Source organism: Tamandua tetradactyla, chromosome X (assembly GCF_023851605.1).
Source record: "Tamandua tetradactyla isolate mTamTet1 chromosome X, mTamTet1.pri, whole genome shotgun sequence".
NCBI lineage: Eukaryota > Metazoa > Chordata > Mammalia > Pilosa > Myrmecophagidae > Tamandua > Tamandua tetradactyla.
This window is the reverse complement of record NC_135353.1, coordinates 146865619-146937707: the sequence shown is the minus strand read 5'-3', so window position 1 is coordinate 146937707 and position 72089 is coordinate 146865619. Positions and strand designations below refer to the sequence as shown.

At 36.0% G+C, this 72089-nt stretch overlaps 1 pseudogene; it reads left to right on the top strand.

The window, feature by feature from the left end:
• The first annotated feature begins 46348 nt into the window (after nucleotides 1–46348).
• LOC143671245 (multiple coagulation factor deficiency protein 2 homolog pseudogene) lies at nucleotides 46349–47866 on the top strand (annotated as a pseudogene).
• The last annotated feature ends 24223 nt before the right edge of the window (nucleotides 47867–72089 follow it).

Here is a 72089-nt window from a genome sequence, read left to right as displayed (position 1 = left end):
AATTTAAAAATGTTTTTGCACAAGGACGAACAAAGGTAATGTCAATATTGCAGGATGTTGAAAACAGACGGCAATTCATATTTTAAAACCTTAACTTATGTGAAAGACTAAAGCAAAAATGTTTATTTGGCAGAAAATTTATATTTTGACTAGTGCATCTCCTAATGTAACTTATGTGGAGAGTTTAATTGAACACCATAAGTACATGGAACCTTGAGTAGGGGATGAGATTTTGTAGGTTTATCCAGAGTGATGCCCAATAAATCCCAGAGTGATTTGAACAGTGAATAAAAAACTATTTGCAAAGTCCTCTTGAGGGAATGGCGAGAAAGGGGAAACTTCAGCTTCCCCATGTGGAGAATTTCTGATATTCACACAAGCAGTGGGGACAACCAAAGCAATAGGCCAAGCCCTCTATCTTGGGGTGTGTTCATATGAAACTTATCCCTGCAAAGGATAGGCTAAGCCTACGTAAAATTAGGCCTAAGAGTCACCCCCAGAGAACCCCTTCTGTTGCTCAGATGTGGCCTCTCTCTCAGCCAGCACGACAAGCAAACTCACTGCTCTCTCCCTCTCTACATGGGACATGACTTCCAGGAGTGCAAGCCTTCTTGACAATATGGAACAGAAATCCTTGAATAAGCTGGGACTCAGCATCAAGGGATTCAGAAAACCTTCTCGATCAAAAGGGGGAAAAGAAAAATGAGACAAAATAAAGTGTTAGAGGTTGAGAGATTTCAAATAGAATCAAGAGGTTACCCTGGAGGTTATTCTTACATATTATATAGAAAAAACCTTTTTAGTTAAGTTATATTAGAGAGGCTGGAGGGAAGTTCCTGAAAATATAAAGCTGTGTTCAAGTAACCATGTTTCTTGAAGATGATTGTATAATGATACAGTTTTTGCAATGTGACTGTGTGATTGTGAAAACCTTGCTCTGATGCTTCTTTTATCTATGGAATGGATGGATGAATAAAACATATGGATTAAAAATAAATAATAGGGGGAACAAATGTTAAAATAAATTTTATAGATTGAAATGCTAGTGATCAATGAAAGGGAGTGGTAAGAGGCATAGAAAAATAGGGGAAATAAAGGCTAAAATATATTGGGTAGATGGAAATACTAGCAGTCAATGAGAGGGAGGGGTGAAGGGGTATGGTATGCATGTATGAGTTTTTATTTTTTCTTTTTATTTCTTTTGCTGAATTGATGCAAATGCTCTAAGAAATAATCATGGTGGTGAATATACAACTAGGTGATGATACTGTGAGTTACTGATTATATACCAAGAATGGGATGATCATATGGTAAGAATGTTCGTGTTTGTATGCTGTTATATTAAAAAATGAAAAAAAAAACAGAAAAACAATATAAGGGACCTAGAGATACACAGTTACTAGAGATAGGTGAACAGTTGTCCAATGAGGTTGAACTCAAATGTAAGGGAATAGATAGAAGTGAAGGTGGTTCCCTAGTGGGTCTATAAGCAATATTACCATATTGAAGGTGAACATGATTGAATGGGGTTCTATAGACTCATGTGTTCCATTGATTAATACAACAAATATATATAAGTTCTTGCATGAACTACTTCAAAGGTACGAATCTTGTACAAAGAGTGAATAAATTCAGGGTATAGGGGGAAGACTGCTATTGCATGCTATAGGCTATGTTGAACAGGAAAACATCAACAGTACCACAGCAATAGCAGGAGTAAATAATGGTGGGAATGGATAAGAGTTAAGAGGAGGTTTAGATTTTCTATTTGGTGAAGGTATGTTTATTGGTTATCTTTCTCTTGGAAACAATGAAATTATCTATAATTGAGAGTTGATAGACTGTTGACTTTGAATATTATGCATGATGCCTAATGAAGGGAGGTGGTTGAAGGATGCACTCACTGAGAAGTAGATTGGTGAATGATGGTGTATACATATGATCAAATATTGTCCTGCTACAAAAAAGACCAAAGCTGTGAGGCATGCAACATTGTGAATAAACCTGTGGGACATTTTATCAGGCAAAATAAGACAGAAACAAAAGAAAAATTATCGTATGGTCTTATTTAGTAAATACTTATAAGAAAGCAGGGGCCCATATTGTAAGCCTTATAACAGTCATATTTAGATCAGAGTGGTAGTTGTTATTTCTGGATTTTGAGAGGCTGTTATATATATATATATAACCTGGTATTTAGAGATATGAATGAAGCTGATCAGTTCAGGATTAAGGTAATTCAGAAAACAGGGGTAAGGAAGATAAAGACTGTATTTTAGAACCTCGCCTACTCTTTGAGAACAAAGGAAGAAAGGTTTATTTTTCCAGAACCTAAATTTTCAGTAAAACATAATCAAACTCAACCTATCTGGATAGATCATTTAAACAATCCAAACACAGGGAGCCTAGAATACAAATAAGGGCCTTTAATCCTGTACTGCTTAATTTAATGCCTGGATATATCCCAGAGTATATTAAGCAAATAATCAAAAAGTCCCTTGAGGGATGAGAGAAAAAAGTATGGAACTATTAAACTTTATCACCAGGGAAACCCCTGATACTGTGTCAAACATTAGGGACACCCAAATCAATAGGCCAAGCTCTTGATCTTGAGGCTTGCTATTGTGAAACTTATGTATGTAGTGGAGAAACTTAGCCTACCTATAGGTATGCCTTAGAGTCATCTCTGGTGGACCTCTTTTGTTGCTCAGATGTTGCCTCTCTCTCTCGCTAAGCCCAATTCTGCAAGAGAAATCATTGCCCTCCCCCCTACATGGGACATGACATCCAGAGGTAAAAGTTTCCTTGGCAGCATGGTAGGTGTCACCCAAGGATGTGTCTGACCCTAGAACTGTGGTATCAACAATGCCATCCTGACCAAAAGGGGTAAAGGAGTACAATAAATAAGGTATCAGTGGCTGAGTGAGTGCAAACAGAGTTGGGAGGCTACTCTGGAGGTTCTCTTATGCAAGCTTCAGTTAGACATTGCTACCTACCATAACTTACCAAACTCCAACAAAAACTATTCCTGCCAATTCTAAAGAACATCTAAGTCATTATAAAAGATTCTACAAAGGTTCCATGCACTAGGGTAAGTTTCCAGAAACATACAACCTCCAGATGGGTCCCTGGACCAGCGAAGTCCTGAAATGCAGAGAACATCCTCCAGAACACCAACTAGTTCCATCCCCCCAATCCATATTATTGACAGCCCCTTCCAACCTGAAAAAGTTAGAATGGGCATAGCTCAAATACTTCTAAAGAGTGGGAGAAACATTGAAAGTGATGGTAGAGTTATACAGAGAAGTTAAGGTTTAACAAAACGAGTAGGATAGCTGAATCATTATATTGATATTTCCTTTAGTTTCCAGTATCTTAGGGCAGCTATTAGTAAAAACCTAAAATTGTAGAATTGTAACCCATTCCAAACTCTGAAATCTGTACTACAACTAATTGTTGTGCTGTGCTTTGAAATTTATTGCTTTTTTGTATATATGTTATTTTTCACAAAAAAAGAAAAAGAATTCTTCTAGCCTCCAGTGCTTTGGAGCAGCTAGAAGATAAATCTGAAATAATTTAATGGTAAACCACAACAATCTCTGAATTCTGTTTTGTAACTACTTGTTGAAGTGTATTTTGAAAATCATTTTTTTCTTTCTTTTCTATGTATATATGCCATATTTAACAATAAATTTTAAAAAATCCAAGCATTCTCTTTTGTAGAAATGGATAAGCTGATCCTAAGATTCATATGTAATCACCAGTGATCCTTAATAGTCAAATCAACATTGCAAAGGAAGAACAAAGCTGGTGGCCTCAAACTTTCCGATTTTAAAACTTATCACAAAATAGTGTGTTACTGACATAAAGATAGACAAGTACCCCAAAGGAATAGAACTGATAGTTCAAAAATAAAACAATACATTTATGAAAAACTGAATTTTGACAAGGGTACCAAATACATTATTTGGGGAAATAATGGTCTTCACAAATGGTACTGGGAAAATTGGATATGCATTTGCAAAAGAATGAATTTGGACCCCTACCTCACACCATAAACAAAATTTTACTTGAAATGCATCACAGACATTAACGTAACAGCTAAAATCATAAAATTCTCAGAAGAAAACATAGGGGTGTTTTAGTTTGAAAGCTGCTAGAATGCAATATACCAGAAATGGAATGGCTTTTAAAAAGGGAATTTTTTAAATTGCAAGTTTACAATTCTAAGGCTGTGCAAATGTTCAAATTAAGGCAAGCCTATAAAATGTCCAAACTAAGGCATCCAGTAAAAGTTATCTTGGCTCAAGAAGGCTGATGACAACTTCCTAGGGAAGAGGAGACATTCGCATCCTTGGAAAACTGAGAACTTCAAGGGCCATGCACATGTCCAAGACAAGATACTTGCCAAGAATGGGTTGGGGAGACCCCTATGCTTTGGCCTTCAACTATACTCTGAGTAATTGTAGAGATAAACTCTGAAGGACAGAACTCACACAGATCTCCTTTTCTTTTCATTAGGCCCTGGCATTCAAGGAAAGTTTGGTCATAACACTATCTGGATACAAGCTTAAGGAACAGATACTTCAGAGTCTAAAGTCTAGGGATAGCATATTAAAATATCAAAATCCTCAGGTTTCAGCAAAAGATTACAAAACCTTCAAAGGAAAAGGAAGTGATGGCCCAGGCAAAGAAAAATATTAAAGTATTAGAAAACACCTTTGAGGAAAACCAGAGCTAGGACATCCAAAGATTTTTTTTAATGGCCTTAAATATGCTCAAAGCAGTAAAGGAACAAATAAACAAAGAACTAGAGGAAATCAGGAAATTGATAAATGAGCCCAAAGAGAATACTAATAGACAAATGAAAATTATAAAAAGGAACTATATTGTGCTGAAGACAGAAATTAAAAGTTCCCTGGAGAGGTCTGTTTTAGTTTGCAAGCTGCTGGAATGTTGTATACTAGAAACAGAACAGCTTTAAAAAAGGAAATTTTATTTAGTTGCAAGTTTACAGTTCTAAGCCTGTGAAAATGTCCAAGACTATGAAAATGTCCAACTTAAGGCACCAACAAGAGGTTATCTTCACTCAAAAAAGGCAGTTGAAATTCAGGGTTTCTCTCTCTGCTGGAAGAGCACATGGCAAAGTCTGTTAGCTTTCTCTCCTGACTTCTTATTTCATGAAGTTCCCCCAGGGACATTTCCTTCTTCATCTCCAAAGGTCTCTGGCTGCATGGACTCTAAAGCTTTTACCAAAATGGTTTCCTATAAAAGGGCTCCAGTAAGCAACCCTACCTTGAGTGGGTGGAGACAAATCTCCATGGAAACCATCTAATCAAATGTTACCACCCACTATTGGGTGGGTCATATCTTGATGGACACAATCAAAAAGCTCCCACCCAGCAATATTTAATTAGGATTAAAGAACTTTGGTTTTCTGGGGTACACAACAGATTCAAATTGGCACAGGGTTCAACATCAACTTGGAACTGGCAGAAGAAAGAGTCAATGAACTTGTAGATAAGACCATTGAAATTATGCTGTCTGAGGAGCAAAAAGTGAAAAGAGCCACAGGAACATGCGGGACACCTTCAGGGACTTATACAAATATGCATTGTGTAAGTTCCAGAAGGAGAAGAGAGGAAGAGGCAGAGAGAATATTCAAAGAAATAATTGCTGAGAATTTCCAAAATTTAACAAAATACATGAGTATAACATATTCAAGACACTCAACAAACTCCCACAGGATAAACCTAAATAGACCCACCTCGTGATATATTATAATCAAAATGTTGAATGCCAAAGAGAATGAATCCTGAAAGCTGTAAGAGAGAAGCAATGTGTCATGTACAAGGGATCCTCTGCTGATTTCTCAGTGGAAACCATGGAGGCAAGAAGGCAATGGTATAACATATTTTAAGGGGAAGAAAGAAAAGAAAGCTGTCAAAAAACAATTCTGCATTTGGCAAAACTGTCTTTCAAAGATGAGGGAGAGATTAAGACATTTCCAAATAAACAGAAACTGAGGGAGTTCATCACCACTAGTATAGCCCTACAAGAAATTCTAAAGGAATTCTGAAGGTTGAAATAACAGATTGAAGCCTCATGAGGAAATAAAGCTCTCTGGAAGAAGAAGAATTACATGGATGAATATAAACGTCAGTACTAAGGTATTATTTGTTGTAACTCAACTTTTTACTCCTAAAAGATAAGAAAGAGAAATGAATAAATTGCAATGATAAATCAGTGGTTTTGGAGAAATAATGCATAAGTATGTAATTTGTGACAAGAAAGATAAAGTTGGGTGGATGGAAGCTTATAGGAAGAGTTGGGTATACAAGTGAAGTTGGCATCAAGCAAATGACATTTAATAGATTTAGGATATTAAATTTAATCCCCATGGTAACTATGATAAAAATATTGGATTATATGCTCATAAAGACAGAAAGAATAGTATATGTTTCCAGGGTCAAAGGGCAAAGGAAATGAGGGAGTTAATACATTATGGATTATGGGCATAGGGAGAAAGGAATGTTTTAATAAAAGAAGGTGGTGAGGTTACCATAACATTGTGAAGATTTTTAATTCCAAAGAATGGTATGCTTGGGAGTGGTTGAAGTGGGAAGGTTTTCATTGTATGTATGGTCCCCCCGTTTAAAAAAAAGAGCAACTAAAGAGATGACAATTAAATGCAATATGTGATTCTGGAAAAGATTAATAAGGGAGGAGAAAAGGCTCAAAAGGATATTATTGAGATTATCAAAGATTTGTAATACAGACTGTAAGCTTTATAGAAATGTTAAATATCTTGAACTTGATAACTGCACTTAAGGTGGTTACATAAGTGAATATCCTTGCTCTTAGGAAATGTGTATGGCAGTTTTAAATGTTCAAGGAACATGATGCATACAACCTGCATTTTAGTGTTCAGAAAAGCGATTGATAAATAAATAGCCAGACAGTCAGACAAATAGAGATGGATAGATTAATAGAGTGACTGATAGAATAGCATGGCAATATGCTAAAATGTTAAAATTGTTGAATCTGGGTATCTGGGGGATAGGGGATATCAGAGTTCTGTGAATAGGATTTGTATTATTTCTGTAACTGTCCTGTAAGTTTGAAAGTATTTTAAAAGTTTTTTAAACTTTTAAAAGACAAAGGACTTAAACAGACATTTCTCCAAAAGAGATATACAAGCGACCAATAACCACATGCAAAGATGTTCAACATTACAGCGTATCAGAGAAATGCAAATGAAAACCACAATGAGATATTGCTTTACACCCACTAGAATGTCTATTATTAAAAAACGAGAAAATAATAAGTGTTGGCAAGAGTACAGAGAAATAGAAACACTTACACACTACTACTATTGGCATTGTAACATGGTGTGGTCATTGTGAAAAATTAACCAACTAAGTTGCTTCCAAATTCCTGACCCACGGAAACTATATGAAATAATAAATGTTTATTGTTTGTTGTTGTTGTTGTTGTTGTTTGCATGTGCAGGCACCAGGAATCGAACCCGGGTCTCTAGCATGGCAGGTAAGCATTCTGTCACTGAGCCACCCGTCGCACCACCCTGTCTGTTTTCTTTTAATTAATTATTCAGTCCCTGTGGCATAAGAGCACTTTTCCATTATTACTTTATTTGTGCTCTTTACTCTTTGGTGATATTGTGTGGGTGGTTTTCTTTTTTTGGGGGGGGTGCATGGTCTGGGAAACGAAGTAGCTTTTCTTTTGAGACTTGCGTGTAATTGAAAAAATATTTAGAGATAATGTGAATATATTTCATCAAACATTTCTATATGCCTGTAATTGCTAGTGGTGGAGGGGGGTGGGGATTGAAGGAGGTTTGCATTAATTTAATCTGTTTTGAGGTAAACTGTTTCAAATCCTTTTTGTAATAAGGCAACACATACTCAAATCAATTACCTCTTGCCATTTTTTAAAAATTTCATTAAGATATATTCACATATCACACAAACTACCCAAAGTATACAATCACTGGCTCACAGTATAATCACAGTTATACATATATCCTCATGATCAATTTTAGAACATTTCAAATCAATTACTTTTGATAGAGAAATATATAGTTTGGAAAAGATTTCACACTACAAAAATATGAGGTAGAAATAGGGTAGTTTTTTTTTTTTTTTTTTTGATTGTCAATTTTACGGAGTAGTAGACAACAAAGATATTTGGGTAATTTTTTTGGAGGGATGGATAATTTTGATTAGGAATTTTATTAGGATGTGAAAACCCAAAATGTAACACAGGCCTTATGCTTCATACTCCATATTTTTTTGCTTCATTTAACTTCTGAATAAAATACAACTTTGCCATATTAATCTTTGCAAACCATGCATAAAAGTAGATATGTAAAATTTTAATATAAAAAAGAACAAAGGAAGTTTAATTGGGCTGGAATACAATAGCTAGCTAGTTGAAATCTCTATTAAAATACTGTTGAAGATGTATGTTATTATATTTTACTTAATAATTTTACTTATTACAAATTCTATAACTGTACTGTACAATCAGCTTCATATTAATGTTATTTTTTGCAAGGATGCATATTCCTCTTGGAACAGCTTTAGCCTTTATATTCAAGACTTTCTGCTATGTAAACAACCTTGGAAAAGAATTTGTAAAATAGGGCAGATAGGGTCTCACTTGCCAAATAGGCATAAATGCATGAGATCCCCAGAGAACTAGCTCCCGACAATTAACAAATCTAGTATGGAAATGTAGTTCTCAGGGTTCCAACGCTAACAGTACACAATATAGAATGAAATGTCAATAAGGCAACTATAAGACAACAGTCATTCTCTTGTCACAGTTGGAAGAATGAAGACAATTTGTGAATGTTAGTTTGTTCAGTTATATAGAAAATAGACTGGCAATAATAGCTTTCCATTAAAACCTGTGTCACATCACATACTAGTATTTGAGCTATTTTAAATAGAAAGATGACTATTGCTAATATACCCACATCCTGATGCTTCCATTTGGATATTCTAATGAAATAGAGTTGGCCTACACTCAACATCCACATTTGGAAGAACTCAGTTTGTTAAGCCAAATAGTTCTGTTATTTTCCAGGTATTTGTTCAGAAAGAAGATAAAATAAATGTGCATATTTCAAAAGCAACATCTTCGGCGTGTGGTTTGGAAACATGTCTATATTTTTGGCCCATTAAATTAAACAGTATATGCAAAGTGCTTAGCATGGTGCTTTTTCCTATAAAATATTTTGATGAGAATAATCCTATGAGAATAGCGACTGATCTATTTAGTTCAACCTATTTTTTCCTAAGAGCTATCTTAGGTTTTGAATAAGAATGTTTCAAGTAACCATGTTTCCAGGACAATGTTCTGGAATTCTCTAATCACTGATTACCAAAATGACTCTCAAGGCAAGGCGTGAAGTTGGCAGCGTGGGAAATACATGAGTTAGAGTTCCAGGAATCTGGTGTATAACTCTCAAGAGTAAAAAGAAGAATAAAAAGAAGGAGGAGGAAGTGTATTAAATAAAGAGGAGGGGACTGGCATACTAAGACATTGTGAATAGCTGTATTAGTCATTAATATGGTTGTCTCTATACAGCTACAATATCTAAAGCCCTGGGATACATATTCAAAAATTTTCTACGTGCTAGAAAGTTTCAGAAATTACTTTCTTACCAAGTTTTTTAGCCAAGAACAGCTATTTCATATCATGACCTAATTCTTAAAAGTTAGGTTAGCAATTCTCAATTTTATATCCAGGCCCAGAGCAGGTGGTTTTGGTAAAATAGTTTCCCACTGAAAATACCCAGACAGTCTACATTTGCTCATCTTTACCAGGAGAAACTTTTTAAAAACTATTTTATTATTTACAAAAGCCCGGTAGGATCATACACAGTGAAATAATTTGTCATCACATGTACATGCACACACACACATCAGAGGATGAAGAGACAATAAAATCCTACTAAAAATTATTCTATTACAAAGTATTTATATTTTCCACATTTTTGTTCCCTTCATGAGTTAATCAGTGTTCTCTAGAGAAAACAGAACCATCGGGAGATCTGTAAATATGAGATTTATAAAGGTGTCTCACAACCATGGGAATGGAAAAGTCCAAAATCCAATGGCAGTCTGTGAAGCTGGTGGTTCTGATGAAAGTCTGGATCAACTCCAGAGGAAAGGCTCACTGCCTGAAGAAAAACAGTGAAAAGTCTCTCTTCTTCCTTAAAAGCCTACAACATGATTGGATTATCGCATTGTGCGAGGCGTGCCTTAGTTAACTGCCACAGATACAATCAATTGATTGATAATTTAGTACACCAGCCTTCCAGTTTATCAACAAGCCATGAAATATCCTTGCAGCAACAGCCAAGCCAGTGCTTGACTGACCAGACAACTGGGCATCATCACTTGGCCAAGTTGACACCAGAACCTAACCATCACAGTCCACCCTTGTCAACTTGGCAGCTATGCAATCATTGTGAAACATGCTTAATTTTCAAATAGAACACAAGAACAGACATATATTTTATCTAACTATACTTAACTGTTCTGTGTACAACTGGAAATGCACTACATCTCTTCAGAAAAGGGTGCAAGTCCTTAGGTAACATTCACTCTCAAACTTTGTATCCCACGACTTAAGTACTATAATATGAACAATACAACTTATGTCATATAAAAGGAAAACAAGATTTTTGCTTATGTATAAATGCAAACATACTCATTAACAAGACAGTCCTCATTTCTGTAAGTGGTAACATGGTCGTAGTTCATATTTATCACTACCTTCTACTCCCCATTCCATGTGCCCTTTATTCTCATCAAGCGCTTCAGCTAGCCATGGTTCTATACCAATACTGAGCACATGCACCTTGTAAGGTGAAGGATATGTGGCCCCTTTTATGATCAGGAAAGAGGCACAATGTCTATTTGGCTTCTTTGGATTTTCAATGAGGTGGAAGGCCCTTATATTTTTGTTGGATTTATCTCCCATCCTCTGATACACAAATGCCTTACCAATAAGACTACAGTAGTTGCTACTTCTTGCTCACTAGGTCCAACCAGCATGATATCATCAATATAATGGACCAGTGTGAGGTCTTGTGGGCGGGAGAAATGATCGAGGTTCCTACGGAGAAGATTGTGATATAGGGCTGGAGAGTTGATACACCCCTGAGGCAGGACAGTGAAGGTATACTGCTAGTCTTTCCAGCTGAATGCAAACTGTTCCTGGTGTCTTTACTGACAGCTAAGGAGAAAAAATCATCTGCCAGATCAATAGCTGCATACCAGCTACCAGGCTATGTGTTTATTTGTTCAAGCAATGATACCACATCTGGAACAGCAGCTGTAATTGGAGTCACCAACTGGTTAAGTTTACGATAATCTACTGTCATCCTTCAAGACCTGTTTTCTGCACAGCCCAAACAGGACTGTCGATTGGGGATGTGGTGGGAATCACCACCCCTGCATCCTTCGAGTCCTTAAGAGTGACACTAACTCTGCATCCCCTCCAGGAATATGATATTGCTTCTGAATTACTATTTTGCTAGGTAGGGGCAGTTATAGTGGCTTCCACTTGGCCTTTCCTGCCATAATAGCCCTCACTCCATGAGTCAGAGAACCAGCATGGGGATTCTGCCAGTTGCTGAGTATGTCAATACCAATTATGCATTCTGGAACTGGGGAAATGACCACAGCATGGGTGTGAGGACCCACTGGACCCAGTGGACTCACTGTGAGACGAACCTGAGCTAAAACCCCACTGATCACCTGACCTCTATTAGCCCCTACTCTGACTGGTGGACAAAAGTGATGTTCTGGGACTCCTGGAATTACTGTTATTTCTGAGTCAATGTCCAATAATCTCTGAAATATCTGACCAGTTCCTTTTCTCAGTACACAGACACCCTGCTAAAAGGCCACAGGTCTCCTTGGGGAAGGTTGAGAGGAAGGTTAACTGTAAATTTTAGGCAGTGTATTAGGGTCCTTTCCCAAGGGTACCCAGCCTTCCCCTCAATAGAGGGGTTTTGGGTCTGTAAACTGTCTCAACTCTGGAATTGATTAAGGGACTGTGACTCTCTGTTTTTCTAATTCAAGTTAGACTTCTGCTCACTTGACCTAGAATTATTCTGCTTATACTGCTCAAACAAGAATTTAGTGGACTTTCCATCTATTTTACTTTTAGGTATCCCATGATCTACAAGTCTCTGTGGGTCAAGAGTATTTTGACTGCTGCTTTGAATCTGCTGTCCATTATGGTAGCTATGTCCACCTTGTCTATGGTGATTAACTGTGGCCACATGGCTTCTGCCAACTCAGGATCTGATCCTTCCCATTCTGTTTAAGGATTCCATCTCACTGACAACAGTTTCCACAGTAGTACCTGACATACAGACAAAGGTGACACAGAGTTCTCCAGGGATGATCGAGCTAGTCTCACGAATTTATTTCTCAAGGTTCCTGGGGTGTGTGAGCAGGTCTTTCATGATAAATCCACTCTAACATTCCCATCTCTCTAAGCCTCTGGATCCCCTCATCTACATTATACCAGGGCAGTTCTGGTGTTTCGACTTCAGGTAATGCTGACCACCTTTTGATCCACATTTCAGCCAACCATCCAACAAACCGTTAATGCTCTTTTTAACTCCTTGAGCTACAACCCTGTATGCAGAATCTCTACTTAGTGGGCCCGTATCAATAAATTCAACTTGATCCAACTTTATATTCCTTCCACCATTATCCCACACCCTTAATATCCATTCCCACACATATTCCCCTGAATTCTGTCTATATAGATTGGAAAACTCATGCAGTTCTTTTGGACTATAGCAGACCTCCTCATGGGTCACACTTTGTACCTCAGCTTTCAGGGCCTGTTGGGACTTTAGTCTAGTTTGAGGTCTTGAAGAAAAGAGTGGTGGTGGGTGTGCATCCTGAAAAGAAACAGAAGTGTCTTTCAAACCAATTGCCTCAGGCATTCTTTTGCAGTTTCATTTGGTGGAACAGGATTATTTGTTCCAGACAGACAAGTGGGAGTTGTTTTACCTGGGAAAGTGTTTACAGGGTTCGTAGGCACTGAAGGGTAATCTCTTAGGTGGAGGTGAGATGGCTAAGACTCTTCTGGGAAGACTGGAGGCGGGGAAGCTGTTTCCTCAAAGCAGGCTGGATGTCAGGAAGCCCCTTCCCCAGAGCAGTCTATTACATGGCTATCTAGCAAAGACAAAGCAGATTCCAGGGATCCCGTCTCCCCATCGCCATTGTTATCAAGCCATATATCACCATCCCAGGTTTTAGGATCCCATTCTTTTCCAATTAAAGTCCTTAGTTTAACAGCAGACACCCTGCAAGGTTGAAATTTTAGTTTAAGTTGAATCTGCTACTCACACAATGAAGCTCTGTGTCTGGTTTCCAGAGATCTCAAGTCTGAGACCACAGGAAATAAGATTTTCTTTCAGAGAACACATGGAAACTTTTACATTGTTCATACAGTGCTTAAGGTGCAAATTTGAAGCCTTTAGCTCATCCCTTTCCCTCATCATTGTATCCATCGTATCTAACAACAACCAGCCAACATTATTATACCCCTTAATTCCACAAAACTCCATAAAGGTATCAAAAACATTCTCACCCAGAGCCTTGCCTCATATGAGTGTACAGTCAGCAGAATCTAATGGTGATTTTTTGTTTTGTTTTGTTTTGTTGTTGCATGGGCAGGCACCAGGAAGCAAACCCAATGGTGATATTTTGAGTATCACTTTTGCCAATTCACCCCATGGACTTGATTACTGGAAACATAGTCATTAGTGCCTCTCAGTATAGTCAGAGTAAAAAAAACAACTGTAAAAACCCATTCTAAAGATTCTGTTTCTACTCCTGGAACCAAGATGTTAGTCTGCATTCTGTAGAGAAACAGAACCAACAGGAGAGATCTGTAAATATGAGATTTATAAAGGTCTGTCACGCAACCATGAGAATGGAAGAGTCCAAAATCCGTAGGGCAGGCTGTGAAGCTGGTGGCTCCGATGAAGGATCTGGATGAACTTCACAGGAGGGGTTTGCTGGCTGAAGAAAAGAGTCTCTCTTCTCCCTTAAAAGCCTTCACCTGATTGGATTGTCTCATTGCGGGAGGCATGCCTTAGTTGATTGCAGATGTAATCAGCTACAGATGCAATAACTGCTTGATGATTTAATATACCAGCCTTTTGGTTTACCAACCAGCCACAAAATATCCTTGGAGCAACGGTCAGGCCAGTGCTTGCCTGACCAGACAATTGGGCCTAATTACTTGGCCAAGCTGGCACTGGAATGTAACCATCAACATTTTGTGAAAGCAATACAAGAATTGTAGTAAATGGAATATTTTTCATCTATGTTATGAAATAGCTATTTTAATTATACATTATATGAATTAATAGGTATTGGGGATATTTTGCAAAACATTTAACTTACTGTTATGACATTGATTCTACTGATCATTTTTCTTCCTCTCTACTATTACTCATGATCACTGTGCTATGCACTGATCTCCTATAGAAAATTTATTATCCCAGTTAAATGTCACTTCATTTATTATGATTTGGGGATCTATTCCGTAAGAATATAACACTCATTCCTCTGTTTCCACAGTAATTTCTTCTTACTGCTCTTGAAATTATTGATTTTCTCATTGGTTCTTCTAAACTAGGTCATAAACTGCCCACTGGTAGGGTTGATTTCACCTTTATATCTTCAGAACCTAACACACTGCCCCATATACACTAGGTGTTCATTAAATGCTTTCTCAATCTACGTTAATCCATACATCAATATTAATGCAAATTTTAAAATGCTAACATGCATACAGCCATTGTTTATGATTAGAAAAAAAATAAAGCCTCCTATTTTATCCTCCCCAGTTCTTGACAAGCAGCTTATGTCTGAATGAGGATAATTTTCCTAGACTTCTAAAGCTCATGACAGTTTTTAGTTTTTTTTAAATTGATGACATGGTAGAAGACTATTATATGAAGGAATGTTCATTTCAGTGATTTTATTCTTTATCTTAATTTTTTTTTTTTTTTTGCATGGGCATGCACTGGGAATCAAACCTGGGTCTCCAGCATGGAGTTTAGGCGAGAACTCTGCCTGCTGAGCCACCATGGCCCTACCCTCTTTCCTTATCTTAGTAGGATATTTTTAAAAATTTATTTTCCCTTTACCTATGCCTAAAACGCCATTTTTAAACATTCTATTAGCTCTACCTCACAAATTTGGATGTATAAAAGTGAATTACGATTATACTTTCAGATTGTACAAATTAGAAATATACTTTTAGAACATTCATATAAACCTGACACTAAGATATTCTAAGTTTTTTATGAATATCTAAGAAAATTTAATTCTAAGTTTTCAATTTTATATCAAATTATAATTTATAAAGTAGATGAAAGCAAGGAAATTAAACATCTAATGGTCAGATAATAATGTTTATCTTCCTTATAATAGTGCTCACAGTTGAAAAATAACTTTTTTAAGTTGTACATTCACGTAATATTTTTAAATGAAAAATACCACATATTAAGAAATTATTTTGCAAACATTATACTAGATGTTTCATACAATCAACTTCTATCCTCACTATTCTGTAATGCAGATAACATTTTACAAATGAAGAAACAAGTCAGAAAGATTAAATCGCTGAATATCCATGTCATAGGACATCTTAATTCTAAATTCTCTTGACATTTCAACTCCCTTGATAGTTTTTCATTAATAGTTTAACAATCTGACGCTTTCTCAATAAACAATAGTTAATTTAATAAGTAGGAATAGTTATTGTTCAATTTGCTGTGGTTAATAGCACGAAAACAATGATCAAAAAACAGATCCTTCTATAGTACAAAATGAATCAAGGAAAATATAGTATATTAGATGCTTTTGAGACAAGGCAGGGAAGACTATAGCTAAAGTTATAAAACCGTTAACAATTGCCATAATCTCACTAACTAAATTCTGAAAACTATGGAACTAGTTTAAGCAGAGAGAGGAAATAGAACATCATGTTTAAGAGCAGAGATACTAGATGGAGCCAAACTATTTGGTAAAAATACCAGCTCCCAGGGGAAAAAAAAGTCCCTGTTCTAACTCTCACTAGCTTGGCAAGTTAGTTTATCTTTATCATCCAGGTTTTTTTTAAGGACTAAATGATAGTAAGCACTATATAAAAGCTATTGGCTATCATTTCCATCTTTCTTTCATTAGTTTGAGTCATTCACCCTCACTTCTTGTCTGTTATAGCTTTTATAGCACTCTGTACTTCTCTTTGCCAGCACTTTTTCTCATTGTAAAAAATCAGCAGATTCTGCAGTGGAGAGTAAGCTAATTTTCCCCTACAACTGGTATAAATGGAAAATAGAAATATATTCAAGAATCTCTGGTTTCATCTTTTTCCCACTATTTCTCTCTATATATACATCTTCCTAGGGGTAACTTTCCAACCTTCACTATTCACCACCATTTATGTACTGATCACATCCAAGTTTCTTTCCCATCAACAAGCCATCTCTTTAGTTTCAACTGAAAAATCCAACTCCTAATGGCCATTTCTAACCAGATATACTCAATGTGTCCAAAACATGTTCTTGTTACTTCTGTCTTGTTTATGGGATGATATCCAAAATTCTTAGTATACCATGTAAGACATGTCATGATCTAGTTCTTGTCTTGTCTGGCCCTCCCTACCTTGTACTGGATTACTGTGGTGCATCAGTAATTCAGTATAAGGCATAAGATATGCAGATATGCTAGTTCTTGATCCTATTGTCCTTCAATCCTAACACCATCTGCATTCTATAACTTCTAATTTCAGACTTAATTGGGCCATCAACTTTTCCTGATATTTTCATTGGACATTATTAGTCTGAACTTCCATTTCCCAAGAACCTGTACATATTTATAGCATTGTACTTATTCCATTAAATTGTCATTATCTGGTTTTGTAACTGTCCACATAGACCATAAACTGTGAAGCACTTAAAAGTAAAGCTGTCCCTGACTTGACTTTTTATTTTCAGTATTTTACAGGCTTCCACGCACAGTTTAAAAATAAATACTTGTTATATGAGTAAATTTGGCTTGCTTAGATATTTGGACCCTTTAGGGGATTTAGCCTTACTCATTTCTGTTTTCTACAGATTTTTTACTGTAATTTATATTTTTTCCTGACATATGATAACATCCAATGTTACACTCCAATGATCAACAAAATGTTTTCTTTCTTAATGTGTTAAATAATTAAAAGAATGTATTTATATCATTTAATTTTTTTTCTTCCAGGAGCACAGAAATGTTTTATTTTCCTCTGTCAATCATCATTACCCTACCACCAGAGTCCAAAGGATAAATATGCAAGAAAGATGATTACTTACTACATGAAAGTTCTAATATACAATATAGAACCAAGAATAAAACATGATCTCTTCTTCCAGAATTTAAATCTTAGCATCCTCATTATAAGATGTGCCTGTGGAGAAAGATAAGTCTCCACTTATCTACCCATTCTCAAGGACCCAGAAAGAGAAACTTAAAAATAGTACACCATGGGCACGCCATGGTGGTTCATGGTGGGCCATGGTGGCTCAGCAGGCAGCATTCTCATCTGCCATGTCAGAAACCCGGGTTCAATCCCCGGTGCGTGCCCATGCAAAAATAAATAAATAAATACATAAAAACCAAAAAAGTAATACATTGTATGTCACAGACATGTAGAAAGGCACATAAAGGAAAGAAGAACCCACGGTTTTTGAGGCACAATGACACGAACTACTAATTATTACTGTTTGATTAATATGATGGCCCACTAGACTAAAAACTTTGCTCAGTTAGTGAGGATATGGGAAGCTGAGAAAGTATGAACAATGGAACTTACTTGCCATAATGAAAGTGGTGAAAGAAAACCTCCACCTAACAAACATAAGCACACTGTTTTCAGTGGTGATGCAAACTTCCAGCTATAAATGTAGAAAATGAAAAAAAATTAAAAAACCCAGGCCTTCCCAAAACCAGTTTATCATCAACTGTCAAGAATACAAAAGTGGTCATTGAGGCTGTTTACATTCTGCTTCTCTTCTCCTTTAAGGTACATGGCATGTTTGCGTTTCTCTGAAACTTTAAAATTGGGTGTGGCTACATGGCTTGCTTTAGCCAATTAAAGCAGAGGGGAAGAGATGTGTCTCAACTTTAAGTGGAATCTTTATAAGCCAATAAATGATTCACCACATTTCCATGTTCCGAAAGATCATGGAAATATTTCGATTTGGAACTTCCATCAGCTTGTGCCCCTGAGTGATCATGAAATGCAGAGACTACTAAACTACACTGGACCAATGCATAAGTGAGAAATAAACTTTTGTTATGCGGAACCTCTGAGATTTCAATCTGTCCTTCCTTATTTAATGTAAATACTGTCTGTAGATAATCCGTCATGTACTGTTCATCTCATGAAATATTTTTGACAGATTTTTAAAAATTATTATTTCTATAACAGTTTAGCTTGATTTGGGGAGGTTTATCTGCCAGTTGTATCAATATGATTTTACAAAATAGCTGATATTTTGTTGTGAAACTCACATGCGTTGTACTTCATCAACTTTTACAAGAATCTCTCAAAACTGGGTAGTTTTTATTGTCAGTTGAATTGAGGAAATTTCCTGAGAGATAAGATGTTTGGAGACTTGTATTCAATCTTTTGCTCGTTGTTTGTTACCCAATCTTTTGTTGATTCCTTAAATACAGTTAACTGTAATTGTTAGTATGACGGGGAATGTATCTTTCCCTATTTTCTTCTTGAATTTGTGTAGATGTAATGTATGAGGTAGAATAATGGAGCAAAGTATTCAAATTCAATGAAAGGAAAATGAGGAATATATATTTTTAGTATATTAAATTGATATTAGAGTTTCTATATATAACCAATTCATCATGGTCTCTTAAAAAACCTTTTTATCTTGCTTAGAAAGAAATAGCTCAATTATATATTCTAAAAAGCAATCTACAGCATCTCAAATATGCAGGATGCTTTCTAATTTTCTTTAATTTGTAAGGAAAAATTAGCATGTAAATAGGTAATTAAGAAAAGGCATAAAAGACGATGATAGAAACTAATATATATTTAGAATAAGAATAATATTTCTTGCAGCACAGAGCAGTAACTAGGGTAGAACATTGATATTTCAGAGGAATAAATCCTGAGGCTGTGAATCCTGTAAATTGTGTTTCCTTATAGCTTAGAACTTCCCCTTTAAAATGCTGTGAAAAATTAAGTGGAACTTTCAAAATCTTAGTGAGACTGAATGCATGTTTGAAGTGAAATAAATTCCATCACATTGAGGGGCAGGTGCATGTGGTTGGCTGTGCTCATTCACTCACTGTAGGAGAAGCTTCTGTAGGCTAGTTTTGCAGGACTTGTGATTCAAATCTGCCATTCAACTGTTTTTAAATCACTATGTAACATGAATGCTCATACACTCAAAACTATATAAATGCAAGTGTGTGGCAAAAATGACAGCATATTTATGGTTTATTCATGCGATAAGATAGTTCAATGTGAATAGAAAATTGATGGGATTATGGTGGGGTGCCAAATTCGATGCTAGAAACGAAATTCAGGGTTAAACTGTGATCGAATTGGAATATTACAATGTTCCCATTGTTTAACAGTTAGTCAATTATTTATACTTTATATTGTTTTGTTTGCTTATTTGCTGGTTTTTCCTATGAAAGTAGTATGATATCCCAGTAAAGTGGGAAGAATTTCTTGTGTGTGGAAAACTGGGACCAGAGACATTAGGTTAAGCCCCAAACTATACTACACTAAAAACCAGAACAGGTATTACCTCTGAAGAAATGACTGGGAAACAGCATAGGATAACTCACTGGGATGATGTAAGTTGTTTCAGATCTTCAACAGGGACATGCACTTGTTGCATAGCTTGAGGGATTACAGAAGTACATGCATTTGTCATGACTCATGGCATAGTACATTTAATATCTGTACAGTTCACTGTGTATGAATTTTATCTCTAATAATATATGGTCTGAAAACAAATATTGAACTTTAAATAAAGATATGCATTCTGATATGTTTAGGGGTAAAAAAGCATCAAAAACTATGATGGATTGATGGATAGATAAGGCAATGGATAGATACGTGAAATATGATAAAACAAATATAACAAAATGTTAACAATTATAGAATCTAAGCGCTGGTTATCTGGGTGGTTATCTGCTTTACAAGTATTTAAAATTCTCTATATGTGTGGAAATTTTCATACTCAAATGAGAAACTGTAAATCAGATCAAATTGTGCAAAATACTTTACAAGTGGTAAAAAAGGTCCACACCTTCAACTGAAAACCATTTTATAAAATCATGGAGCTACCTTAGAGTAGTTAGAAATAAAAACCTAAAATTGTGGAATTGTAACCCATACCAAACTCTGAAATCTGTTCTACAACTAACTGTTGCAATGTACTTTGACATTTATTGCTTTTACGTATATATGTTATTTTAAGAGAAGGAGGAGTATAACAGAGAAGATAGGATTTAACATATGACTGCTGAATCATTATATTGATATTTTTGTTGGTCTCCAATGTCTTGGAGCAACTAGAAGAAAAAAATGAAGACTAGTGGAACTGTAACCCATACCAAACTTTAAAATCTGTTCTATAACTACTTTTTAAAATGTACTTGGAAATTTATTGCTTTTTTGTATATATGCTATATCTCACAATAAAAAAAAGTTAACATATCATGGAGTCTGCTTCAATTACGATGGCAGAGTAAGCTGCTTCAGAGCTCTGTCCTACTGTAGAAGAGCTGGCAGAAATATACACAGAAAGCATCTGGGCGGTCCCTATGCTTTGGCTTGAAGCTATTCTCTAAACTAATTACATGTATAAGCCCTGAAGGAGAGCACTGGCACAAGTCAATCTGCAAAGGCTGGAAAGGCATTTTCTTTTTTCTTTCCTGTTTTATGTTGTTGTTAGCTCCTGGCATTCAAGGAAATATCTGTCATAACACTAGCTAGATATAAGCATAAGGGAGAAACAAGTCAAGTCTTAATTACAGTGATAGCATTAAAACATAAAAATGTTCAGGTTTCAACAAAATATTACAAAACATACAAAGAAAGAGGAAGTGATGACTCAGAAAAAGAGAAAATTAAAGCAACAGAAATCATCAATAAGAAGGACAAAATATAGGTACCAGAAAAAAAGACTTTTAGAAAATGGTCCTTAATAGGCTGATAGAGCTAAAGGAAAACATGTACAAAGAACTACTGGGTATCAGGGAAACAACAGATGAGTGAATAAAGTGAATATCAAAAGAGAGACAGAAATTAAAAGAGCTGAAGACCATATAAACAGAACATAAAAATTCTCTAGCAGGGTTCAATAGAAAATTGGAACTGGAAGAGTCGTCAAATGAACATGAAGATTAGAATACTGAAATCATCCAATCTGAGGAGAAGAAAGAATGAAGAAAAGTGAAAGAGCCTGAGAAACCTGTGGGACACCACGATTTGGGGGACTCCTACAAGGAGAACAGAGAAAGGGGTAGAAAGTATATTCAAAGAAATTTAATAAAAGACATGAATATACACATCTAATCCTCAATGAACTCCTAACAAGATAAACCTAAATAGATCTACACCATCACATATTATAATTAATCTGTTGAATGCCAAAGATAGAGAATACTAAGTCACAAGAGAGGAGCAATGTGACACAAACAAGAGAGCCTCAATAAATTAAGTGTTAATTATTTCTTACTGGAAATCATGAAAGAAAGGCAGCAGTGGATGATCTATTTAAAGTGCTGAAAGCAAAACAATGCCAAATGAATTCTACATCTGGCAAAATTGTCTTTCAACAATGAGGAAGAGATTGAGGCATTCCCAGATACAAAAAATTCAGGAAGTTAGTCAGCATTAGACCAGCCCTATAAGAGATTATAAAGAGTATAATGTGTTGAAAGTACAACAGATAATAGTTGAAAACTGAATGAAGAAATAAAGATTTCCAATAAGGGTAATGGCATGGGTAAATATAATTCCCAGTACTATTGTATTTCTGGTTTTTAAGTCCACTTTTCACTTACTTATAGGGTCTAAAGGCAAATGTATAAAATAATAGTGAGAAATCAGTGGCTTTAGACTCATAATATTAACCATGTAATTTGTGACAACAGCTGCATAAGGGTGTGGAGACAAAGGGTTATCACAATATAGTTGGCACATACAACTGAAGTTAAATTGGTATGAAAGCAAACGAGATTGTTACAGATGTAGGATGTTACCTTTAATTCTCATGGTATCGACAAAGAAAATGATGGACAATATGCAAGCTTTTAGAGACAGAAATAAGTGTACAGGTGCCAGGAGCAAAGAGCAAGGGAATGGGGAGTTAATGCAAAACAGGTGTAGGGTTTCTCTTTAGACAGATGGAAATACTTTAGTAATGGAGGGTACTGAGGTACCACAACATAGTGAATGCAATTAGTCTCACTCAATTGTATGCTTGGGGGTGGTTGTGATAGGAAAGTTTGTGGTATATATATGTTGCTAACACTGGAAAAGAGAAGGCTCAAAAGGACATTATTGAGACAATGAAAAAATTGCAATATAGGTGGTAAGCTTTATAACAATGTTACATTTCTTGAACTTGCTAACTGCACTTAAGGTGGTTATCTAGGTTAATATCTCCATCCTTAGGAAATGCACATGGCAATATGAAGTGTTCAAAGGAGCATGATACATACAACCTACACTCAAATGTTCAGAAATATGTATTGATAAAACAGAGACAGACAGACAGATGGACAGATAGACAGATATGACAGATGTGGCAAAATCTTAAAAGCAGAGGATCTAGGTATACTAGTTTCTTGGCTGTTAAAAGAAATATCATACAATGTGTTGGCTTAAGCAATGGGAATTTATTGGCTCACACTTTTGAAGCTAGAAGTCCAAAACTGAGGCATCAGCAGACTGATCTTTCTCCCCAAATGTTTTTCCATTCTCTGACTTGGTCTTAGGCTTTTCTGTCACTTGGTGTGGAAGTTAGATTCAGTTGTCAACTTGGCCAGGTAAAGGCACCTAGTTCTCTTGCTGTGGACACGAGCCAATGGTACGTGAACCTCATCTGTTGCTCATTACATCTGCAGTCGGCTAGGAGGCGTGCCTGCTGCAATGAATGATGTTTGACTTAAGTGGCTGGTGTTTAAATGAGAGAGTTCAACATAGCACAGCCCAAGCAGCTCAGCATACCTCGTCTCAGCACTCACAGCTCAGCCCAGGCTTTTGGGGATGCAGAAAGGAATCATCCCAGAGAAAGACGTTGGAACCCAGAGACCTGGAGAGAAAGCCAGCACAGATTGCTTTCTGCCTTCCCATGTAAGAAAGAACCTCAGTCGAAAGTTAGCTGCCTTTCCTCTGAAGAACTATACTTTAACTAAATAAATCCCCTTTTATTGAAAGCCAGTCTGCCTGTGGTGGTTTGCATTCCAGCAGCTAGCAAACTGGAACACATGGTGATAGAAAAAGATGTGGACATGGCCACACCTTATTCTCTCTCTCCCAGTTTCGGCTGGCTTCTAGCTTCTACCTGCTCTCTATGGCTTCTTCTTCTAGGTCCAATTTTCATTGCTTATAAGGAACTGAGCCATACTGGATGAAGGTCACTATCATGCAGTTTGGGCCCACCTTGACTAATAACATCTTCAGAGGCACTATTTACAAATAGGGTCACGACCATAGGAACAGATGTTGAGACCTGAAAATGTCTTTTGTGGGGGGCATGATTCAATCTCCAACACTGTATATTAGAAATCCTGAATTCTCTGTATGGGGTTTTCATCATTTTTGTAACTGACGTGTAAGTCTGAAAGTATTTCAAATTAAGAAGTTTAAATTTAAATAAAATCATGGAGATGCAAATTTGAAAAAACACTAAAACAGTTTTGTAATAATAATAATAAAGACACTTCCATTTCAATTTTTCATGCAGAAGTTACTGTGATGGGAAATATATGTTTGCTGACAAGGATATAGCTATTATAACACAACAAGAAATATAACATTTCTATATTAGATTTCATACAAAAGTAGAAATATTTTGCAGTTGAATAGGACTGAAAATTAATTTATGCTCTTGGAGATGAGGAACGGGACATAGTTGTTTCTGATCCTTCTAGAAGAACAAAAGTAGCCCAGTGCAAATTTTGAATGGCATAGACAGGTTGCTTATAGGTGAAATAAGTTTAACCTTGTCAGAAAAATAAAAGGAAAGGAATGAAGTATGAGTTTTTTTTGTTTTAAGCAGTTCCTTTGGAATAGTCTATCGTTATTTTTACACTGGCAGGATAAATGGAATACCTTTTAAAATGTCTCCATGCCTTATAAAATATAATTCCTGAACATATGGTGGCTCATCAGCATAGTCCTATATTTGTTTTCTAAATAAATGCATATATATGTTCTTGCCTTTCTTAAAAGAATATTGTTAAAAGCCAAACTGACTTCAAATGTGAAAACTAGGTTCCTTTAGGGTTCATGCTCATTTTATGCAAACATTATGAAAGACTAAATATTAAGCAAATCCTAGCCGCAGACTGTCATCCTGAATGAATTTACTTGGTAAGTATTACTGCCATGATTATTAAATGTTAATTATTTTTAAAACGGTACATTCATAAATTGAATATCCTGCGTTAGGTTTTTTAGACCAGGCACTTAACACTTTAAACTATTGCATCATGCAGGTATTTGGGAAATAAATTAAGAGGTCATCTTCTCCTAATGTTGAACATGTAGACTGTATATGAATTATATCTTACATGCTTTGTATTATATTGCTGCAGTCCTAATATAAGTATTACTACCACTGTACTTGGGTTTATTTGGAATGGATTCAGACATTTCAGGTAGAATTTCAGAAAACATTGGCTTTGACCTTCCTCATTCTAGTCTCTGAAATGCTGAAATATTTTATCTGGTGATTTTAAGCCGTTGATCTTCTTTCAAAACTCCCAAAAGAAACATATGGGAACATTACATTGTACAAGATTTCCACTTCATCACCTCATCAGAAATTGAAACAGAACATTAGGAATTCAGCCAAGAGTTGCCATCCAAAGGCTACACTTTCTGTATGCTGACTCAACTCCAGCATTAATTATGGGAGCATATGACGGTTACTGATATATCTTTGGAACATCCAGAAATTGCTTGAGAAAATATAGTAAATTATCCTTGTCAAATTTAGAACAGGTACACAACTCTTTTCGAAAAGGAAAGTGAAAGTAACTTAAGGATCAGATTCAGATTTAACTTTCAAGTATGTAGTGTAGCTATGTACTTAAAAAAAATTAACGTTGAATGATACCTGATGATTCTGTTTCATTGGAACGTCAACAAATACATAATTTGCATTTATTTAGGAAATACTGTAATGCATTTTCCTACTTTTAAATGTCTAGTGGTTCTTTTAAAATAACACCAGCAGTTATTAATTGCATTAAGTAGGAGTTTTATAGGTTAAAATAATCTCCAGTAAAAGTGACTATAAAGAATATTTCACTTAAATATGATGCTCAGTGAAGTAAAATTAGCAGCAAAGAATTAGCTATAATTATTTTCTTATTACGGACACATCAAGTACAATTGGACTAAGGACAGATAGGATAAAGGTAGCCACATACAACTCAGTACCACTTGACAATGTAAGTTTCAGGTCTACAAGTTCCTTTCTGTTCTTCATTTTTTAACAGTTTCCATTTTCCCTGGCATTACATTTATGTGTTAACTCCTTACATATTTATAATAACTTTTTAAAATTCCTTGTTAACTTTATCATCTAAGTCATCCATCTTTTTAATGAAGTTTTTTTTGCCCCTGACTATGAGTCATATTTCCCTCATACATGTATGTTCAATAATTGTTGATTAGATACTGGACATTATGAATGATCTGCTGTCAGGTATCTAGATTTTGTTGTGTTCCTTCCAAGAAACCTGAGTTTCATTTTCACTGACAATTTATGTACTTGCATGGACATTTTCCTGTGGAAACTTTTTTTCGAAATATTGTTAAGATGGGTGCATATTATAGCCTTCCTCCTATAATACGGCCTTTCTGGGCTCTACTAAATTCCCAGGGTGATCAATGGTCATGTTTGGCTGTGTCCCAGAACCATCTAAACTTGGGGAATTGTTCAACGTATATAGTTCCAAGATAGTTGTTCTTTGCTTGTCCTTGTGGAGTCTCACCTTATCCACTGATACTTTTAATTCAGCCAAACATTTGAGAAGACCTCTATTCAGATTTACATGATTCCTTCGGTATAAAACTCCCTCTGCTCTGGTACTCTGCCCCACAAATTTCAGCCCCCTCAGCCTTCCAAACTTTTACCTGTTTCCTAAACTTCTTCCAATATTTCTCATGTCAACTACACTTCCTCATCTGTGGGACAGAGCTAGTATTTTACAAGCGAATACACAAATACTACATTACATTATATTAATTATATAGAAAGAGATATTGTTTGTAAACTTCCTCAAAATCAAGTTCAAATACAACAAAAAGAGCATACATTAATAAAATGACAATAACCAAAGCCTAAAATGATGATGTACAATCCAGGAATTTCATCTACTGATTGCAAGTAGGATTTATTTGCTAAGAGAGCTTCTTTAATTTGTTAACCCCTCAACAAGTGCTGAATAAACCACATTTAAGGACTCTTAAGCAAAGTCACAAATATAAAAAGCAGTTATTGCCTTCAATGTGTGCATTATATCGTCTAGGTTTTATTTTCTCTTTTTTGCCTAGGTTACCCTATAACAAATACTGCAATAATAAAAAAATTTAAACAAAGCATTTAGTCTAAAGTCAGTTTAAAGTAAAACCCAATTTTGTTCAGCATTTTAAAACTTCTAATAACTTTCTATATTTTCTCTTCTTCCTGCTGGTATTTTTAAAAAATCAAATTTCTACCTTCAGTAGTATTAAAATGAAAATACATATAACTCATAGCAAATTAAATCATATGATAATAGGCTTTAAAGTAATCCTGTGATAACGAGCCTAATGAAGTAACCAGGTCACTACTATAAATCTAAAATTAAAATTCATATTAAGAAACTGCAAATACATGTTCAACGTACTTTTGCATTTAATATAGTTACTTATTACTGCATTCCTTTTACTTTAGTTGTTAGAGGGATTTCAATGTACCAGGAAACTCCTCTTTTTAGGTGTGGTCTTATAACAATTCATTATTTTTGATCTATGCTTTATTTCAGGTCTCAGTGCAACTGATGTGGACACCCAGTGGTTGATGGAATCTACTGTGTGCTTGGCAAAGGGGTCAATGAAGATATATCATTTAGCAAGACATATGTGGGGGCTTAAATTCATGGACTTAAGGTCTACAGTTTCATTGATTTCAAGGAAATGTACACTTTCATGCTCACTGTTCACAAAACTTTCAAAGGGTCCTGTTTGGAAGGGAAGTGGAGTTGTTACTAGAGAGCACTTCTCTCCTATCATATGTCATTGTCGGTCTCTCTTTTTCATGATTGGTTTCATGATGCTGAGAAATGGAAAAAAAGGTCCTGTTTTCAATATAGACTCAAGACTTCTCTGAGTCAATAAAAGGGTAATTTTCCATCAGTTTTACATCGCCATGCCTTAATCATAAACCTTAGACTACGAAGTGTAATGTAGGAAAGAGTGTGAAGTTATTTTTATAACATGAAGTAATGAAAATAAATTAGCAATTATGTCCTATAAACTTCAATTTTCACTGAAATTATATACATATAACTATGAACTGTTCACATATCAATTCTCTCAGACAAAGAGCATTATTTTCTGCAAACATATCCTCATTGTAAAATATCTCTGAAGTTTCTCTAACATTTAAATGAAAGGATGACCAGGTGTCAGAAATCACTATCTCTCTGGGAAGCCCAACAATCAAAGAAAAACGACAATGGAATTTTCTCAATAAATAAGATAAATCAATCCATTCTGACTTCTTTCATATTTAAAAATATTTCTATTAGACATATACTCTGTTTCTTGAAAATTTGCTTTTGATCAATGCACCTCATATTATGACAGTCAAACATAGGTGCATACTTTTTGTTACCTAACATTACAGGATTCTGAGCAAGAAAAACATTGGGCTGAAAATAACACGTGCACAACTGTTGCTACCTTCAAGTGAAGGTGAGGTACTTGGGGCTCAATTTCGGCTGAAGGACTCACTAGTGACCTACAAAACATTCATATAAGCATTATTTCAATGACTACCTCCATTTTAGGAAAATAGAAGTTTCATAATCTTTTATGAGATATCTATAAAAGGATTTTCCTTGAAAAGTTTTCCACCGTATGTCCTTCCAAGGCAGACAATTGGGAAAAAAGATAACTACTTGGGAATTTCTTTTTAATATAATGCATGCCTGGACTTTCATCCTAGTATGACAGATACAAGAGCAACTGTCCAATGACATATCTAAATTAAGAAGACACTTCTCCTTAGCGAAAAATAACATTACATTTGCAAATAATCTAAGTTGAGGGGCTATGTTGTCACTAGAGATAAACAGAAAATTGAACTTACTTTGCAGTTCAATTCATTGCTTACTGCCTGCTGCAAACGTACAAAATTAATTAAAAATAGAGTGTAACATTTTTTGATAGGGAACAACAGGAAAAAGGAAAATGACTTATGATTTTCAAAAAACTTTGTTCTGATTCATGGTAAGGGTTCGTAAATGATTAAATGTCGGGCTAATACTGTCAGCCATAATTTATAAAATTATATTCTACATGAAGCATACAATCCTTAAATTAACATTATTTTTCTATTCATCAGAAGGTGCTCCATCCAGTTTTATAATCCCTCTTTCACAACACTCCCTGACAAAATAATTTTTTAAATTGTCTTTTATACAATGAAGTACTGCTTATTGCTCCATTTTTCTCCATATTTTAATATTTCTTTCCCTCACAGAGTTTAGAAAGGTGGTATTTTGTATTTTCAGATTTTATCTCTGTCACGTTAAATTCAATTCAAAGAAGTTTTGTAGAAGAATGAGATTATAATTCTGTTTCTTTAACTCTGCATATTTGGAATATAGATAATAAGATGAATTACACATCTGATTTATGACAAATATACTTGTCAGGTAGGCTATCTTACAAACACCATTTCCCAGAAAACATTATAAACTACCTGTGTGAAAATTTAAAAAAGAAAAATATTACAAATAAAAGGACTATCAAAATACAGAAATAAAAGAAATGTAAATAGAGGATAAGATTCTTAAATCAAACACAATCATGTTAAATCTCTTCCCGAACATTAATTTATGACAAATCCAAACAACATTACCTCTAAAAACATTTAAATCATATTATTTATGTAATTTCTTGAAGAAATGAATTTTCATATTTTAACTCTACATATGATGACAATTTCAGCAATTTTTTACATAGTGTTATAAAGCAGACCTGACTGTATACCTCATTACTTTATCAAATTAATAAAATGAAAACTAAGAAATCTTTAGTACTTTATTTGACTAAAAAACAATATAAAAAAGACTTTCAAAAGGAATAATGACCAGCACCTATTCAGTAAAACACTCAAACAAAAGATAGTAATGACTATTGGGTTTGTTCTAACATCGGTTTAGAGGAGAAAAGTTTGTTTTATATTTCTGGTACATTAAACAGGACTTCCCTTGAGAGAAAGAGTGTAATTGTTTGCCTTAAAACGTTTTCTGGAAAAAAAAACAAAACATTTCTTTCCTTCTCCTCTTATTGTGATGGAAAAATCAAAGACATTTCGATAGTTAAAAAAAAAATGCTTCTTCATTTATAAAGCATGGGAACAAGAGAGATGAAAACAAAAACAATGATTACTTCTTTCAACATATTACAAGCTAATTTGTATTCATATAGAACACTGAAATAAAGAACAACCATTAAATTCAATAGAGTCAAACAAAAGACATCAAGGAATACTATTAGTAAACAAACTCAACATCTGATTTTCAACGTCATCTCTGTAAAACAAAATACTACTATACGAACAACAAAACAATTAAAATCAAAAGACGGAGGCATTAAAAAATAAAAGCATTTTAAAATACTGTCTAAATAAATAAAAACGTAAAATATTTAAACATAAAAAAAATCCATAAAGCATCCTTCATTTCAACAATCAAAAGTAATTTTTAAGCACCTTCAGAAATGTCCAAGGAGCCTAAGAGAATATGAATGTTTCTGGCAAGTGAGAATCGCATGAACCACAGAACTAAGCTTGTGAACCACTGATCTACCACACTTGGTGACCTGGCCAGAAATTCTAGGAAGAGTTAATTGACGAAACGTTCGGTTTTAGCTACAGATGGGGAAAGGAGGGGGTGCGGTTCAGATGATAACCCATCCATTCAAGCAGGGACTGGCACCTCAATCATCCTACTGCAGGGATCATCCATTTGGCTCCATGTTCCCATCTTAAAGCACGTGCTATCGCACATGCTGGATGGAGCAGGAAGCCAAGGGAGACTAACAGGTGTTAAACAGGGAGGGAGCACCTTAGGGGTTACCGAAGTGATGGCAGCTGTCCACTGGACAGGAAGTGCCATCAAAACAGTGGCACCTAGCGGTTTTGGCACAGAAGCCCCACAGAATTCAGCAGACCTTCTGGGCATGGCACTTTCATTGTTAATTGACTCGAGTGTCCCTTTTGCAAGCATGCACATTTTGGTACAACAGTACAAATGGACAGCTACCATCAGCAGCCAGCAGAACATGAACCCAGAGTGAACATCGCATGATGCTAAAAGGTCCCAACAGTCTGTAAGAAAGGTGTACACAAGGAGAGTAAGTCTGTTGGCCACCAGTCCAACAGATCCGAAGTCTGGCAACTCACTAGTGTCAGGTTGAAGGCAGGGATGGGAACTTAAGAGAGGAGCTGCCTATTCCCATCTTCAGAAAAACAGCAAGAGACTTAGGAGCGCAAAACTCTACCATGCTTTGCAGCAGACCCTTGAAACAGAAATGAACATGTATCCTTCCCCATGGCATGACTTCACACCCGGGAGGTGAGTGCAGGAAATGGCAGCAGGTACATGCCCGGCAGAAGGTGAAAGTGGTATGATTCTGAGGCTGAGCAGACCATGACCCCATGATTGTTACATTAGATTTCCTGACCCAAAGCACATCATATTGATTCAGATTTACAAACCGACATAGCGCAGGATGGAGAGAGACTGCAACTGAACAAGACCTGGGGAGATTCGGGGACTTTAATTCCGTGGACACCAGACTGCCTGCAAACTCACACAGGCAACGTGATAGCATCTGAGCAATGACATCGCCTGGGACACACATGTTTCAAGCACCATTCACTGTAACACTGCCACAAGGGAGGAAGATACTGGTCAGTACAAAAAAAGGAAAATCAGAGGGAAGGACTGCTTGGCATGCTGGGGCAGGCATCTCAATGTCCAACTCATTTGGGCAGCAAACACTGGGGCATATATCTAAACTCCAGAGCCGAAGTACACAATGGACATACCTTCCCAAAGGGACTAACTTCCAGACAAAATGATCGGAAGCCAGGACTCTTGGTTGACTTCATGTCCCCTGGCATGCAACGTGGGCTTAAGAGAGTACAGGCTGTGGACTGTGAGGAAATTACCATCCACTATCAATGACACACGTTCGGGACCGGGAAGAACCACTGGCATGCCCACCAAGTGTAAACACAGAAAAATAAATAATAGCTATAAAATCCACCCTGGCCTTGTGATAGCTCTGGACCCAGATTCAAAAACATGGTTAAGAACCCATCTAAGGGAACCCACACAAGTTAACTTTCTTTTCCCGGCAGCGAGGTGTCTGACGAAAGACACTTGCAGGACTGACTAAGGCACCTTGAGGAGAGGATGAGCCCCACGGACCTATACCCCTTTTATGCCTCCCAGGAATGCCCTCAGGACCAAAACAATGACCACATAGACTTGTCTCTCATTCACAGGGTTGAAAGACACAAGAAATCAGAGCCAACTCAGGCTAAGGTCTGAACACCCCTCAAAGGGGACATGCACAGGATGAAACACATGGCAGTGACACCACACTGCACTAAGACACTGGCATCTGCATTATCCTTACAACAGGATAAAACCAGCTGGGGCCCAGGTAAATTCATAAATCAGACTGGGCATAGACACTGCAGCTGGACCTGAATGGGTGATCCCACAGCTAAGAAGTCTGGTGAAATGCCAGCCATGGCATACGAACCCTGGTAAAGAACTGGCATCAAAACTAGGGCCATGCAAAGGGGATTTTTCAGTGCGGTCCCGATATACCTTCAGAAGTGTGCAAAGAGCCTCAAGAGAATACACGTTTAGAGCAAAGTGACAATCAGGTGGAACTCAGAGTTAACTAAGACGTGGAACCACAGACGCGCCACTCTCGGTGACCTGGGCAGAAAGTCTAGAAAGAGTCAATTGATGAAACATCCGGTGTTGGCTACAGAAGGGGAAAGCAGGGGGTGAGGTTCAGAGGATAATCATCCAATCAAGCAGGGACTGGCACCTCGAACATTCTCCCCCAGGGATCATCCATTTGGCTCCATGTTCCCGTCCTATAGCACATGCTGTCACACATGCTGGATGGTGCAGGAAGCCAAGGGAGATGAACAGGTTTTGAACAGGGAAGGAGTAACTAACTTAGGGGTTACCAACGTGACACCAGCTGTCCGCTGGACAGGAAGTGCCATCAGAACGGTCATACCTAGCAGTTTGGGCACAGAAGCCCCACAGAATTCAGTGGACCTTTTGGGCCCGGCAACTTCATTGTAATTGGCTTCAGTGTCCTTTTTGCTAGAGTGCATGTTTTGGTCCAACAGCACAACTGGATAGCTACCATCAGCAGTGGCAGAACATGAACCTACGGAGAGCATTACATGTTACCAATGGCCCGAACAGTCTCTGAGAAAGGTGAGCAGAAGGACGGCAACTCTTGTGGCAACCCCCAATAGATGTGAAGCAGTGTAACTCACCGGTATTTGGCTGAGGGCAGTTACGGGAAGTTACGAGCGGTACCCCCTTTGCTCTCTTCTGAAGCATAACAGGGCATGTTTCCACTTACTATAGTACCTCCTGGAGAATGCCTATAGTGGTTCTGACTGCCTAATGCCTAAGCACAAAGTAACTCTAGAGAAAACTAATCCAATGGATTCTAAATCAGACACCTTAGTTGCTAGCAAGCTGTGTGGCATGTACAGGGGCTTATAGAAGAGGTTATCTAGCAATTTGAGAAGATGATAATCCAGAATCAGCTTTATGACCAAAATAGCCTTTCAGGCCTATGACAAACTCTGGAACATCATTACATTTACCGGTTAGACCACTATCTTCCCAAGAGCTGAGAATGTACATGACCTGAGGCCAGTGTTGGCCATTTCCTAGTAAATTCTGAAGGCAGTGAATGCAGGATGAATGATATTTGAAGACATAAATGCAACAGATTTTAAGCCTGACATATCACTATCATCAGGCCTGGAAGCTTACAGTAATATGGTAGAGTCTTATAGGAGAAGCCACCAAGTGCTCAAGCATATACCTCTAAAACACATTTCATTAACTCATGCATGCATCCAACCAACAATCTATATCTATATCTGTATACATACATTTATATGTCGATATTAATTTATATATCAGTATTTTTAGCAATGTATATTTAACAGTTTATCAAATACTTTTAGCCAGGCACTTTTCCAAATGTTTTTGTTATGGTAGAAGAGAATACAGAAATAGGGTCCAAGCTCTCAATAATTTAGCATTCTCTTGAATGTTGTCACAGATTATAATAACAAATAAATACATAAAAAAGAAAATAAGTAGATATTGATATGGAATTTGATGAGAAAACAGTGGAGGTGACAGGTATTTAAAGATATTCCTGGATGCTACTTTGGGTATGTTGTCAGAGATTACATCCTTGAGCAGGTTCTATTAAGGCCAAAGAGTGAAATCAGGAAAAGATCAAGGACAAGGAGAGGCATTTATGTACTAAATCAATTCACTGAAATTATCTAAGAATTATAATAAAGCATATATCCAAAAATATATTGTAATAGGATTAACTCTTGCTGCATGAATTAAACTTTTTCTTTAAAAAAAAACCTTAAGAGTACCTCAGCAAATGGAATATGTCAGTGCTTGCAAATCTGTTCTGTTTCACTATTTAGCCTTCAGGTTTCTGTGTCCCCCAGGGCTGCCTTGTATACATCCCAGGGATTTAGTCAGGCCTAAATGAAATAATCATTTTGAAGTTATTTTAAAAATGGTAAAGGATGTTCCTGAACCTCAGCACCTCTGGAGGATTATCAGAAGCAGCACTACTATGAAATGACAGCTCAGCCATTCTTCCTAGGTCTGGTGAAGTGCATGAAACAACAGCCTGTTAAGACAATTGTCCAGCAGCTGATGAAGGGTTTGAATACAGGGTAAGTGAAACTTGTGGAGAACAATCCAAAGCATTCTTTGCGTGGAATCATTGCGTCAAGCAGGAGAGACGAAGCAGGTTGCTGCAAAGAGTTCAGGTGCTTTGAAGAGCAGAAATTCGGATTCATGCCTGTGACAATGCTTCAGACCTGTGAGAGTTTTATCTGCAATAATATAGTCTAGATAGTACATGAAATGACAGAATTTTTCTACAGTATGACATTTCATAGTATTTCCAAATGGTGATTTTGGCATTTCTTTTACATTATTGTTTTTTCATAGACACATTCAAAAGTATTGCTACAGAACTACATGTATACACCTATATATATATATATATACACACACACACATATAATCACCTAATATACCATATATAGTATTATAGGAATATATTACTATATCAATGCATATAATATAGAATATATATATATACACAGTAATATTACTATATCAATGCATACAGTATAAAATATATATGCACATGTGCATGTACCTATATAATTTCTAGACTGACTCTAGAAATGCTCCCTTGAATTTTAACATCTCTATCATTTTTAACTCAGAATAATCAGAAAGGGAAAATTTTTCTGCTTCTTTTAATTCAATTTCTCATGGTTTCTTTTCTTCAAACTCAAAGAGAAATATTTTTTTCCAAATGGAATTCTGCATTGCTTTTTAAGATATAATCTCTCAACCTGTGTGACTTCCATCACAAAGCAGTCAGAGAAAAAAAAACTACAGCTTACATGATAGCATAACAGGCAGACAATTTTGTTTTAGTTTTTAGTTATTTCCCTTTTTTTTTTTTACAATGATGGTGTAGGAAAAATCTCATTTCGTTGAGCAAAATAATGCTCTGCCATTCGTAGATAACGATGATGATGATGGTGATGAATCAAAAGAAGACAAGAAGGTAGAGGGGGATGAAAAGTAGAGGGAAGAAAAGAAGAGAGAAGAATTGTTATTTAGAGATCATTGTGCACCATATATCAAAATGTGAAGATCTATCTCTTACGCAATTTTCAGGATATTTTAGCCACATTGTCCTTAACAAAACTGCTGCTGACAAGGAAAAAAATCATCTGTGACTTCTCTCTACATTGAAAAAGTTAAGTGAGCAACTTCTGGAACTTAAAGTGTCAAGACCTAAATCTTAGCTTCATCAGTGTACACAGCCAAAATATGAACTTTTTAAGCCCCAGCAGCATCATTAAAAACTTGCAATATTGTCTGTATTCAAGAGTTTGTGAAAATCAAGTAAAATAATTCAAAGTTCTTTGCACAAAACCTAGCTTACAGTAAAAGCACTCAGAAATGGATAACTGTTATTATCATTGGTTCCAGTCCCCTTTAAATAATATTCTTCTCTTTTGAGTGCTGCTCTCAAAACTGCCAATTCTTGGGAATTTCTATTTTATCACTTCATTTGGATGTCCATTTAAACAGAGCTTAAACAGTGAACATTTCTTTAAGCCAGTAGCTATGTGGGCTTTGGTCACATAATTATTTCTTCATGAAAATAACTGCCCTTTGAAGCTGAGAGTAAGTCATGTTTATTTCCTAGTGGAACAAAATATGACATTCTTTTGATAACCCTGATTTCTATGATTTCCACTATTTTCCTTTTATTGCTCCTATAAACGGTGGAATCTGGCACCAAATCACAGGTGACAGTATCATCACCCTTTTATAAACATAAGAAATATGCAGAAAATTGCATCATATGAAGAGTATTTTAACAAAATTTCTTGAAAAAGTGAATAATCAAGATTTATGATGTAAGGAGATTTGAATAGCAATTCGTGCATTATACGAAATAAATTAATCCCAAGGCATCATTATTGCTTCGCTTTTGTATGAAAATGTAATCATTTAAATGAACACTATTCAATCTGCACAAAAAATATTTCCTGAACCTTCCACTCTACATTTTAATGTGTTCACTGTCTATTCTTCGTGCCCCATGAATAAACTTAAGGATGTTCCACTTTTCATTCACTTATAGAAAAAAAAATTCCTGATCTTTAAGTGTCAAAAAGATTCATTTTAATAATAAAAATACATACGGTTAGGTATAAAATTATAATGGTCACAGCTTAAACATTTATTATATTTAATAATTAAAAAAATAAATATTTAATATTTATTTAAAATATCACCTCTGTGTATCCTATGACTTAGGAAACTCACTCCTAGGTAATTACTAAAGAAAATCAAGTACATATATTCACCAAGATGTATATGTCAGGATGTGCAAAGAACTTCTATCAAAAAAGCTCAAAATAGGAAACAATTTAAATGCCAGATAATCATAGAAAAGATGCAAATTCGTAGAACGAAATATACATAGAATATTAGGCCTAAAGAACAAGAAGTGAACTGATCCTACAAACAACTATACAGACACTACATGGGGTGAAGTAATCTGGGGACACAGAGGATTCCATTTAAATAAAACTATTTAATTTTTTGAATAATTTCACTAGTAAACTATATATTTGACATATATATTCAATATAAAAACTACTGATAAAGTAAAAAAATATGTTCACCAGAAAGACAGCCTTACCAAGGCCTTTGGGACCTCATAACCCAGTATGTGCACTTCCTCTGCCTTCTCCCAGGACAATATACCCAAACATATATTTAAAAGTCATATGAAATGTTTAATTTAATTTAATATTTAAATTAAATGTTTCAAAGAAGCTATTATAAATGTGTTCTAAAAATTAAGGAAAATCATGTTTAAAGAATTAAAGGAAGATGAGAAGAAAGTGACTCATCAAACAGAGAGTACTGATAACGACGTAGAAATTATCAACAGACTCCTGAATTTCTGGATGAATGAAATGAATAATTCACTAGTGGAGTGCTAAAGTATATTTGAACTGGCAGAAGAATCAGCAAACTGATTTTTCTAAAGATAAATCTACAGAGGTTATGTAATCTGAAGAATGCAAATATAAAATAATGAAATAAAATGAATAGAAGCTCAGAGGTTTATGGGACACAATCAAGAGTACCAACATACACATAATTGAAGTACCTGAAAGAGAGGACAGAGATACCAGGACAGAAAAATATATCTGAAGGGGTAATAGCTGAAAACTTCCAAAATTTGATGAAAAAAAAATCACTAATCTATACATCCAGGAAGCTCAACAAATTCCAACTAGGATAAATGCAGAGAGCCATATCAAGATACATCATAGTCAAAGTAGTGTGAACCAAAGATGAAGAGAAAATGTTGAAAGCAGGAAGAGAGAAATGCATCTTAATATACAAAGGTACATCAATAAGACCAACCAATCAATAGTTGGCTTTTCATGAGAATCACTGCCAGAATGTAGAAGGACAACACACTGAAAGAGCAGAACAAAAACAAAGATTGAATGTTTCCCCCAATATAAGCAACAAGACAAGGATGCCCACTCTTACCATTTCTATTTAATAGGTCCTAGCAAGAAACAGAAATAAAAGGCATACAGATTGGAAAAGAATAAGTTAAACTAACTCTTAATTTGCTGATGACATGATATTGCATATAGAAAATCCTATGGATTTCATTTTTAAAGTATTAGAACTAAGAAATAATTTCAGTAAGGTTTCAGGATAAAAGAAAATATACAAAGATCAATTGTATTTCCATACAATTTCCATGAACAACTTAAAACTGAAATTAAGAAAACAACTTCATTTACAATACCATAAAAACTATTTAACATGTAGGAAGAACTTTAATAAAAGAAGTGCAAGAATTGAATATTAAAAATTACAAAACATTGTAGAAAAAATTAGTGAAAGTCTAAATGAGTGACAAGATAAACACATTTATGTACTGGCCAATTAATATTTTTATCGTGGAAATACAAAAATGGGGAAAGAATAATCTTTTCAGTAAAAGGTGCAGGGCCAAGTAGATATCTACATGCAAAAGAAGGAAGTTGAAGCCTTACCTCATACTATGAGCAAAAATTAATTCAAAGAGGATCATAGAATGAAATGTAAGAGTTAAAATCATAAGGCTCTTAGAAGAAAATACAGGAGTAAAACTTCATAACTTTGGGTAAAGCAAAGATTTCTTAGATATGACACCAAAAGCAAAAGTTATAAAAAACTGATAAGTTGGAATTCATCAAAATTGAAAACACTTTCACTTCAGAAGATATCATAAATAAAATGAAAAGACAACAAACAGAATGGGACAAAATATTTTCAAATCGTATACCTAATAAAAGAGTTGCATCCAGAATATATAAAGAACCTTAATAAATTAGTAATCAAAAGAATACAGTTTTTAATGGGAAAGGTTTTTGAATATATATTTCTCCAAAGCACATTTCTCCAGTGGCCAATAAGCACGTGGAAATATGTTCGGTAGCATTAGTAATAGGGAAATACAAATCAAAACTACAAAGACATACTACTTCAAACACGCAATAATTGATTTAAGTAAAAAAACAGATGTGGGGAAATTGGAACCCTCATATATTTCTTTTGGGAATGTAAAATGATATAGCTACTTTGAAAAGGAGTTTGGTGGTTGATAAGTAGTTAAACATAGACTTACCAAATGATCCAGAATTTCTACTCCATATATACCCATGATAAATGAAAATATATATCCACAAAAGATTTCTATCTGATTGTTCATAGCACCAATATTCATAATAGCCAAAAAGTAGAAATAACCCAAATGTTCACCAACTGATGAACGGATTAATGAAATGTGAATATGTTTTGCAATAAAAGGCCTGAACTAAACATGCACAAATCTTAAAAACATTATTGTGAACTTCCACTCTAGAAGAAATAGCATTTACTTGTTTCTCTTTGCTCCTCTCCACTAAATACAAACATAAACCCTGGAAATAATACAAGAGACAACTAAAAAAGAACTCTAAAAGTTAGTTAGAGGAAGTCAAACTTGTTAGGGACACCAAAACAGGAGGAACAATATAGTGGCAGGGCATTTTATGAGCAGCCACCTAAGAGGACATAACCTTTGGCCAAACATTTCCTGACTCTTCAAACAGCAAGAGAATTTGATCCAAGTAAGTTCATTTCTTCCTGTATCCAATGGAAATCCTACCTAAAACACCAGATCAGTCATAGAGAATCAGCAAGTGGGAAGTATTGAAAACACTGCCGTCAATAAGCAGTCAAGGAAGCAGAAGTCTTTCCAACTTGGTCTGAGACATATTATTGCACAGCAGGAGAATCTCCCAACAGAGATTGTATCACAAGTGGCCTAGGATCACTCTCCTTCTCTGCCAGGCCTGATATACCCCTCCCCACCCAGAGTCACTGCACAGAACACCAATTCAAACGGCAGTGGATTTCATTTGAAACTACACAGGCCAGAAGATGTGACACAATATTTTTGAAGTGTTGGAAGAAAAGAACTGTCAAACATAAATTCTATACCAGGGGAAAAAATCCCTCAGGAATGAAAGGGAAGTAAGGGCATTCTCAAATTATAAATAAGCAAAATAATAATAGTAATTGTCAATAGCAGACCGAACTTTAAAAACTAGCTAAAGGAAGCTCTAGAAACAAAAAGGAAATGATAAAAGAACACTTAAAATATCAAAAAGGAACGAAGATCAACAGAAAGAACATAAATATGGGAAAACACAAAAGACTATGCTCCTCATGAATTTTCTAAATCATATGCAATACAAGAAATATTTTAACACTATCAGATACTCAAGACAAAGCTATTTATAAGAGGGAAGTATAGAAGGACCTAAATTGAACTTAGATTTTCACATTTCACTCAATGTGGTAAAAGTTGAACTAGTAGCATCTAGCAGTATCTTCTGCAGAGAGAAGACACAAATCACCAACATCAGGAATAAAAAAAAGATATTGCTACAGATCCTGCAGACATTAAAAGGTTAAAACAAAAACATATTACAAACAAACTTATGCACTTAAATTGGACAATTTAGAAGAAATGGTCAATTCCTCAAAAACTATAATAAAAAGCTTTAACAAAATGAAGTAGGCAATTTGAACAGTCCTATAACAATTAAAGAAACTGAATTCATAATTAAAGTGGCTGAAGAAATCTCCAGGAAAATCTACCAAACATTTAAATTATCAAAGCCAATTTTACACATTCTCTTGCAGAAAATACAAGAGAAAAGAATACTCCCCAACTCATTTTATAAGGCCAGAATTACCCTGGTAATAAAACCAAACAAAAGAGAGTAGTACAAAATAAGAAAACTAAAAACCAGCATCTCACATGAATGTATACACAAAAATTTTCAATGAAATATTAACAAATAAACCAACAATGTATAAAAATAATCATACACCATGAAAAGTGGAATTTAGTCCAGATATGCAATACTGGTTCAACATTTGCTCATCAGTGTAATCCACCATATCAATAAAAGCTCAAGGATAAAACACATGATAATAATCAAGAGAAAAAGAATTTGACAAAATACAGCTCTTCATGATGAAAAAACTAAAACTTTTGGCAAGTAACCAATAGAAGACAACTACCTCAATTTCAATGAAGACAATCTAAAAATACTATAGTTAATATTGTACTTAATGGTGAGAGATTGAATGATTTCCCTCTATGATAAAGAACAAGGCAAGGCTGTACGTTTCCAACACTCTTATTAAATATAATACTGGAATATCTTACCTACTATATTAAGCTCATATATGAATAAAGTGCATACAGATTGGAAAGGAAAAATAAAATTTTCTTTGTGGAAAATTTAAAAAAATCATAAACCATTTACAATTATGCCAAAGGGAATTAAACACTAAGGTATAAATGTAACAAAAGTGTGTGCAGGATATGTATGCTGAAAATTACAAAATTCTGATGAAAGAAATCAGAGAAGACTTATCCAAGTGGATAGGCATACCATTTTCATACATTAGAACGTTCAACATAAAAAAGATGCCAGTTCTGAAATTGATCTACAGGCACAATGCAATTTCTATTAAAATCCTAAAAAGAGTTATTTCAGACACAGACAAGGTTATTGTAAAGTTTATACGAAAAGGATGGAATAGCCAAAATAATCTTGACAACGAAGATAAAGGTCAGCAGAATCACCTTACCCACTATTAATGTTTATATAGCTGGTCTATACAGATGTTCTGTAGAGCTGTTCTGTATAGCTACAGTCACCAAGGCAACGTGGTATTGGCGGAGTGACAGACAACAGATAGAAATTAACTCAACATGCATCACAGATCTAAAGGTAAAACAAAAACCTATAAATCTTTAAGAAAAGAATTCAGAGAAAATCTTTAGCATCTAGGGTTAGGCAAAGAGACCTTAGATTTGACATCAAAAGCATGATCCATCACAAGAAAAAAAATGATAAACTGAATTTCAACACACCTAAACCCTTGCTAGGAACAAGTTTTATCTTCTGTTAAGATTATGGAAAGATAAGTTACATAGTAGGAGAAAATATCTGAAAGCTATCTATATCTGACAAAGATTGAGATTTAGAATATACATAAACAATTCTCAAAACTCAACATTAAAAAACAAGCAATAGAATTAAAAATGATCAAAAGACATTAACAGATATTTCATCAAAGAAGGTATGGCAATGAAATAAAAGCTCATGAAAAGGCATCTGCTATCACAGCCAATAAGTAAATGTTAATTAAAGCCACAATGAGCTACCACTACACAATAATAAGAGTGCCTGAAATAAAAATAAAACAATGACACCTCCAAATATTGCTAGGATGTATAGAAGCTTGATAACTCATACACTGCTGTTAGGAAAATAAACTGGTATACTCACTCTGGGAAACAATTTGGCAGTTTCTTCAAAACAGAACAAAATGTAAAATTAAACATGCAAATGCAACACAGCCCAGCCAGAAATTGCACTATTGGATATTTATCTCAGTGAAATGAAACTTAGGTTCATACAAAATCTTTCATGAATGTTTATAGCAACTTTATTTGCAATAGCCCCAAACTGGAAACAACCCAGATGCCTTTCAAAAGATGAATAATCAAATGAATTGTGATACATTTAAACCACAGAATACTATTAAGGCACAAAAAATGAATGTCAAGTTTTGATACGTGAAACAAATTGGAAGATTCTGCAGGAAATAATACTGAGCAAAAAAAAAAAGTCTATTCAAAAAGATTTAAAATAAATAATGTTATTTATATAACATTCTTGAAATGACAAAATTATAGAAATGAAGAACAGATTGGTGGGTTGCCAGCAATCAAGAGGGAATGGGGAGGTTCCTATGAAAAGGCAGCATAAGGGATTTGATATGATGGAAGGTGTTCCATATCTTGACTGTATCAAAGCCAATATCCTGGTTGACAAGATGTTAACACTGGGCAAAACTGGGTATAGGGTACATGGGATGTGTTGGTATAATTTATTACTGTATGTGGAGATACAACTATCCAAAACTTAAAAATTAAAAAAATAGTTTAATTAAAAATCTATACAGGGCGGGCCGCGGTGGCTCAGCGGGCAAAGTGCTTGCCTGCTATGCCGGAGGACCTCGGTTCGATTCCCGGCCCCAGCCCATGTAACAAAAAACGGAAAAACAAAATACAATAAAACAAGAAAATGTTTAAAGATGTTTCCCTTTCTTCCTTCCTTCCTTCCTTCTCTCTGTCTTTCCTTTAAAAAAAAAAAAAAAAAAAAAAAAAAAAAAAAAATCTATACAAAAAGAAGGTAGATTAGTGCTTCCTTTGGGTATAGGGGGTGGGGAGACAGGGAGCAAATGGGAGTGAGTGTTCAGGGATACGATATTTCTTCTGCAGGTGATTAAAGTGTAAAAGTATTATTGGGATGGTTGCACAATTCAGTAAATATAATAAAACACACTGAACTGTCTATTTAAAATAAGTAAACTTTATGGTATGCAAATTACACATTGATAAAGCTGTTTTTTGAAAAAGGCAGACAATAAAAAGCACCGACAAGGATTTAAAGAAATTGGAATACTTATATACCGCTCGTAGGTGGAAAAACAGTTTTAGAAGTTGTTAGAATGTAAAATACCGAGTTAATATATGACTCAGCAATTCCAGTCCAAGGTACATAACCAAGAGAAATGAAAACATGTCCATGCAAGAAAATGTACTTGAATGTTCATAGCACCATTATTAGTAATGGCCCAAAAGTGGAAAAATGCTCATCAACTGATGACTGCATACAACCTGACAATGGAATAACATTAAGCGATAAGAGTGAAGAACTGAGAAAAACTAGGAAAATGGAAGATATTAAGGATATTGTTTGAAAGCACCAAAAACCCAATAAGGAAGAAGAATTTGAAGAGATGGGATCACAGAGAGAGAAGTTCAGATGATGAGACTCAAATTTGGTACTGCTTTTCCCCCTATATAGCTTTTGCTGTTTCAATGGAAGAAACTGAAAACCCAATCTGCTACAAAGAAAATTGCAGCTGAGAAGCTAAGCAGCTAAACACAGCTGCCATAAATCTCACCAGTCTAAGGGACACATATTGGGTACAAGGTCCAACAAGATGAGAGAATATGAAAAATACCCCAAGGGTTCATTTAGCATTCCCTAAGGACTATGCCCTAAATGTCAACATGAACATGAAATGAAAACCTTTACACAAAATCTGAAAACTAGCTTCCAATGGACTCAATCCCCAATTGCTATGAGATGACCAGCCCCCAGGGTAATTGCCTCTTAAAAGCCAAAGCAAAATCTCCGTGAAGAAAGATAAAGTCATCCGTAACTTCCAATTGCCTGTACAGAATTTCATACAGAAAACCTAACATGCAATCAATAATAACCTAGTTACACATACAAAATATGAATGGGAAAGGAAGGGTTAGTGTCAGCCCTGCAATCCATTTCTCTATTTATTGGGAATGGCTGGGGAAAAAAAAGAATTGTGACTTGGTTGTACCCATGCAAGTTAGAGGGATAGTGAGATAACTATTGCATACTTGTTAGAAGGGCTACAATTAAAAATACCATTCAAGGTGCTGGCAAGAACGTAAAGCAACTGTGAACCTTATACACTGCTAGTAGGGTGTTAAATGGGATGCTCATGTTACAAAACATTTGAAATATTTAAAAATAACTTATAGGTGTATCTTTCATGCAATCTAGCCAATGCATTCCTTTATATTTATACAAGAATAAATGTAACTACATGTCCATGCCAAGACTTATACAAGAATATTGTTAGCATGGGAAATGGGGGAAGGCTTAGGCAGAATGGGGGGTGGGTAATGAAAAGGTTCACAAGGAAACTTGTTGTGGGGGGTGGATAGTTACATTATCTTGGTTGAAGTAATAATTAGATAAATATAAACATACCTTAAAATATTACTTTTAATTTTAAAGTTACACAGCAAGGACAACTTTGCTAGGGGGTAAGAGACCTGAGAGGGTCTTCTACACCACCTAGGGAGGTCATGGTTGAAAAAGCTAAGGAACTGAGATGGAGAGAAGCAAAAACCAACCAGCTAGTGCAAAGAGTCTAACACGGCCCTTTGAAGAAAACAAGGGGACTAAGAAGTAAGTCAAGCTGTATTTCTTGAAGGCACCACACCATACCTGCCAATTCTTCCCTCCCAGTGCTCCTCACATCCAAAGCTCCCCAGCCCCACCCCGTACTGAGGACCATGCATACCCCACCACCTCCCTACTGCCCCCTAGCACACACCCTCGCCTGCCACCCAATAGGCACACTATTGTGCATCCACGTCACACCGCCACCCCATGCATGCACACCCCTGCCCCAGCGCCACCTGCCCCTGGACATGTGCACCCATTTCCTTCCCATCCCTGACCTGCGCACCTGTGCCGGTCTACCTCCAGCCCTCCAGGTTCCACGCACACACACACCCCCACATGCAACCTGCTCCCTACTTTTGCGCATGCTTGCATACATGTACCAGCCCCCAGCACCCAGCCTCCCATGCAACTCGATACCTACAAACGCATGCACACCTGCACAGACCTCCCAATCCACCTCCTGCCATGCCCTGCCTCTGTGTCTCCCCACACCCTGCCCCTGCACTCTGAGGCCTGCCCAAGCTGCATCCCAACCACATGCACAGCCCCCAGCGCCACACCCCCATAAACCCGGGCCCTGCACCTTACGCTGGCAGGAATCAGCGTAGCAACCTTGCCCTGCACCTAGCCCTATGCCACAACCAGTCACCATATTGCTGTGCCCCACCTGGTGTCACATGTCCGTGATGCAAATATAAAACTTTAGACTACTGAAGGAAATCAACTTCCAAAGTAACCTCATCAAGATAATTGCATTCCTCAAAAGCAACAGAAAATCAAAAAGCATATGAAGATGCAGACAGATATAGCCCAGCTTAAGGATGACATGAAAACACCAGAGAAGACGGAGACTTTGAACAACTAATCAAAGATATTTAGAAAATTCTACCAAAGAAATTGAACAGGTTGGCTAATGACATAAAGGGAGATCAAGAAGACACTAGAAGAGCATAAGGAAGAATTTGAAAGAATAAATTTAAAAATAGCATATATCAAAGAGATTAAAGATGCTGCAAACCAAATAAAAATATATTAGGATCACAAAACAGTAGATCTGAAGAGACGGAAGGAAGAATAAGTGAAATAGAGGACAGGACAATTGATTTTGAATGCATAAAAGAACAAATAGCAAAAACAAAGAGGAAAATTTTGAATTGGACTTCAGGGAAATGATGGACAAAATGAAACATACAGAGGGATTTGGCAGTGAGGATCGCGAAGATGCCGATGACCATGAGATGTCTGCAGCTGTTCAGAACCCCTTTCCTATGTAGCCTGCTTTGGGCCTTTTGTACCCTGGGTGCCAGGGCTGAGGAGCCCGGGGCCAGCTTTTCACATCCTGGCAGCGCAGGCCTGGATAAGAACACGGTTCATGACCATGAGCATATCATGGAGCATCTAGAAGGTGTCATCAACAAACCAGAGGCAGAGATGTCCCCACAAGAACTGCAGCTCCATTATTTCAAAATGCACGATTATGATGGCAATTATTTGCTTGACGGCTTAGAACTCTCCACAGCCATCACTCATGTCCATAAGGAGGAAGGGAGTGAACAAGCACCACCAATGAATGAAGATGAACTGATTAACTTAATAGATGGTGTTTTGAGAGATGATGATAAGAACAATGATGGATACATTGACTATGCTGAATTTGCAAAATCACTGCAGTAGATGCTATTTGGTTTTCTGGTGAGTTATATGCAAACGTGACCCATTAAAATGTGAACACTTTTGGTAATGCAGAATAATTTATTGCTGCAATATTTTGGTAAAAACCTGTAGCAACTTGTTACACTGGGGTGAGAAACAGAAATCAAGAGAAATAAAAGAAAAGAGGAATGGGACACATGGTAATCCTTTATGTACTGCTAACACTCTTATTGGACAGGGATCTGATTAAAGGATCGTTTTAGGAATATTGAATAATTGGAGCTGAGTCCTCAGGAACTTGAATTTGACTGTAGAATACTACTAGTCTCTTGGTTTTAACTCATGCTGCCTGAAAAGCAAGACAAGTTTGACCAAGTGGACACACTTTTCACGAATAGAAGGAATGGAATTAATCCAAATGTCTCCCCTTGTTACATCTCTTCAGGTATATGTGGTCAGTATTCTGGAAGGCCACTGGCCTAAAGGATTGCTTGCACTGGGCAAGTGGATATTTATAAGGGTCTTTCAAAGCCACAGCCTAAGATTGTCAAGTGTTGAGTTTAGTTGACCATAAGAGTCTAAGATTCTGGATCCTCTGGCATTTTGAAAATGATATACCACTGACCTAAGCAAATAACGTTTTTTCAGTGTTTTGTAAAACTACTGCCATATCCTTATACTTTATTTCTTTTATGTTTCTTCAACTTGTCTGAGACCTTGAATTTAAAAATGTTCCCTGCTCTGATCAATAGGAAATGTTCTAGCTTTCTTAACATTTCTACTTAACTCTTGTTTCTAGCACTGTATTTTTGCAGTTTAGAAACTATTAAGAATGCAAAGACTTTGCTCTTTCTGCTTAATATGATGGGGATAAAACTACCAACTGGTCTAGCACAGGTAAGAAGTAAAAAAGATCATTCACCAAACACAATGATTAACCTGATAACAGGTATATTTCAAAAGAAATGTTATTTAAAGGACCTCTCCTTGCCTGAATGTGTGAATTCTTTCAGATTGGTAAAATTAGAATAGGAAACTTAAAAACAAACTCTTTAACAGTGTAAATCTCAATAGTAGCAAAAAATTACAAGCAACAGGTTGTAATTTGGTTTATTGGATGTGATAGATACACTGTAATATAAACCTGAAATGATGGCTGACTGAATGGGAAAAAAATTACGTAAAATTTGTTGTAAGATATATAGAGACTTATTTTCTTTATTAAATTATTCTTATAAAAAAACATGTATTTGTAAAAATGGTTTCCTGTGTCAAGTATTTGTGTAATCAGAGCTGAATTGTAAGCTATTCTTGTAATAAGTAGTTATTTTTAAAGATTTATATAATAAATTCAGATATATGGCCAATAAAATTGATGAAACAGAAAAAAAAAATGAAACATACAATCATCAGTGTCCCAGAAGAAGAAAAGAGAAAAGGGCTAGGAGAGGTAGTTGAGGAGATAATGCGGAAAAACTTCCCAACACTTAAAAATTCCCAACAAATCCCAAATACAATAAGTCCAAAAGGCCAACTCATAAGACACATTCTAATCAGTCTCTCAAATGTTGAGTATAAGTAGAAGATCTTGAAAGAAGCAAGAGAAAAGCAATTTACCACATACAAGGCAAGCCACATATGATGAAGTTCAGACTACTCAACAGCCACCACAGAGAGTAAAACGCACAGGTGTGATATATTTAAGATACTGAAGGAGAAAAATTTTTAGCCAAGAATTCTTTATCCAGCAAACCTGTCCTTCAAAAAAGTGAGGAGGAGATTAAAATTTTCACAGACAAACAAATGCTGAGAGAATTTGTTGGCAAGAGACTGGCCAAGCAAGAAATAATGAAGAGAGTCTTATTGGCTGTAAAATAAAAAGACAGGGGAGAGGAGGTCACAGAATTGAAGAATATTAGTAAGGATAAAATGAGAGAGAGAGGAAAAGTATACAGAGCTAACAAATAAAAATGAAAGGATAAGACTGTTGATTCAAGAACGGCCTTTACAGTAATGACTTTGAATGTTAGCAGAATAAATTCACCAATTAAAAGATACAGATTGGCAGAATGGATTTAAAAATACGATCCCTCTATATATTGCTTACAAAAGACTCATTTTAGACCCAAGGATACAAAGAGACTGAAAGTGAAAGGATGGTAAAAGGTATTCTATGCAAGCTGTAACCAGAAGAAAGCAGGAGTAGCCATGTGATATCTGACAAAATAGATGGTATATGTAAAGACATTATAAGAGACAAAGAAGGACACTATATATTAATAAAAGAGTCAATTAACCAAGAAGAAATAAAAATTTTAGCTGTGTATGCCCCTCAATCAAGGAGTTCCAAAGTACATGAAACAGACACTGGGAAAACTGAAGGAAGTAACAGACATTTCAATAATAGTGGGAGACTTCAATATACCACTCTCCTCTACAGATAGAACAATCAGGCAGAGAATCAACAAAGAAACAGAAACCTTAAACAATTTGATAAACAAATTAGAGTTAACAGACTTATACAGATTGTTACACACCAAAACACCTGGATATACATTCTTCTCTAGTGCTCACGGAATGTTCTCCAGGATAGATCATTTGCTGGGGCACAAAGCAGGTCTTTATAAATTTTAAAAGACTGAAATTATTCAAAGCACTTTCTCTGATCACAGTGGAATGAAGTTGGAAATCAAAAGCCACCAAAGAATCAGAACTAACACAAATATATGGAGATCAAATAATGTACTCTTAAACAACCAGTGGGTCAAAGAAAAAAATGGCTAAAGAAACTGGTAACTATCTGCAGACAAATGAAAATGAGAATGTAATATATCAGAACTTATGGAATGCATCAAAGACAGAGCTGAGAGGAAAAGTTATTGCCCTAAATGCCTTATTAAAAAAGAAGAAACAGGGCAGGGCAGGGCAGCTCGGCAGGCAGAGTTGTTACTTGCCATGCTGGAGACCTGGGTTCAATTCCTGATGCCTGACTATGCAAAAAATAAATAAATAAAAATAAAAAAGAAGAAAGAGCAAATATCGAGGACTTCAACTTCTCACCTAGAAGAAATAGAGAAAGAATGGCAAACTAATCCCAAAGCAAATAGAAGAAGAGAAATCACAAAGATAAATGATGAACAAAGTGAACTGGAGAACAAATGAATAACAGAAAGACTCGATAAACCCAAAAGTTAGTTCTTTTGAGGAAAATGAATAAAATTGATGGACCCTAAGCTAGGCTGAGAGAGGTAAAAAAAAAAAAAAAGAGAGAGAAAGGATGCAAATAAAAATCAGAAATGAGAAGGGGTTTGTTACCATGGACATTGAAGAAATAAAAAAAGATACGGTAAGAAGATATTATGAGCAATGATATGCCAACAAACTAGACAACTTAGATGAAATGGACAATTTCCTAGAAAGACAGGCACAAGCTACACTGACTCGAAAAGAAATAGAACATCTCACAAGCCAATCACAAGTAAAGAGATTCAATCAGTCATCAAAATTCTTCCTACAAAGAAAAGCCTAGGGCCAGATGACTTCGCAGGGGGAATTTTATCAAATATTCCAAAAAGAACTAACACAAATTCTGCTCAAACTTCTCAAAAAAATTACGGAGAAAGGAACACTACCTAACTCATTTTATGAAGCTAACATCACTCTAATACCAAAACCAGGTAAAGATGCTATAAGAAAGGAAAATTACAAGCTAATCTCCCTAATGTATATAGATGCAAAAATTCTCAAGAAAATACTAGCAAATAGAATTCAATGACACATTAAAAGAATTACCACGCCAAGTGGCATTTATACGAGAAATCCAAGGGTGGTTCAACAAAAGAAAATCAATCAATGTAAGATGACACGTTAACAAATCGAAAGGGAAAAATCACATGGTCATCTCGATTGCTACTGAAAAAGAATTTGACAAAATTCAACATCCTTTTCTAATAAAAACATTTCAAAAGGTAGGAATCAAAGGTAATTTCCTCAATATAATAAAGGAAATATATGAAAGACCCACATCCAGCATCATACTCAAGGATGAGTGCCGTGGTTTGAAAATATTATGTTCCCCCAAAAAGCTATGTTCTAATCCTAATTCAATTTTGTTCAGGCATCTGTTTCTTTTAATTATGATTCAAACAACATAGGTTGGAATCTTTTGATTAGTTTATCTCCACAGAGATGTGACATACCCAACTGTGGGTTTTAGCCTCTGATTAGATGGAGATGTGACTCCACCCATCCCAGGTGGGTCTTGATTAGTTTACTGGAATCCTTTAAAAAAGGAAACGTTTGGAGAGAGTAAGAGCTGACAAATGGCAGAAGCCTCAGAGTCAACAGAGGAAGTAGATACAGATGCTTGGAGAACAGTTGCTTCAGAGAACAGAGACATGGATGTCTGGAGATGCTTGGAGCCCAGCAGACATCGCCATGAGATGTTAAGCAAGCCAGAAGCTGGAGAGAGCCAAGGGAAGCCAAGAGATGAAAGCCACCCCTGGAGAAGCAAAGTGAGAAACCTCCACATGGACAGAGACTGAAAGCAATGGAGCCCAGGAGGAAGGGACCAGCAGATGCCAGCCACATGATTTCCCAGCTGACAGAGGTGTGCCAGTCCAATCGGCCTTCCTGGAGTAAAGGTAAACTCTTGTTGGTGCCTTAATTTGGACACTTTCACTTTCTCAGAACTATAAACTCGTAACTTATTAAATTCCCCTTTATAAAGGCCATTCCAGTTCTGGTATAATGCATTCCAACAGCTAGCAAACTAGCACAATGAGAGACTGAAAGCCCTCCCCCTAAGATCAGAAATGAGACGATGTCCTCTGTCACCACTACTAATCAACACTGTACTAATATGAAACGAGTGAACGAGACAGGTTTTCAGGCGATAGTAAGAGGGTAGCGATTGGGCATTTGCTGCTAAAGGCTTACAGCTTGTACAACTTGTACAACAGGACTGATTGTAAAAATTCAGAAATGGATAGCATAATACTATCTAATAGTAGCACAGTAATGTAAGTATATTGAATGAAGCTGAATGAGAGTATGGTAGAGGAGAAGAGATAGGGGCACATATGAAACCAGAAGGAAAGAGAGGATAAAGAATTAGACAGTATAACTTAGGAATGCCTAGAGTAGACAATAATGGTGAAATACACAAATATAAAAATGTTTTTGCATGAGGGAGAACAAATGAATGTCAACATTGCAAGGTGTTGAAAATGGATGGTATACAGGAAAAAGTACAATCAATGCAAGCTAGGGTCTATAGTCAACAGTAACATTGTAATATGCTTCCACTGAAGGTAACAAAGGCATTATGCCAAAACTAAATGTCAAAACGTGGGGGACATGGGGGAAGGGGTATGGACTACTAGTGGAAGAAAAGGAAATGTCTTTACATAGATTATGGTGGCAAAGGTATGTCTATCTACTTTGGTTGGATTGCATGATGTGTGAATAAAATCAGTAGGGAAGTTGAGAGGTACAGCCCCTCTGGAGGGCAGTGTGTTGGTTCCATAGGAGGCTAAGGGTGGGGTTGCCATATGATCTTGCAACTCTCTTGCTACACATATACCTGGAAGAACTGAGAGTGGAGATGGGAACAGACATTTGCATACTGGTGTCATTGTTTGCAATCTGAAATGGATGGAGGTGACTTAGAGGTACAAGGACTGAGAAATGGACCAGTAACTGTGGTTTTTACATACAACAGACTACAGAGTGACTGCAAGAAGGAATGAAGTTGTGAAGAATGCAAGTAGGCGAATGAACCTTAAGGAATGAACTGTCAGGAAAAAAAAGTCAATTACCATGCCTCACTCATATGACTAATTATAATATACAATCTCACAGAACTGAAGTCAAGAGCGTGGGTTATCAGATTGGGGCCTATTGTAAAGATTCCTAGACTGCAAGCTCTTATAGCAGTCACATATATTTAAGAGTTGTAGATGATACTTCTAAATTCTGAGATACTCAGCTATTTGTATATAACCTGGTTGTTACCTGAAACTTCAGGCACTTATGTGACATCTGAGACTCAGAGTTAGAGCAATGAAGGTATGAGAGTCAGCATTATCCATTCAACAACTGTTTAAAAAGATGAAAAAGTGATCAGATTTCATCTAGATATGAATGAAATTGAACTGGACAGGACTAAAATAAATCAGAATACTGGGTAAAGGATGAGATGGCCCATATTGTTAAACTTCAACTTCTGTGTGAGACCAAAGGGAGAGAGATTTATTTGGTACAAAATTTATATTTTGAGTAGCACATAATCTAATTTAACTTGTATGGTTAATTTATTGGAACACCATAATTACATGGAATCTTCAACAGGGCTTGAGATCTTGTTGGTTTCTACAGGTTAGTGTGATACCCTGATATATCCCAGAGTAATCTGGGCAGAGAATAAAAAAGTATTTGCAATGTCCCCTTGGGGAGCCTGGGAGAAAGGAGGAAATATTACACTTCTCCATCTGCGGAATTCCTGATATCTCACAAGCAGTGAAGACAACAAATTTAACAGGCTGAGCCCTTAATCTTGGGATTCGCTCCTATGAAACTGATTCCTGAAAAAGAGAAGCTAAGCCTACTGATAATTATGCCTAACAGTCACCCCCAGAGAACCTCTTTTGTAGCTCAGATGCGGCCTCTTTCTGTAATTCATCTTGGCAGGTGAATTCACTGTCCTCCCCACTACATGGGACCCGACTCCCTGGCAACATGAGACCTGACCTCTGTGGATGAACCAGGACCCGGTATCATGGGAATGAGAGAGCCTTCTTGATCAAAAGAGGGAAGAGAGAAATATGACAAAATAAAGTCTCAAATAGTTGAGAGATTTCAAAGTGGAGAGGTTATCTTGGAAGTTATTCTTATGCATTATATAAATATCCCTTTTTAGTTTATGGTGTATTGGAGTGGTTAGATGGAAATACCTGAAACTGTTGAACTGTTTTCCAGTAGCCTTGATTCTTGAAGAGAACCGTATAACTATATAGCTTTTACAATGTGACTATGTGATTGTGAAAACTTTGTGTATGATGCTCCCGTTATCCAAGGTGTGGACAGATAAGTAAAAAATATATATATAAGGATAAAAAATAAATATATAATAGGGGGAGATAAAGGGTAAAAATTGGGTAGACTGAAATACTGGTGGTCAATGTGACAGGTCGCAGGGGATGGAGCTCGGGCCCCAACTCCCTCTCCCCCTGCAGCACTGGCCGAAACTCATGGTCCATTGACTCATGACCCTTTCCTTTTCCCCTCCTCCTTGCCACAACACATACGCCTCTTGCCAAATGCTGCCCGGGACAAGAAACCACATCATAGAATGGTATGACTCCAACAATAAAGGGCAAAACAAGTCAGGACAGGAACAAAAAGAAGGAAGGAAAAATACTAGCCAAAGGCAATCAAACGAGTCGCCAAATGCAGAATTCAGGACCAATAAGGGGCAGTGTTCTAGTTTGCTAGCTGCCAGAATGCAACACACCAGAGATGAACTGGCTTTCAATAAAAGGGGATTTATTTAGTTAATGTATAGTTCTTCAGAGGAATGGCAGCTGACTTTCAACTGAGGTTCTTTCTTACTTGGGATAAGGAAGAGATTGTCTGTATTTTAGACTTTCACATACTCTATGAGACCAAAGGACTTTCACATACTCTATGAGACCAAAGAAAAAGGAACTTTTTTCGTCTAAAACCTAAATTTTTGGTACCACATGATCTAACTCAATCTGTCTGGATAGGTCATTTAAACAACCCAAACACAGAGAGGCAAGCATGGGAATGAGGGCTTGTTATTCTGCATAGCTTAATATAATGCCCAGATATATCCCAGAGTATATTGAGCAGATAATTAAAAAGTACTGGGAAAGTCCCTTGAGAAATGGGAGAAAAATACAGAACTATTAAACTTTACCACCAGAGAAACCCCTGATATTGTCTCAAACGTTAGGGACTCTCTTGTCAATAGGTCAAGCCTTCAATCTTGATGCTTGCTCTTGTGCAGCTTATTTATGCAGCAGAGAAGCTTGGCCTGATTATAGTTATGCCTAAGAGTTACTTCCAGAGGACCTCTTTTATTGCTCAGCTGTGGCCTCTCTCTCTCAAAGCCTATTTCTGCAAGTGAAAACATTACCCTCTGCCCTATGTGGGACGTGACATTCAGGGGTGAAAGTCTCCGTGGCATCATGGGATATGACTCCCAGGGATGAGCCTGGCCCTGGCACCATGAGATTGGCAATGCCTTCCTGATCAAAAGGACTAAGCACTGTAACAAATAAGGTATCAGAGGCGGAGAGAGTTCAAACAGAGTTGAGAGGCCACTCTGGAGGCTACTCTGACACATGCTTCAGATAGACATTTCTATTTACCATGTTTTGCCAATCTCCAACCAAAACCATTCCTGTCAACACTAAAGAACACCTACAGCTTTATCTGAGACTCTACAAAGGTTCCATGAACTAGGATTACTTACCAGAGACCTACAAACTTCAGATGGGTTCCTAGGCCAGATAAGTTTTAAAACCCAGAGAGGCCTGCCTCTCCAGGATATCAACTAGTTCCATTCCGTTATCCCATATTATCAACAGCCCTTTCCAGTGTGAGAAAGTTAGAATGGGCTTAGCTTAAATGCCCCTAGAGGTCTGGGAGAAAGATCAAAGAAGAAGGTTGAGTTATAACAAAGAAGATAGGATTTAACAAATGAGTATGACTGCCAAATCACTATATTGATATTTCTTTTAGTCTCCAATGTCTTGGAGCAGCTAGAATTAAAAACCTAAAATGGTGGAATTGTAACACATACCAATCTGTTCTACAAATAACTGTTGCAGTGTGCTTTGAAATCTATTTCTTTTCAGATGTGTTTTTTTTTCCACAATAAAAAGAAGATAACATAGTATGAAAGAACCTGGCAGTGATGACATGCTAAATACTGGTCTATCTCCTTCCAATTTCCAAGTGATTACAGATTGACCATATCCCTCCACCAGGCTGCAAACTGTATGAAGGAAGAGATGCATTGCTTGCATAATTATAATTATAAAGATTAGAAACAATGTATCAAAAGAAAACATTTTTCAATATAAATTAAAACATAGAGTTGACAAAATAAAACTGAGATCAATACACGAAATTTCGAAAAATTACAAAGAAAAGTTTAGCAAATCCTAAGTTGCTTTTTGATGTTGCTGTTGTTCTTTTTTAGAATAGAGAGAAAAAATGAAATCTTCTTACAACAGTTACAAAGAAAAAAACACAATCTCATTACCAGGGAAGCAGAAGAAATTATATTCACCCATCCTGCAGATATACACGTAATACTGTAAGCAAAGTTACCCTGATAAATTTGAAATGACATGAAATGAATAAATTCCAAACAATAAGATTAATAAAAATTAAATTTACATAATCTTCATCTCATATCTGTTAAATAAATTGCATCTTTACTGAAAATCTTTCCTACCAACCAAATGAATTTTACTCTCTGGAGCTTGAAGACCTCATCTTTTCCATAGGCAGAGAAAGAAATAACACCAATCTTGTACAGTCCTTTCTAGTGAAAAGAAACAGCAATGACATTCCCAAATTATTTTATGAGGCTGCGAATATACCTTACACCAAAACAGGGATATTATAAGAAAGGAAAATGAATAGTTTATAGTGAAGAACTAGAGAAATGGAGCACGATCTTTTCAAGTTTGAAAGAAAAATATAAAGCTGCCAAGCCAGAATTCTACATCCAACAAAACTATCCTCCCAAACTTGAGAAGACAAAAAAAAACCCACATCCACATAATCAAACTTAGGACAATTTATTGCTAGGAAAACTGTAAAATAAGTAATGCTAAAGGAAGTTATTCAGGGTGAAGGAAAGTAACATCTGATGGAAACTAAGGACTTCAGGTAGGCATGGAGAAGCCTGAATAAGGAAAATATGTGGGTCAATATAAAAGACTATTTTTCTATTATGTCTTTAAATGACAATGACTCCTTAAAGAAAGAATGGTAAATAGATTTACAGATGTATTATGTTCAAATACATGATGGCAAATGAAAGAGGAAATAAATAAAAGTATACACTTGTAAGGTTATATTTACATGAAGTGTTAATATCTTATCTCTAAGTGGACCATGATAAATTATTTTTCTGCTAATCCCTATAATAACCATTAGACATATTAAAAAAAGGTATACATCACAATCTGATTAATATGGCTAAATAACAAATTAACTCAAAATTTACTTACCTTCTATAGTACACTCAAATTTACTGGGCTGTTTTCCCACTAGACTGTGGGAATAATATGCCTCCAGCACATGGCCCATAATTGGCACATGATGGGAAATAAAGAAACAATTATTAAAGCAATGAAATAATTAGCTCAAAAGAAATTAAGGAAGTGGTGGCAAAAAAAGATCCCCTGGTTTGGAAGATCATTTGGATTAAAAAAAACAAAACTTGGATGGGTGCTTCTGAGAAGATGGAATAGACTTACCTTTCCCTATTTCTCTCCCGAAGTACAAATAAAAACTGTGGAAATTGGGCAGGCCATGGTGGCTCAGCAGGCAGAGTTCTTGCCTGCCAAGCCAGAGACCTGGGTTCGATTCCCATTGCCTAGTCATGCAAAAAACAAAACAAAACAAAAAAATACCTGTGTAAATTACATTTTAAAAAAACAAAGCCACATAAGGAGCCCAAATGAGGAGCTGCAATAACATGGCACTCTTGCCCTTCCATTCAAGAAGGATCAGTGGAGACCTAGTGGGGAGCCAGAACTCCCAACCTGGATCTAGCAGAAATGAGGAGCATTACCCACACACAAGTCAATAGAGGTGGAAGGGGAAACCTGGACTTCTTCAATCACCTTGTAATAGAAGCAGTGAGACCCTTTCAAGATAAACACAAAGAAATCCATACCAAGACACAGTCAAACGTCTGAAAAGTGAAGGCAAAAAAATAAAATCATGAAAGCAGTGAGAGAAAGCATTCCAATGAAGTCCAATTTCATATCAGAAACCATGGAGGTCAGATGGAAGAGGCAAAGGATTTTTCAAGTGCTCAAAAAAAAAACTGTCAGTCTAGAATTGTTGTCAGCAGAACTGCCCTAAAAGAATGACTAAAGGAAGTTCTCTAAAATACAAAAGGAATGACAAAAGAAATAATTCTGGAATATCAAAAATAAGATCCATCAATGTAAGCAAATATACAGGTGAACGCAATAAGCTTTCTTTCTATTAGTTTTCTAAATTAGGCTTGTTGGTTGAAGCAAAAATGTAACACTGCCTGATGTGGTTCTCAAAATAAGGTAGAGGTAATACTTAAGAAAATTATATTATAAATGTAAAGGTTAAAGGGATACAAATTCTATCCAATTTCCAAAATAACCAACATCACTATACGGTGATAAGATTGCATATACATATATACACACACACATATATATATGTATATACACACACACACACACTTAATATGTAGAACCATGAAAAATGCCCCACAAAGAGATAAACTCTAAAACACTACAGATGAATAAATCAATACTGAATTCTGAAAAAAGTACCCACAGGAATGCAGAACAAAGGAAACAGAGAATCAAAACAAAATAAAAAACAACAAAAAATGAAATGTCAGATTTAAGCCCTATTGTATGGGTAATAATATTTTTTTTTGTTGTTATTTTTTTTTTATTAATTAAAAAAAGAATTAACAAAACAATTAGAAATCGTCCCAATCTACATGTACAATCAGTAATTCTTAATAACATCACATAGTTGCATATTCATCATTTCTTAGTACATTTGCATCGATTTAGAAAAAGAAATAAAAAGACAACAGAATAAGAATTAAAACAATAATAGAAAGAAAAAAAAACAAAAAAAACAAAAACAAAAAACCTATACCTCACATGCAGCTTCATTCAGTGTTTTAACATAATTGCATTACAACTGGGTAGTATTGTGCTGTCCATTTCTGAGTTTTTATATCCAGTCCCGTTGTACAGTCTGTATCCCTTCATCTCCAATTATCCCTTCTCTTTTTTTTTTTTTTAATTAACGGAAAAAAGGAAATTAACCCAACATTTAGAGATCATACCATTCTACACATGCAATCATTAATTCTTAACATCATCACATAGATGCATGATCATCATTTCTTAGTACATTTGCATTGGTTTAGAAGAACTAGCAACATAACCGAAAAAGATATAGAATGTTAATATAGAGAAAAAAATAAAAGTAATAATAGTAAAATCAAAACAAAACAAAACAAAACAAAACAAAAACCTATAGCTCAGATGCAGCTTCATTCAGTGTTTTAACATGATTACTTTACAATTAGGTATTATTGTGCTGTCCATTTTTGAGTTTTTATATCTAGTCCTGTTGCACAGTCTGTATCCCTTCAGCTTCAATTACCCATTGTCTTACCCTGTTTCTAACTCCTGCTGAACTCTATTACCAATGACATATTTCAAGTTTATTCTCGAATGTCCGTTCACATCAGTGGGACCATACAGTATTTGTCCTTTAGTTTTTGGCTGGATTCACTCAGCATAATATTCTCTAGGTCCATCCATGTTATTACATGGTTCATAAGTTTATCTTGTCTTAAAGCTGCATAATATTCCATCGTATGTATATACCACAGTTTGTTTAGCCACTCTTCTGTTGATGGAGATTTTGGCTGTTTCCATCTCTTTGCAATTGTAAATAATGCTGCTATAAACATTGGTGTGCAAATGTCCGTTTGTGTCTTTGCCCTTAAGTCCTTTGAGTAGATACCTAGCAATGGTATTGCTGGGTCGTATGGCAATTCTATATTCAGCTTTTTGAGGAACCGCCAAACTGCCTTCCACAGTGGTTGCACCCTTTGACATTCCCACCAACAGTGGATAAGTGTGCCTCTTTCTCCGCATCCTCTCCAGCACTTGTCATTTTCTGTTTTGTTGATAATGGCCATTCTGGTGGGTGTGAGATGATATCTCATTGTGGTTTTGATTTGCATTTCTCTAATGGCCAGGGACATTGAGCATCTCTTCATGTGCCTCTTGGCCATCCGTATTTCCTCTTCTGAGAGGTGTCTGTTCAAGTCTTTTTCCCATTTTGTAATTGGGTTGGCTGTCTTTTTGTTGTTGAGATGAACAATCTCTTTATAAATTCTGGATACTAGACCTTTATCTGATATATCATTTCCAAATATTGTCTCCCATTGTGAACGCTGTCTTTCTACTTTCTTGATGAAGTTCTTTGATGCACAAAAGTGTTTAATTTTGAGGAGTTCCCATTTATTTATTTCCTTCTTCAGTGCTCTTGCTTTAGGTTTAAGGTCCATAAAACCGCCTCCAGTTGTAAGATCCATAAGATATCTCCCAACATTTTCCTCTAACTGTTTTATGGTCTTAGACCTAATGTTTAGATCTTTGATCCATTTTGAGTTAACTTTTGTATAGGGTGTGAGAGATGGGTCTTCTTTCATTCTTTTGCATATGGATATCCAGTTCTCTAGGCACCATTTATTGAAGAGACTGCTCTGTCCCAGGAGAGTTGGCTTGACTGCCTTATCAAAGATCAAATGTCCATAGATGAGAGGGTCTATATCTGAGCACTCTATTCGATTCCATTGGTCGATATATCTATCTTTATGCCAATACCATGCTGTTTTGACCACTGTGGCTTCATAATATGCCTTAAAGTCAGGCAGCGCGAGACCTCCAGCTTCGTTTTTTTTTCCTCAAGATGTTTTTAGCAATTCGGGGCACCCTGCCCTTCCAGCTAAATTTGCTTATTGGTTTTTCTATTTCTGAAAAATAAGTTGTTGGGATTTTGATTGGTATTGCATTGAATCTGTAAATCAATTTAGGTAGGATTGACATCTTAACTATATTTAGTCTTCCAATCCATGAACACGGTATGCCCTTCCATCTATTTAGGTCTTCTGTGATTTCTTTTAGCAGTTTTTTGTAGTTTTCTTTATATAGGTTTTTTGTCTCTTTAGTTAAATTTATTCCTAGGTATTTTATTCTTTTAGTTGCAATTGTAAATGGGATTCGTTTCTTGATTTCCCCCTCAGCTTGTTCATTACTAGTGTATAGAAATGCTACAGATTTTTGAATGCTGATCTTGTAACCTGCTACTTTGCTGTACTTGTTTATTAGCTCTAGTAGTTTTGTTGTGGATTTTTCCGGGTTTTCGACGTATAGTATCATATCGTCTGCAAACAGTGATAGTTTTACTTCTTCCTTTCCAATTTTGATGCCTTGTATTTCTTTTTCTTGCCTAATTGCTCTGGCTAGAACCTCCAACACAATGTTGAATAATAGTGGTGATAGTGGACATCCTTGTCTTGTTCCTGATCTTAGGGGGAAAGTTTTCAATTTTTCCCCATTGAGGATGATATTAGCTGTGGGTTTTTCATATATTCCCTCTATCATTTTAAGGAAGTTCCCTTGTATTCCTATCTTTTGAAGTGTTTTCAACAGGAAAGGATGTTGAATCTTGTCGAATGCCTTCTCTGCATCAATTGAGATGATCATGTGATTTTTCTGCTTTGATTTGTTGATATGGTGTATTACATTAATTGATTTTCTTATGTTGAACCATCCTTGCATACCTGGGATGAATCCTACTTGGTCATGATGAATAATTCTTTTAATGTGTTGTTGGATACGATTTGCTAGAATTTTATTGAGGATTTTTGCATCTGTATTCATTAGAGAGATTGGTCTGTAGTTTTCTTTTTTTGTAATATCTTTGCCTGGTTTTGGTATGAGGGTGATGTTGGCTTCATAGAATGAATTAGGTAGTTTTCCCTCCGCTTCGATTTTTTTGAAGAGTTTGAAGAGAATTGGTACTAATTCTTTCTGGAACGTTTGGTAGAATTCACATGTGAAGCCATCTGGTCCTGGACTTTTCTTTTTAGGAAGCTTTTGAATGACTAATTCAATTTCTTTACTTGTGATTGGTTTGTTGAGGTCATCTATGTCTTCTTGAGTCAAAGTTGGTTGTTCATGTCTTTCCAGGAACCCGTCCATTTCATCTAAATTGTTGTATTTATTAGCGTAAAGTTGTTCATAGTATCCTGTTATTACCTCCTTTATTTCTGTGAGGTCAGTAGTTATGTCTCCTCTTCCATTTCTGATCTTATTTATTTGCATCCTCTCTCTTCTTCTTTTTGTCAATCTTGCTAAGGGCCCATCAATCTTATTGATTTTCTCATAGAACCAACTTCTGGCCTTATTGATTTTCTCTATTGTTTTCATGTTTTCAATTTCATTTATTTGTGCTCTAATCTTTGTTATTTCTTTCCTTTTGCTTGCTTTGGGGTTAGCTTGCTGTTCTTTCTCCAGTTCTTCCAAATGGATAGTTAATTCCTGAATTTTTGCCTTTTCTTCTTTTCTGATATAGGCATTTAGAGCAATAAATTTCCCTCTTAGCACTGCCTTTGCTGCGTCCCATAAGTTTTGATATGTTGTGTTTTCATTTTCATTCGCCTCGAGGTATTTGCTAATTTCTCTAGCAATTTCTTCTTTGACCCACTCGTTGTTTAGGAGTGTGTTGTTGAGCCTCCACGTATTTGTGAATTTTCTGGCACTCTGCCTATTATTGATTTCCAACATCATTCCTTTATGGTCCGAGAAAGTGTTGTGTAAGATTTCAATCTTTTTAAATTTGTTAAGACTTGCTTTGTGACCCAGCATATGGTCTATCTTTGAGAATGATCCATGAGCACTTGAGAAAAAGGTGTATCCTGCTGTTGTGGGATGTAATGTTCTATAAATGTCTATTAAGTCTAGTTCATTTATAGTAATATTCAGATTCTCTATTTCTTTGTTGATCCTCTGTCTAGATGTTCTGTCCCTTGATGAGAGTGGTGAGTTGAAGTCTCCAACTATTATGGTATATGAGTCTATTTCCCTTTTCAGTGTTTGCAGTATATTCCTCACATATTTTGGGGCATTCTGATTCGGTGCGTAAATATTTATGATTGTTATGTCTTCTTGTTTAATTGTTCCTTTTATTAGTATATAGTGTCCTTCTTTGTCTCTTTTAACTGTTTTACATTTGAAGTCTAATTTGTTGGATATTAGTATAGCCACTCCTGCTCTTTTCTGGTTGTTATTTGCATGAAATATCTTTTCCCAACCTTTCACTTTCAACCTATGTTTATCTTTGGGTCTAAGATGTGTTTCCTGTAGACAGCATATCGAAGGATCCTGTTTTTTAATCCATTCTGCCAATCTATGTCTTTTGATTGGGGAATTCAGTCCATTGACATTTAGTGTTATTACTGTTTGGATAATATTTTCCTCTAACATTTTGCCTTTTGTATTATATATATCATATATGATTTTCCTTCTTTCTACACTCTTTTCCATATCTCTCTCTTCTGTCTTTTTGTATCTGACTCTAGTGCTCCCTTTAGTATTTCTTGCAGAGCTGGTCTCTTGGTCACAAATTCTTTCAGTGACTTTTTGTCTGAGAATGTTTTAATTTCTCCCTCATTTTTGAAGGATAATTTTGCTGGATATAGGAGTCTTGGTTGGCAGTTTTTCTCTTTTAGTATTTTAAATATATCATCCCACTGTCTTCTAGCTTCCATGGTTTCTGCTGAGAAATCTACACAAAGTCTTATTGGGTTTCCCTTGTATGTAATGGATTGTTTTTCTCTTGCTGCTTTCAAGATCTTCTCTTTCTCTTTGACCTCTGACATTCTAACTAGTAAGTGTCTTGGAGAACGCCTATTTGGGTCTAATCTCTTTGGGGTGCGCTGCACTTCTTGGATCTGTAATTTTAGGTCTTTCATAAGAGTTGGGAAATTTTCAGTGATAATTTCTTCCATTAGTTTTTCTCCTCCTTTTCCCTTCTCTTCTCCTTCTGGGACACCCACAACACGTATATTTGTGCGGTTCATATTGTCCTTGAGTTCCCTGATACCCTGTTCAAATTTTTCCATTCTTTTCCCTATAGTTTCTGTTTCTTTTTGGAATTCAGATGTTCCATCCTCCAAATCACTAATTCTATCTTCTGTCTCTTTAAATCTATCATTGTAGCTATCCATTATTTTTTCTATGTTTGCTACTTTATCCTTCACTTCCATAAGTTCTGCGATTTGTTTTTTCAGTTTTTCTATTTCTTCTTTATGTTCAGCCCATGTCCTCTTCATGTCCTCCCTCAATTTATCGATTTCATTTTTGAAGAGGTTTTCCATTTCTGTTCGTATATTCAGCATTAGTTGTCTCAGCTCTTGTGTCTCATTTGAGCTATTGGTTTGTTCCTTTGACTGAGCCATATTCTCAATCTTTTGAGCGTGGACAGTTATCTTCTGCTGCTGGCGTCTGGGCATTTATTCAGATTTCTCTTGGTGTTGGACCCAGCAAGGTTGTAATATTTTTCTGTGAAATCTCTGGGTTCTGTTTTTCTTATCCTGCCCAGTAGGTGGCGCTCGTGGCACATGTTTGTCTGCGGGTCCCACCAGTAAAAGGTGCTGTGGGACCTTTAACTTTGGAAAACTCTCGCCGTCCTGGGGGTTCGCTAGCCGAAGCGGCTTGAGCCGGCCCAGGGTCCGAACGCAGGGAGTGTGTCCGAACGCAGGGAGGGTGTCCGAACGCAGGGAGGGTGTCCGAACGCAGGGAGGGTGTCCGAACGCAGGGAGAGTTGCTGGTCGCCGCAGCCAGGGAAAGAGCCCGTCCGAATTTCCTAGTCGGCCCTGGGCAACAAGCGTGGCGGGAGGGCGCCAGCGGCAGCGGCCCACCCGAGAGAGTGCACGTTCCCCGGGAGTCACGGGTTTGGAAGGGGCCTCCCCCACCCGTCACCGTTCTCCGCGGCCTGGGGGTTTCCGATCCAATTCTCTCAGTTGGTCCGGGGGCTGCGCGTGGTGTGGGCGCCAGTCGCCTTGGTTTCAGGGGACCGCCTCTCCAATTCTCCCAGCCGGCCCGGGAAGGGGGAAGGGAGTAACTCCGGCCGCTTGCCACCCCGCCCAGTAAGGCCCGCGCGCCTCGGCGATCTCACCCGAGCTGCTTCTCTCAGCCAGCCAGCCGTTCCAGGATGGGGTACGCTGTCTTTTTTTATCTCTGTTGTGGCTTTGGGCGCTTTCTGTATCGTTTCTACTCCCCTAGTAGGTGTCCTGGAGAAGAAACTAAGATCCGCGCGTCTTACTAAGCCGCCATCTTCCAGGAAGTGGGTAATAATATTTTAAATGAAAATGCTCTACATATATACACTAATCAAATGACAGAAACTGGCAGAGTGGATCAAAAATATAACTCAACTCTTTGCTCTCTACAACAAACTCACTTCAAATATAATGATACAGACAGAATGAAAGTAAAAATAAAAAATGGAAAACCTGTATCATGCCAAAATTAATCAACATGGCTATATTAATATAAGATAAAGTAAACTTCACAATAAAAAATTCAGAGGATATTTTACAATGATTAAAGGATCAATCCAAGAAGAAAACACAGCAATCCTAACTGTGTATAAATCAAAGAACAAGGCTTCCAAATACTTGAAGCAAAACTGACAGAACTGAAAGGAGACACAGACAAATCTACAGTTACAGGTGGAGACTATAACACCCGTCTTTCAACAACTACTAGCACATCTAGAGAGAAATTCAGCAAAGATACAGAAGAACTCAACACCACCATCCACCAACAGGATATAACTAACATTTATAGAACACTTCATTCAACGATAGCACAATATACATTTTTTACAAGTGCCCACGGAATATAAACCAAAATAGATAATATCCTAGAGCACAAAAGAAAGCGCAAGACATTTCAAGTAACTGAAATAATAAAGAGTGTGTTCTCTGACCACAGTGGCTCAAATTGGAAATCAGTAAAAGGAACAAAGCTAGAAAAAAAAACAATAACAAAAAATCTCCAAACAAACAATACAACAACAAATGATCCATGGGCCAAAGAGGAAGTCTAAAGGAAAATTTAAACGATATACTGGAATGAATGAAAAGGAAAAGAAAACATACCAAAATTCATTTAAAAAAAAGAAATAGGAAAAAAATAGAAGAGAAGAAAACACTTTCCAATCCATTTTAAGAAGCTCTGACACCAAAACCAACCAAAGAAACACAGAAGTACAAAGAAATAAAATCACACATTAAAATCTCTTGCATATAGATACAAAGTTCTTTAAAAAATATTAGCAAATATTATTCATTAGTATATAAAACAATATATATACCATGCCCAGGTGGGTTTAATTCCACAGATACAACTCAAGTTAAATACTGGAAAAGTTTAGTCAATGTAAGCCACCATAATAACAGGCTAAAAAAGAAAATCACATGGTTATATCAGTTGATGAGGGAAAATAATGAACAATATTAAATATCTATCATGATAAAACCTTTCAGAAATGGAATAGTGGGAGTATTTCTAAAACTGATAAAGAGCATATTCAAAAATTCTATAGTTGATACCACACTTAAAAGTGAAAGACTGAATGCTTTCTTCCTAAAATCAGGGAACAAGGCAAGGACATCTGTGCTCATCACTGTTATTTAACATAGTACTCAAAGTTCACAGCAATAAGGCAATTAAAAAAAAAAAGTATTAAGATCCAAAAGGAAAAATAAAACTGTCCCTATTTGCAGATGACATGGTTATCTACTTAGGAAATTCCAAGAAATCTGCAACAAAATTTATGGAACTAATAAGTGAGTTCAGCAAGATTGCATGATACATGATAAACATACAAACATCAAATATATTTCTATTTACTAGCAAATGATCATGTGGAAAAATTTAAAAATACAATAAAATTTACAATTACTCAAAAAACGAAACTCAGAGGTAATATTCTAGCAAAACATGTACAAAACAGGTATGTTAAAATCACACAAAACTAATGTAAGATATCAAAGATCCAAAAAAAATGGAGAGTTATACTGTGTTCATGGATTGGAAGACTCAATACCGTAAAGAGGTAAATTATCCCCAAATTGATACACAGGTTTCAGGCAATTCCTAATAAATTTCAACTTGACGTTTTTGTAGTTATAGACAAAATTGTTCTATAAAGATGTGGAAAGGGATAGAAAGTAGAATATCTAACAGATTTGAAACAGAACAGTTGGAGGACTCCTTTTGTTCAATTTATAGCTACAGTACTAAGACAGTGCAGTATTAGCAGGGAGGCAGAACTGAAAACTAGACCCACACAGTATGGCAGATTGATTTTTGATAAAGGTACAAAAGCAATTCAATGGAAAAAGCATAGCCTTTTTGACAAATTGCGCAAGAGCAAGCGGATATCCATCAGCCAAAGCTTGAATCTCAATCTGTACTTCACACCTCATGCCAAAATCAATTAGAAATACAGATTTAAATGTAAATGACAGATCTAAGTGTAGACAACAGATTTACATGTAAAACAAACTGTGCAACTTTTAGAAAATAAAAAGAAATACATTCAGGATCTAAAACTAAGCAAAGGGTATGTTTAACACTCAAAGCACACTTCACAAAAGGAACAACTGATAAATTGTTCTTTGTCAAAATTAAAGACTAGTACTATGTGGTGAAGTTTCAACTTTTGTTAAGAGGATGGAAAAACAAGCTATGGAGTGAGAGGACATATTTGACAGCCATATATCTGACAGAGGACAGAGACCTAGAATATGCGAAGAACTCTCAAAACACAAATGATAAAAAGAAAATCCAACTTCAAACTGGTAAAAAAGAAAATGAAGATAAACTTCACCAAAGTGGATATATGGACAGCAAATAATTACATGAAAAGTTGTTTAACTTTATAGCCATTAGCTATATGCATATTAAAACCACAATAAGCTATTACACACCTACCAGAATGGCTAAAATAAAAAATAGTGACAGTATTAAATGCTGACAAGGATGCAAGTAAACTGGATCACTCATAAATTGCTTGTTGAATGTAAAATGTTACAGCCACTGTGAAAGAAAGGAGTGTCTTTAAAAACTAAACATGCAAATACCATATGACACAGCAACTGCACTCTTGGATATTTATCTCAGAGAAATAGACTTAGGTTCATAAGGAAAAAGACACATGAGTGTTTACAACAGCTTTATTTGCAATAGCCAAAAGCTGGAAACACTCAGATGTTCTTCAACAGATGAATGTTTAAAAAAACACAGCACAAAGTTTAGAGTGAAGTACAACACTAGAAGGATAGCTAGAGGACGAAACATGGGACTGCAAAACATAGTGAACCCCGTTGTGCAAGTTGAAGATGGTCAATAGTACAATATAAGAATGTTTTTCTACGAACCAGAACAAAAATATATGTCACTAGTACACGGTGTTAATAACAGGGTGATATATGGGAAAAATAAGTGCAAACTATGGACAATAGTTAACACTAATATTATAATATTCTTCAATTAACTGTAGGAAAGGTACCACACCAATGCTACATGTCAGTAATAGAGGGATATAAGGGACATGTGGTGTTACTTTTGAGCAATTAAATGTTCTAAAATTGAAAAGAAAAAAAAAAAACAGCACAATCTATACCATAAAATACTACTCAGCAAAGCATTTATAGATTCAACAACCTTGATGAATGTCTAGGGTATTATAGTGTAAGAGAAACCAATCCCAAGGACACATAGAGCATGATTCCATTTATATGACATTCACAATATGAAAAATATTAAGGAAATGAAAAATACATTAGTTTCAGAAGTCAGATGTGAGGGTCAGGGAAGAGTTGGGTGTGCCTATAAAAGGAAAACATGAGGGATCCTTGCAGTGATTGAAATGTTGTCTATCTTTATTGTATCAATGTTAATATCTTGATTGAGATACTGTACTACAGTTTTGTGAGATGTTAAAAGTGGATAAAACTGGGTAAAGGACACATAGGTTCTGTTTGTACTATTTCTTATGTTTGCAAGTGAGTACAATTACCTCAAAATTGCAAGTTTAATTAATATTGTTGTATTCTTAATATAAAATTTGGATAATTACCAAAAGGAGTAAAAAACATCTATTAACTAAAACACATTTCAAAAAATGGGTGAAAATACCTGCTTCCTGTAATAGATAAGCCACCACTTGCTCAAACATTCTGTTGATAAAAATTGGGAAAGCTAGAAATAAAATAAACATCTCTTTGAAGGTATCACAAACCCAAGAAAGCAATCATGCAAGTGACAGTCTCAGAAAGAAAAGCTCAGGTGGTGAGATTCAAATTTGGAACAACTTCATCCCACACAGTATTTGCTAATTCCATGAGATGACTGAGAACACATGATGCTAAGACGCCAAGCAGCTTAGAGCTTCTAGCAATCTCACAAGCCCAGGAGATACAAACTGGAGCTCAGAACCCACTATAGTAGACTGCTAAACAAAACAAAAGTGTTCATTTGATATACCCAAGGTCCTATGCCCTAAGCATCAATGTGAATATGGAATGGAGAGCTACTAACAAAACCTGAGATCTAGATTAAAAAGGATTCAATTTTTCATTGAGATGAAAGAAACTTCCCCCTCCCTAACTGCCTCTCAGAAACAAAAACAAATACTCCCTGGAGGGTGATAAAATCAGAGAATCTACAATTGCCTCTATAGTATATCATAAATAAAGTACAGCATGCAATCAACAATAATCATACACGCAAATATGAATGCGAAGGTAAGGATGCATCAGGCCTGTGATCTATTTTTTTTTCCATTTACCTGGGGTGCCTGGAAAAGAGAACTATAACTTGGTTATACCCATGCAATTTAGAAGTACAGTGAGAAACCAATGAACACTTACTAGAAGGGGTACAATTAAAAATGTTGACCATTCAAAGTGCTGGGAAGTACATAAAACAACTGTGACTCATATATCGCTAGTAGAGTATAAAATAGTATAAATTATGTTGCAAACCACTCTGACACATTCTAAAATAATGTAAAGATACACCAATCATGTGATCCAGCCATTCTATTCCTTGAAGTTTACTGCCCCTAAAATAAAAGTATATGTTCATAGAAAAACTTGTGAAGATAGCGGGCCACAGTGGCTCAGCAGGCAGAGTTCTCGCCTGCCATGCCGGAGACCTGGGTTCGATTCCTGGTGCTTGCTCATGAAAAAAAAAATTGTGAAGAATGTGCATAGCATGGTAAAAGGGGAATGTATGGGCAGGATCAAGAGGAGGGATGCAAACACACACAAAGAAATATGAAGGGGTAGGATAGATGTTTACACTATCTTGATTGTGATAATTATCACAATTGTATGCACATCTCACAACCTCTAATGTTCATTTGAAAGTTGTGCAGTGATTTTCAGTCAATTATATTTCAATGAAGCTATTTAAAATGTATGAGATGCACCAAAATATGTGTTTAAAAGAAAATTTATAGCTTTAATTCCCCAAAAGGAAACGTCAAAAATTTAAAGTCTGACAGTCCATTTCAAGAATTTGAAAAAAAAAAATAATTCACTACCAAAAAATATTTCAAGACATGAAACAAACTAATATCAGTTACTGAAATGTTAAAAATTGAAAACAGAAATTTGGTAAATCCAATTTTTTTTCCTTGGTCAAAATAGCCAAACATTGATAAACCCCTTGCAAGACTGATCAAGGGGGGAAAAAGGACACATCAATACCAGAAATGTAGGGAGTATTATTACTACAGATCCTATAGACAAATACAAAATATTATAAGCAAAGTAATGCCAATACATTTGAAGTTATATGAAATAGCATTTTAACACTTAAATTAAAATGCAGGAAATCTCAATAGTCCTATAATTATTAAATAAATATTGTATATATTGAGAATCCTTCCTACAAATGAATTCCATGTCCTGGTGCCTGAATTCCTGATTTTTCTATATAAAAAACTGAAATAACACCAATCTTGCACATTTTACAGAGAACAGAAACAGTAAAAACACTGAAACATGCTAGAAGAGTCCTATAAACTTTAAACCAAACTGATGAGGCTTGATCAGAAAGCAAAATCAAAGATTTATATTCCTTATGAATAACAAAAACAAGGAAACCTTATTTGACAAACAGAATCCAAAAATGCATCAACTGTAAAACGTCATGTACGAACCGAGGTTAATTCAAGAATGAACTGCTGCTGGTTTAACAATTTGAAATCAAATCACTTTAAGAAAATGGAGGAACAAAATTATGTCACTATCACGACAGAGAGAATCAATGACATAATTGTCTACCCACTTAAGATTTTAAAAAGAAAATAAAGAAAATGCTCCCAGTATCATGTTTAGTGATGAAATGGTGAAAACCTTCCCCTTGCTATCAACAATGAGACAACACTGTCTGTTATCACTAGTTCTATTTAAAATCTTTTAGAGTACATTGCCAGGGCAATAATTCAAAAAAAATTTTTAAAACACCATGAAATTGAAAAGGAAGAAATGAAACCACTTTTAATCATAGACTGCATGCTTGTTTTCAGAATATCTAAAAGCAGTCTATAAGCAATGTATCAGAATTAAGTTAATTTAATATGAAGGGATACCAGACAGTTAAACATTTTTCTGAGACTAGTGATTTTTACTGAATTTTTAATATGCATCCTAAGAAATGGCACTAAAACACTACAGGAAGAGGTGATATTTTTAAGACTTTTAGTATATACTTATCAGATAAAACTTGAGAGCCATTAAAACCCTGATCATTGAATCCCAGAGTGATTTGATCAGTGAATGGAAAAGTATTTGCAAGCCCCTTTGGGGAATGGTGAGAGCAGGGAGAAATTCAACTTCTCCAAGTCGAATTCTTGATATTCTCACAAGCAGTGTGGACAACCAAAGCTACAGGTTGAGCCCCCAGTCTTGGGGTTTGTTCATGTGAAACTTAACCCCACAAAGGATAGGTCAAATCTACTTATAATTTAGGCCTAAGAGTCACCCCCAAGAGAGCTTCTTTTGTTGCTCAGATGTGGCCTCTTCCTCCAGCCAACAGGACGAGAAGTCTCACCACCCTCCCCCTCTCTGCGTGGGACATGACTCCCAGGGGTGTGGACCTTCCTGGCAACGTGGGACAGAGATCCCAGAATGAGCTGAGACTCAGCATCAAGGGACTGAGAAAAACCCTAGAATGAGCTGAGAATTAACATCAAGGGATTGAGAGAACCTTCTCGACCAAAAGGGGGAAGAGGGAAATGATACTAAGTGTCAATGGCTGAGAGATTCCAAACAGTCGAGAGGTTATCCTGGAGGTTATTCTTACGCATTAAGTAGATATCACCTTCCTATTCAAGATGTACTGGAGAG